The 71,876-nt window shown below is 40.6% G+C and overlaps 4 protein-coding genes across 4 annotated transcripts; all 4 read right to left on the bottom strand.

The window, feature by feature from the left end:
- Window positions 1-18,830: 18,830 nt before the first annotated feature.
- Window positions 18,831-20,456, bottom strand: LOC146391292 (placenta-specific gene 8 protein-like). The gene is made up of 3 exons (XM_084918522.1): window positions 20,351-20,456; window positions 20,124-20,269; window positions 18,831-19,058 (listed from the first exon to the last, which is right to left on the bottom strand). Exons 1-3 carry the CDS (start codon window positions 20,454-20,456, stop codon window positions 18,918-18,920), a joined length of 393 nt encoding a protein of 130 aa, XP_084774648.1. The 3' UTR covers window positions 18,831-18,917.
- A 13,108-nt stretch (window positions 20,457-33,564) lies between these two features.
- LOC146391291 (placenta-specific gene 8 protein-like) lies at window positions 33,565-39,179 on the bottom strand. The gene is made up of 4 exons (XM_084918510.1): window positions 39,094-39,179; window positions 37,253-37,366; window positions 36,938-37,083; window positions 33,565-34,128 (listed from the first exon to the last, which is right to left on the bottom strand). The coding sequence occupies exons 2-4, from the start codon at window positions 37,362-37,364 to the stop codon at window positions 33,988-33,990; spliced, it is 399 nt and encodes a 132-aa protein (XP_084774636.1). The 5' UTR covers window positions 37,365-37,366; window positions 39,094-39,179; the 3' UTR covers window positions 33,565-33,987.
- A 1,245-nt stretch (window positions 39,180-40,424) lies between these two features.
- On the bottom strand, window positions 40,425-47,140 carry LOC146391290 (cornifelin homolog B-like). The gene is made up of 4 exons (XM_084924160.1): window positions 47,071-47,140; window positions 43,665-43,772; window positions 42,996-43,141; window positions 40,425-41,615 (listed from the first exon to the last, which is right to left on the bottom strand). The coding sequence occupies exons 2-4, from the start codon at window positions 43,768-43,770 to the stop codon at window positions 41,478-41,480; spliced, it is 390 nt and encodes a 129-aa protein (XP_084780286.1). The 5' UTR covers window positions 43,771-43,772; window positions 47,071-47,140; the 3' UTR covers window positions 40,425-41,477.
- A 9,542-nt stretch (window positions 47,141-56,682) lies between these two features.
- Window positions 56,683-57,452, bottom strand: LOC146391289 (cornifelin homolog B-like). Its single transcript, XM_084922729.1, has 3 exons — window positions 57,344-57,452; window positions 57,044-57,189; window positions 56,683-56,823 (listed from the first exon to the last, which is right to left on the bottom strand). The coding sequence occupies exons 1-3, from the start codon at window positions 57,450-57,452 to the stop codon at window positions 56,683-56,685; spliced, it is 396 nt and encodes a 131-aa protein (XP_084778855.1).
- Between the last annotated feature and the right edge of the window lie 14,424 nt (window positions 57,453-71,876).

Raw genomic sequence — 71,876 nt, 5'->3', positions numbered from 1 at the left:
TACTCTCTGCAATAACGCACACGTTTTCTGCGTGTGTGCTATAATCAATAAAGATGTCCTTCTTACAGTTCAGAGCATATTTTTATCTGTGTCATCACTTTATGAAAACTCTGAAACTTAACAGACAAATTCTCGTGGGTAACTTTTCTTTTAAACCGAGCACACGGATAATGCTTGGACGTCCAACTCCATGCGTCTTTGCGTTCAGCCGTCACACAGGGGGCAGGTCAACGGTGATCCTTCGAACATGGCCATCTCTCTGTAACGTGAAAGTGATCCCAGGCAGCTGAATGGTCAGAGTCAGAGGTGGAAGCCTGGTCGTGACCGAATACAGAATTTGCCCGCAGGTGCAGAAAACTCTGCTGCTCAGCCAGTGGAGGGAATTCTTCATGTCAATGAGAACGCGCACCGCGCTGTCACTGACTCGATTCAGCCACGCGTTTGGGTAAGACATCGTGGTTTCACACCAGTGAGGCTGTGCTGCCAGCAGTTTGTCCGAGGGTGTAATACTTGCAGGGGCTGAGTGGATTTGTTTTCAAGCCGGCTCTGACACTTCTTCCTCACAGGACTTCTGTCTAGTAAATAATGAAGGATGTTAATACGCTCTTTAGTGTAAGTACAGTACTGGGTTGCTGTGAGCTTTAAGACTTTCTCCTCGCAGGTCTTCTATCTCGTGGAGTTTGTCCGAGGGTGTAATGCTTGTAGCAGCCGAGTAGGTCTGAGACTTCCTCCTTGCACGTCTTCTATCTAGTGAAGTATGAAGTATGTTAATATTGATCTTTTGTCGAGCGCCGTCCAGGCTGGCCTGTTTCCACCTCGTTCTATGGCTCCACACTGGTATTCCTGTGCGTTATGTGTCGTTTTGTGCTTTGAGCCTCACTCTTTACGGGTATGTTAATACTGTCTTTTCATGAAGTGAAGTAGAGTTCCCCGCTGCTCAGCGCTCCAGTACGACGGAGTTGAGAGGCTAAAAACATGAATACAAAAACGTACAGGAAGAAAGACTTAGCTTCATGGTTTTACAACACTTCTTCTGTGTAACAGAAGTGTCAAGTGTATGCCCTGTGGTCGTTAGCAGTAAAGTAAAGCTGTCCGTCCCACAGGACGGCGCCCGCAAACCCACAGGACGGCACCAGCAAACCCACAGGACGGCGCCCGCAAACCCACAGGACGGCAAGCGCCGACCCACAGGACGGCACCAGCAAACCCACAGGACGGCGAGCGCCGACCCACAGGACGGCGCCCGCAAACCCACAGGACGGCGAGCGCCGACCCACAGGACGGCGCCAGCAAACCCACAGGACGGCGCTCGCCGTCCTACAGCACGGAGCTGAACGCACCATCCGAGTGACGTAAAAAGCTGCGTTCAGAGACAGACGGAAACGCCGCTTTTTCCGCCACTCGACAGAAAACGCCGTTCAAAGATGCATAAAAACGGCGTTTTTACGGCGTTCTGTGCCAGCTGTAACGGCGTTTAAAACGCAGTGTAGCATTATGATGCTAACGGAGTCCTGTCTAACACCGCAAACTCCGGACATGAGTGTGGAGCTGCCCGGTTTTCAGATGCTGCGGTCGGACAGGACGAGAGACAGCGGTGAGAGGAAAGGAGGGGGACTGGCAGTGTTTGTGAACGACAGATAGTGTAACCCTGGGCACACCGCTGTGAAAGAATAACTCTGCAGCAGATACATCGGGCTGCTAGCCGCTAACGTGTGTCCAGGCATCCTGTGACTTTCTCCACTCTGGTCTCCGAGAGCCCTTTTTTAATATCAGGAATGCTTTAATCACACATCAGTGGACTCGACACGGCCCACCTTCACCCAGTATGTGACTTGCCCCACACAGATGGTCGGAGGAAAGCGGGGAGACTATTAAAGATTCTTTTGATTCTATTGTGGAGGAGGACGTTGACAGCGTTGTGACATGTGTTGCGGGCTACATTAACTTCTGTGTGGATAACACCGGACCCACCTGTGCGGTGTTTCCTACTATAACAGAGTATTTTATTCTTGTTGTATAGTATTGTATTATATTTACCTGAGCCTATTGTGTTTTTCCTGATGTTTACTGCTGTTAAACTTGTACTTTTTGCCATGACCTAAAACTCTCTAACGTGCGGGACTAATAAAGGCTTATCTTATTGTTTATTCTGTCCTGTTTTGGTTTATGAGTAATGTAGGTGTATGAGCTGATACTTAATTTAAAAGATTGCGTACATAAATCATATATAGCATAAACTAAACTTATGTAAACGTTACAGCAGCTGATAATGATAAACAACTATAAAACGTGTACAGTAAAGAATTAGATGAAGAAAAAACGGTGTAGTAGGTCTTGAAGTGGCTCAGTACAGTGCAGTGGACATAAAGTGATTTAGTGTGTGTTTGGTGTTGTGACAGTACACAGCTGGGGAAAAAAGTGTTAACGTTAGAGAGCAGATCACTTTTCTCCAGACAGACTTTGTACAAACCCAGTTCTGAAAATACTGGTCTCCTGTGTAAAATGTAAAAAAAAAAAAAAGAGAGAGAGTATGCATAGTATGCAAACGGCTACCAAACAGCCATCATAATTCGGCATACAATGAGAACAGGACAAATAAAGAATTGACAATGATTAATTAATATTGTGCTGAACACACGCTCTTTTCTACTCTGGAATATTCTCACTAATTTTCTTGATATTTATTTATAACCACCTCTGTTAATCCTTGATATTTATAATTGAGTGATCTATATAAATTAGTGCTATTTCTTAAATGTGTAAAATCTGTAACATAATGTATTGTTTGGAGTTTAGTCTGTTACTGTTACTATTTTTACCATTTCTTCTTGGAGCAACTGTAACCCACATTATTTCCTTAGGGATTAATAAAGTATTCTGATTCTGATTGTTTCAGGATGACCTGCTATTATCCAATGACACATCTGCTTACCTGTATCTGCTCGTTTCTCCTCCTCTTCTTTTCTCTTTTTTCTAAACTGGGCACCTGATGGCTTTGAACTTTTCTTGTCCATCTTCCATTGGTTTTAATTTTGCACTCCAGTATGAACACCCATCCCCCAACCCGAGGATTACCAAAACATAACCTAATAGACCTACACCTTAGTTCACAGATTCGCTTTGTCTAGGGTTTATTTGTGGGATTTCGCACAACCCAGGATTCAAATCATGAATACATAATGGGCTTGGATTTACAACATTATGAATGAAATGTGCTCTCTTTGGAAGAAGCAGGCCCCCCTCCCCTTTCGACGGGTTGTGTGTGAGACTTTAAATCATCAAACTGTAAATTTTAAATTTTAAATTGTTATTGATCCCTTTACCCCTGGTCCTAAAGTGTATATTTATTTTCTTACTCTTCTTATATTTATTGTTTGTTTACTTGCACTGCTGTAACTGGAGCCACGTCGTCTCGTCTCTATATACTGGACTGTATGTGGCGGAGATGACAATAAAGTTTACTTTGACTTCAGCAGCAAGCAGGCGCACCGAGGGCTCTCGCGCTCACTTTTTGATGAGGGAACCATGGGGAGTGCCCTGCATAATTTCAATAAAACGCCGTTTTAAACGCCGTCACAGCTGGCACAGAACGCCGTAAAAACGCCGTTTTTATGCATCTTTGAACGGCGTTTTCTGTCGAGTGGCGGAAAAAGCGGCGTTTCCGTCTGTCTCTGAACGCAGCTTTTTACGTCACTCGGATGGTGCGTTCAGCTCCGTGCTGTAGGACGGCGAGCGCCGTCCTGTGGGTTTGCTGGCGCCGTCCTGTGGGTCGGCGCTCGCCGTCCTGTGGGTTTGCGGGCGCCGTCCTGTAGGACGGACAGCTTTACTTTACTGCTAACGACCACAGGGCATACACTTGACACTTCTGTTACACAGAAGAAGTGTTGTAAAACCATGAAGCTAAGTCTTTCTTCCTGTACGTTTTTGTATTCATGTTTTTATATGGTCTTTGATATACATGCACACGTGTTGTAACCATGAAGACTTTCTTACCAATGTGTATCTGGTATAATTGATGAAGGTAAATGCTACACTGAAGGTAATGTGTCTCACTTGGTGCAAGTTTTGACTGCTTGACTTGTTGCTGCGTGTGGAGCAAAGGGACAAATCCTCGTGTATTTGACTTGCATTTCAGCAAGTCGGAGGAAATACAGCAAAAAGCGACCATCCTCGCCGAAGATACAACGAAGACACAGCCGTAACAGCCTCTCAACTCCGTACTGGAGCGCTGAGCAGCGGGGAACTCTACTTCACTTCATGAAAAGACAGTATTAACATACCCGTAAAGAGTGAGGCTCAAAGCACAAAACGACACATAACGCACAGGAATACCAGTGTGGAGCAAGTCTGTTTGTAGCCCTGGTTCGCAAGAAGTGCCAGGCTCATGTCACACAAAGTGAATTTACAATGATTTTTGCCGAATTCATTGGAAAAATAGCTCTCGTAGTACCTCACTACGAGTACTACGAGAGCTATTTTGGCAGAAGTGAGAGCAGCGCGCTGTGTGTGTTTAAGAACACTACTATGGAGCACTCTCGTAGCTCCATATATGGAGCTACGAGAGCACTGAGAGAATGCGCGCTACAACATCAGATGGCAACGTGCACGACCGGGTCTCAAAACCTGCGTGTGAAAGTACAAACGAGCGAGTAGCCAGGAACAAGAACATGTGTGTTCCCTTTAGTGCACAACTGTGTAGTCCAGATGCGGACTAAAGGGACACAAGGCTAGAAGGTGTCAGCGCGAGCAGTGGCGGAGCGAGTGTTAAAGCCACTGCTCGCGCTGATACTTTGTGGCTATGTGTCAGCGCACGCAGACAGGAAAGAAATGTGAATGTATTTTTAACGTGTGTGTTGAGAAAGAATGTTTTAATAGTGTCCGTGCACATCTGTGTGTATACAGGAATCAAAGTATGCGCCAAATCACGGTCCGCTCAGAGGTTCTTAAACACACACAGCGCGCTGCTCTCACTTCTGCCAGTTTAGCTCACTGTGATAGTGCTTTGGCAAGTAGTGCCATTAGCTCCTCAATCATATCAGGGAGCGATCTCACATTTACAGTGATTACAGGAAGGAGAGGTGGTGTGTAAGCAGGGCTGGACTGGGACAAAAAATCGGCCCGGGCATTTTGACTAGAGACCGGCCCACAAAAAAATGTGACGTCATTCAGGGGTAAAACCACAAAGGATTCTGGGAACTTGTGGCAAGAGGTACTAGCGCATGCAGGCTTTCAATTGAACTCAGTTACACAGCGATAAAAAGAAACACAAAAAATGGCAAGAAGCTGTTGTATTATTAACTGCAATAGTCGGTGTTGTGCCAAAAAGTGATTGTCTGCCAAAAACTGATTTCCGGTATTTGCCAAAAACTGATTGCTCGTATTTAAATTGCTATAAGTAACTTGTTGGGCTATAATATGTGAAACATATGTCAAATGCATCCCTCATGGATGACATAAAGTCATCTCTCCATTTCCATCTCTCTCTCCTGCTCTTTTATTTCTCTCTCTCGCTCCATCTCTCTCTGCTGCTCTTCTGTCTCCTCTGTCACAGACTTCTCCACTTTTGATGATAAATCAGCCTGGTGCAACATGTAACGATTGGCACAATTTGTTAAGATTTTGAGGAGTTTGAGAAACTAACCTTAAGCATAAAATAAAATTTACTATCAGTAACTTCATAGCACCCGCCCAGCAGTATATAAACTCCATCATGCTAGCTAGTATGCAGTACCAGTTATTCTAAGCGACTGTAAAAAGTCAGCACAACGAAAACAAACTACAACTAAACTTGGTTTATATCTGACACAGATAGACAGCAGGTCATAACTTCTTACCTGAAGTTCAGTTCCTCTGCCACTATGACCGGCGGCCGCCTCGGGTCTCTCCTCCTCTTGCCTCCCCTTTCCCTTATCCACCTGCTGGCCTCCACCACTTGCTGATGTTGCTAAATCTGTGGAAGCTATGCCATAGCTACCGCCAAACAATTCAGTTATTTTTACACATTTGGCAGCGTCTGCCTGAAGGGCTTGTTTCTTTTTGGCCGTAAATTTTTCTGCACCTCCTTTCCTTTTTTTGTTCTCCATTTTCTTTAGTTCGTCCATAAGATTGTTAAACAAGGGGGAGGGGGCATCCGACCTCCTCGGCTGTAATTGGTCCAGCCCAGAGTCGATCATGACCAATTGGCCAATCCAACACCTTTCATTATTTATACCCTTCCAAAAAAAAAAAAAAAAAATCGATCGGCCCATAAAAACAAAAAATCGCCAGCGGCCCACCGGGCAAATGCCCGGTATGCCCGATGGCCAGTCCAGCTATGTGGGTAAGGTGTCCTTCTCGGGAGACATCACCCCCGTCTCTTCTCTCACTGGGGATGTCGGGTCTGTCTGACTGTGGCTAGCTTGCAGTAGCGGTTTTAGATATGGGCGACACGGGCGGTTGCCCGGGGCGGCATCATGGTCGGGGGCGGCATCACGGGCATCGGCAAAAAAAAGTAAATAAATAAATAAATTACTCGTACTTATGCTGCCCCAACATCATGCCAGCGCATATCGGGAATGTCGTAGGCACCGATTGGTTTTCTATCGCCCATTTGCTGGGAGTAAGGACGCCCTCCGTTTGCGAGGTGCGCCTGCTGCTTGCGGCACAGGGAGGAGAGGACGGGGCGGCGGGGGATTCTCTGGCTGGCTGGAGCAGCATCTAATAACCAGCTCGCAAAATAAAACAAAATTAAAACAAACCAACAAACATGAAAACACCATACATTATAATACAGACTTATTTGCACCGATGTTTTTTTCAAAAAGTGAGCGCGAGAGCCCTCGGTGCGCCTGCTTGCGGCTGAAGTCAAAGTAAACTTTATTGTCATCTCCGCTACATACAGTCCAGTATATAGAGAGACCAGACGACGAGGCTCCAGTTACAGCAGTGCAAGTAAACAAACAATAAATATAAGAAGAGTAAGAAAATAAATATACACTTTAGGACCAGGGGTAAAGGGATCAATAACAATTTAAAATTTAAAATTTACAGTTTGATGATTTAAAGTCTCACACACAACCCGTCGAAAGGGGAGGGGGTCCTGCTTCTTCCAAAGAGAGCACATTTCATTCATAATGTTGTAAATCCAAGCCCATTATGTATTCATGATTTGAATCCTGGGTTGTGCGAAATCCCACAAATAAACCCTAGACAAAGCGAATCTGTGAACTAAGGTGTAGGTCTATTAGGTTATGTTTTGGTAATCCTCGGGTTGGGGGATGGGTGTTCATACTGGAGTGCAAAATTAAAACCAATGGAAGATGGACAAGAAAAGTTCAAAGCCATCAGGTGCTCAGTTTAGAAAAAAGAGAAAAGAAGAGGAGGAGAAACGAGCAGATACAGGTAAGCAGATGTGTCATTGGATAATAGCAGGTCATCCTGAAACAATCAGAATCAAAATACTTTATTAATCCCTAAGGAAATAATGTGGGTTACAGTTGCTCCAAGAAGAAATGGTAAAAATAGTAACAGTAACAGACTAAACTCCAAACAATACATTATGTTACAGATTTTACACATTTAAGAAATAGCACTAATTTATATAGATCACTCAATTATAAATATCAAGGATTAACAGAGGTGATTATAAATAAATATCAAGAAAATTAGTGAGAATATTCCAGAGTAGAAAAGAGCGTGTGTTCAGCACAATATTAATTAAGCATTGTCAATTCTTTATTTGTCCTGTTCTCATTGTATGCCGAATTATGATGGCTGTTTGGTAGCCGTTTGCATACTATGCATACTCTCTCTCTCTCTCTTCACGTATGTGTGTTTCTCTGGTGAAATTAAGTATGGTTTCAACAAGTTTTATGTTAATGTACAATCCATAATATGTTTTATGTGTGTGTGGGTGGGTTGGGGGTTGGGTGCTGGGGGGGCGCCAGAGGGAGTGTTCGCCCAGGGTGCCAAACAGGCTAGGACCGCCACTGAATCTATCACACACTCCCCCACAAAATTAGATGTCGTCCCGACATCGCAACTCTTATGAACTAAAACTTAACAAAATTTCACAAAATCCAGTTGTTTTTAATCTTAGTTCCCTCTTTTTTTACTGAGTCTTAAGTCTGTTCTTTGTTCAGTATCCTTGCATGAATAGTGGCTGACAAATTTGGAATGAATTAGGCCACATGGTTATTGGTTGAATGTCTCTGTGTTGTATGGGCTGATACTGGTAGGGCATTTCGTTTGTACACACTGTACTGTAGCATGTTGGAGTACCCAGCTGATCATAGGTGAAAACCTTCGGGGCTCATCTCTCCCTCCTTGGCAAACTATAGGTCCCTTCTCTGTTGTTTTCAGGCAAGCATGGGCGTGGAGATGCTAGAGTGTCATCCATTACTTCTCTAACTACTTGTTCATCTTCCTCCCGATGGTCTTCTTCCTGTGGCCTGTTTTCGTCCTGTGTCTCAGGCTCCTCTGTGTATGACATGAGCCTTTCTTCACCCAGTGGTCCATTACCACCGACCTCTGGTTTCTCCTGGTCATCACCATGCTCTGTGACCGTCTCTGTACTGGGCCAGTGCTCAGCTTGGCACATTTTAGAACAATAAGTGCTTTTTTTACAAGCTGCACACCTTCTGAGTCTTTTGAGTTTTCCTGGAACTCCACAGTAAGAGCAAAGCTGTTGGGACGTTACACTATTATTGGTTACTCCCTGTCCCGTGGGGGCAACCACCGTCCGTTTAAAGGTTGATCTTTGTCTGGTCTAGTTAGTTTTGCCCTGCAACCTGCGAGAAAGTGTTCACTGCTACCACATTGATAGCAATGGTTGCAGTACTCAGTCCCACTTTGCTGGCAGCCAAAGCATTTCCTTAGGCGTGCTCGGTTTACAGCAGGATACTGACGTTGTGGTGCAAACCTCTGTTGATACTGATTTGTATTACCTCTCCGTCCAGGTCCCACAGGAGGCCAGTAGTTTTGTGGCAGATGCTCAAGATGAGAAAAAGGAACACATTCTGGTGCTGCAAGTGAGGCAGAATTTTGTGTTTGTGCCGGACTGGGCTGTTGAATTATTTCTTTGATTTGTGCGACTTCAGCACCAAGATTTTTCAATAATGCCATGTCAGAACGGATTTCTTTAAGTTCATTTATTAGGTCAGGCTGAGCTTTGCTGATGGATTCAGGTTTTAGGTTTTTCCCTTTTTTATCTGCAGGGGTGTCAGACTGAAGTGAATGCACAGTGGTTGGCCGCTGCTGGGAGAGTAACTTCTTTTTATTTTGTCTCTCTGCTTCATTTGCACAGGCAACATTGAGTTTCTCAAGGAGGAGCTCATCACTGGTTGCGGTTTCCTAGGTAGGGCTGGAGGTCACTCTTAATGTTATCATTTTGCAGGCCTATCAGAACTGTATGAAGGAACATGCTCTGTACAAGCACAGGATCATATCTTAAGCCAGATTCAGCTTCTTGCGATGCAAATAGAATTTTCTGTCTTAAGTCTAGGGCACGGATTAAGAAAGTTTGTGGGGTTTCTTTAATGCTTTGGACCTCTGACGTGAGTTGTTTGTAAAGTTCTGTTGCACCTCGTTCTTGGTAGTGGGACCTCAGAATCCTCCTCAGGGTAGGCAATGTAAGGTTGGTTTTGCCCTCCAGATAGCTACGCAATTGTAAGCCTGGTGCTATTGCCCTGATTACTGCATCAACTATTTCTATTTCAGGGACTCCTTTGCTGATGCCTTGTTCAATCTGATGAGCTAGGCTGGAGAAAGTTAGTTTATCCTTTTGGCCGGGCTCACCAATCTGACCTGATATTTTGAATTCTCTGCCCCACGGTAATGTCAGAAAAGGTGGAGTGGTTTGTTTAGCACTATTGTCCCCCACACTCAGTTTGGCTGTACTAGATTGCTTTGCCTTGTTCTGTCGTGATAATGCAAGAGCCGTCTCTATTTCCTTTATCAGCTGTTCTTCTTCTGAGGCCTCACCAACCTGTTCCTGCACCTCATCTGTCTGGTTAGTATCTGAGGTTTTGTGTCCCGATGCACCGTTCTGAGCAGCCTGTTGCAACTCAAAAAATTTGTCTTTCAAAATCAGTAGCTCGGACATTCCCTCATCTTCAAGCTCACCCAGCTCCTCTCTTTCTAAGTGCTGTATTATATAGGAAATGAGGGAGGAACGACTTTTACCCGATACCCTTTCAAGTTTTGAACCGGCAATATTTAGGAAATCACAAACTTCGATCAAAATGTCTCTTGTCGCTGTATACAATGTACCAGCAACTTCTAACTTCAGGTCCTCTAGCCCTGAAGACTCCATTTCAGTCTGTGGTTTGTGGAAAAGATTGGTGTGATGTAAGACCTCTTTGCAGAAGAGTCAGTGCAGCTTCCCTGGCACCAGTAGTTAACCTCAAGTTGCATGCAGGTCCCTCTGCATAACTGTCGAAACCAGCACACTGTATCTCCCACCGTGCTTTTTGATGTGAGGAGTTGAATGATGACTGGGGCGTCTATCTGGGAAAGCAGGCCTTCATCACATTCATCCCAGCGGTGCCTCCAAAATGTTACACCCTGAAAAGGGGCTGAAAAGGGGATAAGTCAATGACGACGCTCAGACACGATGCTTCTCTTTCAGCAGCTATCAGCGCGAGCAGTGGCTTTAACACTCGCTCCACCACTGCTCGCGCTAAATGTAAATGACAGAAAGAGATTGTCTGAAATACCGGAAGTAACTCAACTATTAGCCTAATAGGGCTTTGGAGGGTGATGTCACGAAAAGGGGCGTGGCCTGGATTTTTTTGTTGAGGCGCCATGTTTCTGGCCCAAACAAAGCGCTAGCGAAAGAGGAGCGAAAGCACACGGATAACACCAGCTATGGTTCATACTTGCTGTGCGGTCGGTTTTAATGTTAGATCGCACGACCGGCAAGTGAATAAGCTTGAAAATGGTTTGTCTTTTCATTCTTTTCCCACCTGGAAGCAACATGAGGCAGCTAAGGTATCGGATGTTACCAAAAGAAGGCGTCTAGTCTGGATAGCAGCTGTGAGACGAGCTGATATCCAGTTCTCTTCCATCTCCAAATATCTGTTGGTGTGCTCCAGACATTTTCATTCCGGTAAGCTCTAAATATGTTCCTATCACTCTTTATAGGGCTTTGGAGTTGACGTCACGCCGCAATGCATTGTGGGAGCGCGGCACCATTTTCGGGGTCTACGAATCAAAACAAACACACTGTGTTGGAACTACGATTACAAGATCCTTAAAAGCAGCTCAAAAGAGAATGGACTGTATAGAGATCGATTGCGTCCAGAGGCGAAGCAGCGGTACTTGCAGAAAATAGCGTGCACTGGAAATGTGGACCCGTAGGAAATACGGCCGTGGAGTAGAAACCCTGAAGACCAACCGTTATTGACGTAGCCTGACATATTTTCGTACCTTGTCTGTGGAGTCAGCGCGTACAAGTCGTCATTCAAACAAAGGTAAGTCAGCTCGAGTACTGCGTGTGAAATGCGTTTGATTTTCCCCCGAACATTCAGATTAGTGCAGCATAAATTCATTCATGATATCATGTAAACGCTGTCATGATTTTGTGTAAACATTTTGTCATTTGTAAACTATAAATGACATGGATTCTACATTGTAACTGATGTGATGTTCTATAAAGTGGTTTTAATAAAAAAAAAAAGGCAAAAATGAGTTTGTTTCTTTATTCAACTTTTGAACAGTGGTACTCAGTCAGTACATATTCAGTAAATGCAAAATATTTACATGGCAGTGCACTTCAGGCATAAATCTAGACCCCCAAAATAAAACATTATGGGTCATTCCCACAACCCACAGCTTTACTGTGTTCCAGCAAAGTATCCAATAGCAGTGACAACTCCTCCACAATAGCAGGTGGGATTTTTCTTTTTTGAGGACGGCTCCTTTTACCTGTCACTACGGATGTTCTGTTTATGTTTTGATCGAAAGCCGTTTTTTGGGCAGCTGAAGAGGAGAAGTCTATCTTAAGGCCAACCTCTGGCTGTATCTTGGTCATATTACCAGGCAAAACCCAGTATGCAGGTTAATCTGTAACAGTCCTTGTGCCACGGGTCTGCACTGTGGCTTCTACTTTAAAGAAAAGAGCAGTGACATGGCTGCAGGTCTCCACGACTCCGGCATTACAGGTGCAGTGGGCGGCTTCAACCTTCCCTGTGACGCTCACAAGACACGTGGCTGCAATGCTGGTTTGAGAGTGTGTTGTGTCCTGTAATGATCGTACCATATTGCACCACTAGAGGGTGGTGTCGTGAAATAAGAGTAAAGTGGAGTTGGTAAAGTTTTAGAGTTAGAGTATGGTTAGATGGCTAACTGATAACTTGTTGTGTCTCCCTGTTACCTCTACAATGTAAAGTCTGTGCTGAATTCATTAAAGAGCACTGTTCCTTTATGAGGACTGGTTTATTACCGGCTGCTACTACAGAGTGCAGTACCTGAAACACACACAGACAAAGTTAATTTAAAGACAAGGACTTTAATGAGCCAAGGCCGACATAAATGTGTTTTATCTACTTTTTAATCCATTTATCATAAACATAACAAAGTGTTTAGAAAGTTAGCACATACATGTAATTTTTCATTTTTTTATGTATCCATCTATAGAACGCTGCATGTTATATTCCAAATCTGCCTGTTCTCTTTTAGAAACCTGCCTGCAGAGAATGAACCTAAAGTATGTAATGCAAGGATGTCATCACTTTCAAGATGAAGAAAGCATAAAGTTTGACTTTAATTGGCAATTATGGACACGTAATATGATAAGGAGATTCTGCAGGTCATTAATCAATGTATAAAAATAAAATAAAATGTATTTTTAGTGACACAGGACACAAACATGGAAACAAAATATATAATTAGGATTATTTATAATAAACATTAATAAATCATTGCAATTTCTTTAACCATACAGAATAACTAAATCCTTCAGGACAATATAACATCAATGCACTGAACTCACTATGTTATCCCTCTAACAGAGCCTCCACATGTTCTCACTGTAATTTCCCCCTCATGAATGAATATATGCTTGCACTAATTTGAATGTTCGGGGGGAAAATCAAACGCAATTTACTCGCAGTACTCGAGCTGACTTACCTCATTACCTCACACTTAGCTGACTCACAAATCATGTACCCAATCTTTGGTGAATTGGATGTGTCCCTCCAGAAATGTATAATTGCGAAACTGGTTCACCTTCTACGCACTGACTCCACAGACAAGGTACGAAAATATATCAGGCTACGTCAATATCGGTAGGTCTTCAGGGTTTCTACTCCACGGCCGTATTTCATACAGTCCACATTTCCAATGCACGCTAATTTCTGCAAGTAACGTCTCTTTGCATCCGGACGCAATCTGTCTCTGTACAGTACTGAGAGTTGTGCTCTAGTTCGAGAGAATTGTGTTCTAGGTTGGAAAAATTGTGCTTATAGGTTGGGAGAATTGTGCTCTAGGGTTGGGAGAATTGTGCTCTGGGTTGGGAGAATTATGCTTCTATGTTGGGAGAATTGTGCTCCAGGTTGGGGGAATTGTCTTCTAGGTTGGGAGAATTGTGCTCTAGGTTGGGAGAATTGTGCTCCAGGTCAGGGGAATTGTCTTCTAGGTTGGGAGAATTGTGCTCTAGATTGGGAGAATTGTGCTTCTAGGTTGGGAGAATTATGGTTCTAGGTTGGGAGAATTCTGCTCCAGGTCGGAGCACTCAGAGTAGAGCCGCTGCTCTTCCACATCGAAAGGAGCCAGCTGAGGTGGTTCGGGCATCTGACAAGGATGCCTCCTGGGCGCCTCCTGAGTGAGGTGTTCCGGGCATGTCCCCCCCGGGAGGAGGCCCCAGGGCAGACCCAGGACACGCTGGAGAGATTATATCTCTCAGCTGGCCTGGGAACGCCTTGGTGTTCCCCCAGATAAGCTGGAGGAGGTGGCTGGGGAGAGGGAGGTCTGGGCTTCTCTGCTTAGGCTGCTGCCCCCGCGACCCGGCCCCAGATAAAGCGGATGAAGATGGATGGATGGAAAAAGTATTTGCAGCTCCCAGTGTTTTCTTTTGCGTGGAAACCGGGTCCAAATGGCTCTTTGGGTGTTAAAGGTTGCTGACCCCTGCCCTAACCCAAAGCCCGCCGAAACAGCCTTAAACGAAACGAGGGAAACGTGCTCACATCTGCTTTCCACCACCAAGCCTAGGGAAGCCGAGCCCCTCGACCCAAATGAAACCACCAAAGCTTGCTCACATCTGCTTTCCACCGCAAAGCCTAGGGAAGCGGAAATTCTCGACCCAAACGAAACGAATGAAGCGAGCTCACAGCTACCTTTTAACTCTGAGCCCTGGCCTAATGTGTCTGTGAACATACACTACATGAGAAACATGTGTGCCATTACTATAAAGGACACAGGTGATCAGCCCGCAGAACAACCTCGAGATGAGGTACCCGAATACCAAAGCCACAGCTGTTCGCTGCGCCATAGTCCTTACGACGAACTGACAATGGCAAGGAAACAAATGACCCTACATGCAGTTTGAAAATGTCATGTTACGTTCTTAGTGTAGGCGTGCATTGAACGCAACAAGAAATTGCCCCCATTCACACACTACCCAAGAAAGAACACGAACAGTTGTTTCTTTTAAAGTGCTAAGCATCCATTTATTTGCTTCAGCAGTGAGCAGTGCCAAAAATAACAAACAAAATTCCCTAATGGTCCCTATGCTTTCCTACACAAATAAAAACCAACCAAAAGACAATTCACTTACCTAACTTTCTAAACGAAAAACAGGAGAAAACTGGATCAACAATAATGGCTTCTCACGCCTACTAGGCTGCTGCAGTGAACAATATATACAAGGTGAACAAAATACACAATTGCTACTTTACAAATCAATTTTTAGCTATTTACAAGATTAAGGTACTAACGCCAGACACACACACACACACACACACACACACACACACACACACACACACACACACACACACACACAAGGTTATACTTGCAAATCAATGGGCAAAGACACTCTACGAAACAACGAATCAAAACCACATGCTCTTTGTTGAATGGTGGAGGCTAGGAGTGAGGGGGCCAGGTGGCTGTCATCTGGTGATCATATCATCTCTAACACACACACACAAAAAACGCATTTGTGCTTTGTTTTAAACTAGGTTCGGGGATATAATGACAGTACAGGAATCTGCAGATTACGTGAATGGGGATGATGACTTTGTATGTGTTCCGGGAAGAGTGTGGGGTTCAACGGACAACAACAACAGCAGCAATGAGCAACACGTACCAAATCCCGACGATTTGTTGTCCTCAGCATCATCACACACCGGAATAGGTGTCGCGATCCACAACTACTACTACTACTACTACAACAACAACACCCGATGATATACAGCAACTCCACTGCAGACATCAGGGCCGAACACAATGACCGTAAAGAAGAAACGGTCACAATACACGATGCAGTACCCAAACCAATCGCGACCATACCAAAGAACACAAGGACATAATGCGAGGACAACATGCAGTAGTAGATACACCGAATGTCATATCTTACAAACGCGTGTCACCTGCTAGCATGTCTGTACCACCACCGACACTCCGCACAAACCCAGATGACGGAGAGCACTGCGATGTTCTCCAGTCTATACTTGAGATAGTTTCCATCCATCCATCCATTCGCTTCCGCTTATCCTTTTCAGGGTCGCGGGGGGCGCTGGAGCCTATCCCAGCTGTCATAGGGCGAGAGGCGGGGTACACCCTGGACAGGTCGCCAGTCTGTCGCAGGGCCAACACACAGAGACAGACAACCATTCGCACTCACATTCACTCGCACATTCACACCTAGTGGCAATTTGGATTATCCAATTAACCTATCCCCACAAGTTAGATAGTTTCCAAAGCTGTAAAATGTTGTTCTGTCTCGACTGTGTAATTAAGCTAAACAGACCCTTACAGTGTGCTTGCGGTTGTGTCATATGGTCTGCGTGCTACAGAAAAGACAAAGGTTGCACTATACACAAAGTGCAGTCCAAGCATGCTACTGTCAATGTCACTGTCAACCAGCTAGCTAGCTTGGCACATGTGAGGTGGGATCTAGAGCTAGACAAAACGGCTGCTTTTAAGGCTGAATGTGATAAAGTTGTGCAGAATATCATGCATCTACATTTTGGTGCCCTGACTGTGGACGAATTGCAGAAAGGTTGGTTGTGCACACTAATACACACACACACACGTTGTTATTGTCACATATGTATGGCTTCACAATAATAGGAACCTGTGTGGGTTATTATACCGTACAGTTCATACTTTGTAGACTGTGAAGTTGTGGACATCCTGCTACAGTTTAGTTCTTCTGGCATATCGATCGCACTGTTGTTCATCAGAAGCTCTCCGGTTGCTTCACGACTCTGCACTCTGGCATTGGTAAAACACAGGACTCCGGGTAGGTCTGTGATATCCGTAGTGACGTTCAGTTCGGTTTCCTCTTGACAGGTGCCACAGTGGTAGTCGAACACTCTAAAGCAGGGGTGTCGAACTCCAGGCCTCGAGGGTCGGTGTCCTGCAGGTTTTAGATCTCACCCTGGGTCAGCACACCTGAATCACATGATTAGTTCATTACCAGGCCTCTGGAGAACATCAAGACATGTTGAGGAGGTAATTTAGCCATTTAAATCAGCTGTGTTGGATCAAGAACACATCTAAAACCTCCAGGACACCGGCCCTTGAGGCCTGGAGTTCGACACCTGTGCTCTAAAGGATTCAGAGTATTCATCCAGGTAGTCCGGTAGCTTGTTTGACTTGTTTTCCTCAACATATATGATCACGTTGGTCGCTATATTGTGTGAGACACATTCCAAGTGATACTTCGAACACTTTGCAGATTGTCGTTTCTGTATAGTCCACAGGTCAGATGCTTGTTTGCATCTAGGATCGCCATCTTCCGCAAATGCGTTTAGCACACACTTAAACACAGTATCAGCATCTTGTTGAACCTCATATGGCATGTCACTGTATCTAGTTAGCACATCCACAAGTGGCTTCGGAACACACGGCATCCCCCATGTGTTGCGGTCCATCTCCCGTAAGACACTCTTCAGTTCACTCGACACAGTGCCATTGCCGGCCCTATGGCCGTCATCGCCATCACAATGAGATCCACAGCCACCGCCTGTCAGCGTAATCTTAAATTCGTCTGTGACGTACAGACACTGCAATACACTGTTTACACCACAGTGAGTCCCAACAACGTTGATCAGTCCTCTCATGCTGTTATCCTGTGATACTGTGTATGTGGGTAAAAATGTTCAGTAGTCCGTTGTGTACAGGCGTAGTTGGTCGAGGGGATTGAACACATGTCACTTTAGCTCATCCACACTTGGAATTCCTGAAAGCGCACTAGCTTTTAGTGTGATCCTAGTCAGACCCAGAGTGCAGTCTAGAGTGGTAACCACAACCCCATAACACCTTAGCCTTGAGTCGTACGACAATATTTCGCACAAGATATTTGATGAGTCCGCCGTGGTTGGGTGTCACATCAGCTGTATTTTTTTTCTTGTCTTTTTTTGCTGGTAGTTGGTAACCCTATTAGTTAGGTATATGTAATTATAAATTATGTTGTTTTATATTTTTGCTAAGTACTGTTTATAATACTAGAATATCGAAGATGGTGTAGGTTTAAATTTCTTATAAAGGCTTTATGACTTTTCCTATAATACCATGGTGGGCCGGTCACTAGTCAAAATGCCCGGGCGTTTTTTTTGTCCCAGACCAGCCCTGGTCGGGAGCCAATGCGATTGCTTGAAAAATAACACTGTGAGTTGGGAGTCAATGGGTATTGGTAAAAAATACCCTAAGTCTGGAGTTTTACTGTGAGTCGAACTTATGAGGAGGAAAGATGACGTGAAGAGTGTTTCCAGTGTCCGGTCAGCCCGAAAGCAGACACGGTAAAACGAGAGATGAACAATGTATTGTCAAAGAAGACAGTACAGAAATATGAATGTATTTTAAACATATGTGTTCAAGAACAATCTTCGGGCTAAAAACCCAAGTGAGAAAATACAATTGATTCAGGAGCAGGGAACACAGACATGTGTATTCCCCTTAGTCCACATGTGTGCACTGTAGATGTGGACAAAAGGGACACAAAGCCAGAACGTGTCCGTTCAAGCAGTGGTGGAGTGAGTGTTAAATCCCCAAACATCGAAACGTTAACTGCAGACTGAAACAACGACGGGACAATGCGTGAAACATTTACTAGTCAAGTGTCAAGGAGTACACATTCCGGATGAGCCACAAGGACACAGAGATCCAATCAGGTGTAAAAAAGAAATGCCTGATGATGGTGGACTTAGGAGCAGTGTTGCGTATGATTACCGATATAACAAATTTCAAGAATTTCGACGACAGTTTCCAGGAGTGTGGGCTATTTTATTTGAAATTTGTTAAATGAGTTTTGTCTTTGAAGTGTTGAGAAATTGGTGGAAGATTTCAAGGAATGTGTAGTTGTGTAAAAAAGTACAACAATCCTTCATATAGTGGGTGGATATGAATAGTCTTTATTTTAGCACAAGTTAAACTCAACTTAGACACAATTGGTATAAGAGTAAGCATGTTAAATGATATCGATTGTATTGGACAAGGTTAAAAAAAATACATATATATTTCCTGATGATATATATCAGTATGCTAACAAAACTCAAAACATCTGATGTTAAAAATGTAATCTAAAGTTTTAAAAAAAAAACAGACTTTATTCTATAAATCAATTACATATTGCAGAGCATGAACCGCACAAGACAAAATTTTCTATTTTCACCTCGTGCTGCAGAAACAGAAGTAATATTTTCCTATGCGTTTCATCATTGTAAAATTGTAATTAATAACTTTGTCATATTCACAGCTCAAATGGCTGCATCTTATTCACGGAACACCTGCGTGGTGACCACCGTCGAGGTGGCAGGGTGCTGGTTTTCCCTGATCTTCAGCTCACGATTCATCTGGCACCAAACACACGGGTAACACCAAAGTATCTTGCAGCAGTCATCACAGCACGAGCCCTGCAGAACAGAGAACAGGAAGAGGAAGAAGAGGAGAGAGTAACGGGATCGATCAGCAGAGTTAATGTTGTAACTCGTGTAATTAAATGGAATTTAGATCATTTTTATTTAAATGACAATGTAATTATATTTACATACAAATACTTAAAGTATAGGTGCACTAGAGAAAGAAGAGGGTAACAAGTTGGGTTTTTACAGGAATACAAAAAAATATGATACTAAATAATTTACTGAAGTCAAATAAAATAGTTTTCACTCTTCATTTTAGTTTTTAGTTTAATTTTAGCTAGCTACAATTAGGGCTGCTCAATTAATCGAATTTTAATCACGATTACGATCTGGGCTTTCAACGATCATTAAAAATGACTGAGCCGATTATTAGCCCCTCCCTCGTGCTTTACTCTCGCGCTGCTCCGTGTGGCAAATTGAGCGCACCCAGGAAAACCGAGTAAATGATAAAAACGATAACAAAATAACGCTGAAAACCGATAAAAACCCTGAAAACTATACATTTCACACCTGAGCCTCAACTCTCGCGGCCCGGTACCAAACGACTCACGGACCTGTACCGGTCCGAGGCCCGGGGGTTGGGGACCGCTGATTAAGAGGACCCAAGGGAAGCTCGGAAAGCTGAGCAGAAGTTATTTGGAGAGGAGAGTGACTGCCATTGGTTGAAAAGAGAGGTAAAAAAAAACTTCAGTGGTGTGGAAACATTATGGGTTCGCGGAGTCAGACGTGGATCAAGTAGACATAGTGTGTAAACTTTGCTACGGTGTCGTAGCCGCACCACAGAGCAACACTGCAAAGTTCACTAAACAGATGTTTACATTTTTCATTTATTTTTTATATTGCAAACATTTGCACTGTTATCAGTATTTGCACACTATTTTATATTATTTTTTGACAATCTTTAAAGTCATTATTCAATACATTGTTATTGTTAAATAAATATCGTCAAATAATCGAGATCTCAATTTCAGTGAAAATAATCGTGATTATCATTTTTGCCATAATCAAGCAGCCCTGGCTACAATAACTTTATCCCTCCTCCACTCGCACACTTACAGCAATGTTGTAGCGCGCTCTGACGGACTTGCGAAGTAAGCAGGACACCACGCAGAAAACGTCCAGCAGTGGCATGCCACAGCACCATCCATGTTTACTGGCTGTCTGACACTGCATGCAGGGGAAACACCAATATGCACAGCAACCTCGAAGAAAAATATATACAAGTAAAATATCTGTGTTCATATACATCACTGCTGTTCATAGAGTTTGCTGGGTTAACTTACAGGTGCCCACATCAGCACAGCAATCACAGAGGCCAGTGCTCCAGTTCCCCAGGTTTTGATTACCGCCCATGACTGTCACCACCTGTATGGGCTGCTGGTAGGCCATTCCTGAAGAAAACAGACAGAAAAAACAAGAACCACGTAGAGAAAGGTTAAAGGGGTTATAGCTCATCTGTAAGGAGAAACCCAATCCAGACTATGAACTAATTTGAAGATAATCAGCTGCGAACACCCTTCTGTTGCAGACATCTATACATCCCGCTCACAAGAGACTCCCCCCATCCTGCATCTCACCTGTTCAACCTGCTTCAGAGAAAGCCTGGTTTGAACAAAACTATCTGCAGTGTTGCTTCTGTAACATGTTCAGCGGAGTATTACTCCTGCGTTTAAGGCCCTACAGCGATCTTTTTGGCACAGAAATTGCACGTGACGTTTAAAAACCACAGAACTGTTTTTTCAAACTGCATTTCCAAAACATCTTAAACGTTTTTTCCTTTCTTGAAAAAACACACAGTTTGCTTTTGTAGTGGAAAATTTGTGTTTCCACTCATTTAACCTCTGTGTACTATTGGTATGTAGTTGTTTCTTTCCTATAGAAAGACTCAGTGGGTATAGATGGGAAAACAGCCACTTTTGAGTCCCTACTGTCAGCCTGGTGCCTACATAGCTGTGGGAAGAAAACCAGCGGAGGAAAACTGCCAAGCAAAGATTGTATTCATGCAGTAGGTATAAAGGAGCTGTAATTGTTTGTTTCATCATTAACACTGGTCTAAAAAAACAAGTTCAGTCTACGTTTACCAGGGCAAAAAAATCAAGCTTTAACATGAACCTACCTATCCCAGCTGAAATGAGAGTTCCAGAGAAGCTGAATTTTTTTTTAATTAATTTGGTTTTCCCAAAATATTTGTTGCAGTGAAGTTGGGATTCCCCCCCACACCATTTTCATGCTTATACAAAAAAAACCTGCAGGTTTTCTTGTGTTCGAGCAAATGACTGAAAAGAGTGTCCAACATATGAGAGCAGTCATCGCTGAAAGCTCAGCTGATAAAGAACCCCAAGTAAAAGTTTTTTTTTTTTTTAAACAGAGAATGAGGATGGGGGTAGATTGATCACAAGGACAGAAAGTATGCGCTGGTTAATGCAGAAGGAAAAAGTGGCAGGAGGACATCATAATCCACAGAATCATCATAACCTCGTAAGGCAGTTCCTGTTTTGATCCCTCACTGGTACCTCAGACACCAGTATCACGATTAAAACAGTCCACAACACAACACTCAACTGGGCCAAGACAGAAATGCGAAGCACGGTTAAAAAGCACACAAAAGCACTTCAAAGAACAGAGTCACAGATTAACGCGTGTTACAGATTAACTCACCGACGACTTGCTATTCAGGAGCCGCCACAGACAAACTGGAAATAAACGAGTGAATATTTGGTCTTTAGAGATGTATTTCTTTTGCTTTTTATCTGTCTGCTGACACTTTGTTTTAGACAAAAAAAAATGACCTGGAGTTTACCTGGTGACGGTACGACGCAGAGGAACGATCCAGGTGTCTGCGCTGATCCGTGTTCATAATTCCGCAGACGTTAAACTGTTGGGTGGTGAGGGCCGGCTTGAAACACGTGATCAATGACGCTTCATTCGGCACGTTACTGCTCTAGGCATGATTCAAGGGTTTCTAAGGGATTGAATTTTGGTGGGATTTGTGCTTTTGGTGGGGATTTTGTGCGAGAGATGAGTCTCAGTATTTGCGACATAATGAGAGGCATGGAGCCAAAGAGGAAGAGAGGACGTGCTAATGTTCCTAAATAAACACCAGGTCATCAGCAATTCCGCCTCCGGGTCTAAAATGTGCATAAGAAATACACTGTTCATATAGTTACAGTTGTAATTGTGTAAGTTGCAGTGTATTATATATAAACGTACTTGTCCACTGGTTAAATACACAATTATTAGGCAGGGACCTCTCAGCACAAGCATACTCCCAGCGCATTATAAGATTGTGTTGTACATTATTATTTAGAGTGGGTTTTTTTTTTTAGTTATTAATAATAAAAAAAAAACATCAAGTAACAAGCAAACTGAGAACACGCCATGGTGCAGGTTTAAATATTAATCAAACAGACATAACATAATTTCTTTACCCCCCCCGAAAAAAATACATGTTCAAAACTCGATATCAGACAGAAGCTGTCACATGATAGCAAACAAAAACTGTCAATTCAATTCAGTTCGAAAACTATTATATCAATGGAGTCTTAGTTTCGGGGGGGATTTGTAGCGAGGAGTACAGTTACTCGGACGATTGTCAAGCAGCACATATATGTCACAGCGATCCCAACACCCATCCTGTTTCTGTGGAAAAACTGTAAGTATGATTCAATCAGCTCTGCTCTGTGTTACAAGTCAGGTTCGAGCAGAAAACAAATAATCCAGTTCATTGCAAGTAAAGATGCTGTTAATAATAAAACTGATGGTGTGATAACCATCATTTGTCATGTAGCCTTTTCCGGAAAGTAAAACAGTACTCACTGGCGAGCAGGTTAATTATTAATTTGTACCACGTCACTTATGTATCATTTGTAGGGAGTGGAGCCTGCTGGGGTCAAACATTGCCCAAGTGCTGCTTCTGTGCATGATCTGAGACGACTCTGTGTTTTAAGGATCTGTGAATGTGAATCAGTTGGTTTTTGCATATGCACCAAGTCTTTATATAATTTATTTTCATACAGGTTAAATTGAACTTGAAAAGTTTACAATAACAACAAGCATGTTAAATGACAGATTTTATTGGACAGAGTTAAAAGGTTTTCCAGATGATAAATAACCAGTATGCTAACGGAACTCAGATTTTCTCATTTTGAAATATAATCTAGAACTATAAAATCCAAGCTTAATTTAAAATAAAAGACAAATTGCAGAGGACAAAACTTTGTGGTGCTGAACAGTTAATACTGTTTGAAAAGGTAACTGTCATATTCACTCAACACACAGCAAAAACGGTTGCATCTTATCCACGGACGACCTGCGTGGTGACCACCGTCGAGGCAGCAGGGTGCTGGTTTTCCCTGATCTTCAGCTCACGATTCATCTGGCACCAGACACAGTGATAACACCAAAATATTTTGAAGCAGTCATCACAGCACGAGCCCTGCAGGACAGGAAAAGTGAAGGAGAGGAAGAGAGGTTCTCATGTATTTAGAATTTTTAACAGCAGTCTTCTAGACGCACAGCTGAATGGTGAAGGTCAAGCAGCTTGATAAAGTCTGCCTATGCAGTACAGCGACATCACGGGAGCTCTTGCAATAAAATAAAATGTAAAAAAAAAAGCAAACAAAAAACACATTACATACACTCAAACAAACACACAATCAATTTTACCTATATTTTACCTGAAATTACACTATAATATTTAGCTACACATACTTAGCGATACATATACTTTTATTTCAGATAAAATATATGGAAATTTCATCTATTTCTAAAGATATTACACTCTTAATTGTGGGCCATATTATAAAATTATAAAAGACTTCTGTTTTAAATATATTAGCAATAATAATTCCATAACATATTAAACCTAAACTTCCCTAGCTAACATTAATCTACTTGTAGTCTAATGCCGATCGAGTCTAACAGTCATTAAAATTCATTAATTTCAAAGAATAACCTGCAAAACTCTGGTTAAAGCCTCCCTGTGCTGACAGTGATTATAATAATTAGATATCCAGATTTTTGTGCTATTTTTCTTAAGGCAGTATGAAGTATGCATAGACCCCATGTGCTGCAAATATTCCTTTGACTAGCTTATATGTCACAAAGACTGCTTAACTGCTTTAAGATGTTCATTAGTATTGAAAGTTTTCCTTACCTTTTCTCTGTTTCTGTGAGCTCTGAATAAAGTAGGAGCAAGTCCGACCTATTAATATAAATTGCAATGGGAGTGGTCAAGTGTGGGGTGAATGCTCTTCACAGTTCTGCACAGTTCCGGTTTTCAAGGAATGAAAACCATTCCTGCAGAGGGTGACACATGTTTACTGCCCACATGCTTCCAGTCCAGTGTAAATGTACACTAATAAAACACTCGTGGCCAAAGACGTTCACTTCCAATAAAACGACAGTTAGAAGTGAGAGATATGAGCCATGCCAAGTTTAATGCAGTTCATAGTGTATGCTTATTACTTTATGAAAATCTTCTTGTTTTAAATTATTTGACTTGTACGCCAAATAGTTTGTGGTCTTCTAGTTCAAGTTCAAGTTCAAGTTTATTTATATATAATACTTTTAAAACAACAACTGTTGACCAAAGTACTGTACAATAAAAATAGTCAAGGCAGAAGACCTAAAAAAAAAAATAGGATAAAGTTAGAAGGGAATAGAATCATAGAATGATAAGATAGTAAAAACTATAGTAACAGACTCATAGTGATATAAAAGCCAAAGAATAAAAATGGGTCTTTAGACGGGTTTTAAAAGTATCCAGTGTTGGGGAGGCCCTGATATGGAGAGGCAAAGTGTTCCACAATTTAGGAGCAGTCACCGCAAATGCCCGGTCTTCTCTGTGTTTTAATCTGGACCTTGGGACAACTAGGAGCATTTTGTCCTCAGACCTCAAAGATCTTGCAGGAGTATACCAGGTTAAGAGATCAGAAAGATGTGTAGGAGCTGGTCCATGCTGCATCTTAAAAACAAGTATTAAAATCTTAAAATCAATTCGAAAACTGACTGGCAGCCAATGTAATGATGCAAATATGGCAGATATTTGATCTCGCTTGCATGTGCCAGTTAGGTTGAACATTTTTCTTGTAAAACAAAGGGGGGCCCAGCAAAAAAAGTTTGGGAACTGCTGCCCTGGGCCATTTCACCTCAGTGAATCACATGATAATTTGGGGCTAGGCTTCACAATGGGTTCACCCAAAACCCTGGCTGATTGTGACCCACACCCGTTTTCACACCTTGGCTCATGTGATTAGGGTCAATAGGGGGTCTTGGAGACACTGAATCTCTTGAATCTGATAAAAAACTATTTCTTTACCCGTCGGCTTCCAGTGGCTGTCATGCTACTGGCTATGGCAGTTAATAATACAACAGCCTTGCCATTGCCATTCTTTGTGTCTCTGTTTATCTCTGTGTGACTGTTGTCTTTTAATAGCCTATGTGGGCTAGTACCACTTGCCACTTGTACATACAATCCTTTGCGGTTTTACCCTGGAAATGACGTCACATTTTCAAACTCTATTGTTTTTAGAACTGAAGAAGCTTCACAGATGACAGATGAAAAGTCTTCAAGGAAACTTGAAGACCTTTCATCTTTTCCAACAATTCTCAGATTAATTTGTAGAACACAACAGATTTAGAATGGAACATTGTAACTTTTTTCTTCTTTTTTTGTCTTGTTTTAAGCTTGTTTGGTTTGTTGGGAACTGAACTCTCTGAACTACCTCCACTCTCATTTCACTCTACTCTACAACAAGTCTCCTTTTTCCCTTTCCAAGAAGTCCATAACAGATTAATTCACATTATCTGTTCTCCTTCTCATGGGCCAAGATAACTTTCTTTTGTAAGAGATAATGAGAAACAAGAGATAACTCTTTATTTGTCATTGCACAGTCATACCTAGTGCAATAGTACAACGAAATTGGAAACTGTCCTGTGTCAGCACTGTGCACAACACAACACAGTAACTTATCTTAATAAATAAAAATAATTAGTGTATGTTTTTATTGCACATTATTATTAGAACTATACACAGATGCACTCAGCACACTTTCAAAAAAGCAACGTCTCGTCTCCCCCAGAGATAAGCCCCACCACAGTGGTATCATCTGCACACTGAAGTAAACATGTCTCTACCAGACTGAAAGGGTGAGAAGACTGATGGACTAGTCCTCCAGTGACTGTACAAATATAGATGTATTTTTTAGTTGTTGATCATTTCATGATTTTGACGACAGAGACTTGCTGCTTCGTTTTCCTCTGCCCTATCTACCGAGAAACCTGACGCCAAGTCATTTGCATACTAACTGTGATTGGATGTATAGCTGGAGGGGGGGTTTCTCTGCCAAGTGCTGTGTGAGCCTGCGCACAAACAGAGCAAACAAGCCTTTTCCAGTGGATTTTTCAGCTACTGTCGTAAATCTTGTCCATATTCCGTTTGTGGGTAATGTATTATTTTCTTTCACAACTTCTAAAAGTTTGACTTAATGGGGCAGGATGTTTGTTTAAGTGGGCATTGCCCACTCTTGCCCCAGAGGGGGCAGGACTAAAATGGAGCTTTAAGAAAGTAAAGTTTTAAAAATAAAAACAAACATACTTAAAATAACAAATAATGACTGAAGGGCTCATTTGAACAGCCCAATACTGCTCACTATAGTAAAACAGCTGTTAGAGCAATCTCACATCTTTACTTCGTGATCATTTTACAGCTGTCTTGTAATACTGTCTTGACAGTATACTGAATATGCTATTTGTGCTATAAAGTTGATATGAAGTTGGATTTCAGTGAATGAATCTAAGCAATCTCAATTAAACGATTAATCTCTGCTACGCTTTAAGTAACCTAACTCTGACCATGAGCACCACAGCCACTGTGCATGAGTTACGCACTGTTTACTCAGCAGTGTTTACTGTTACTGTTTACTTTAAATCCTTTACAGTACTGGAAAGTACTTTCATGCAACCTTTACATAACACAATGTTTGCTTACCAAGTTTGTTTTGCAGGACGTTTTACATATACAGAGCCAATATCCTTACCTTCATGTCCTGTCTTTCTTATCTTTCTCTGTCTCTGAGTGAAGTTAGCTCTCCAATAATAAATTATATGGTTTTGCCTTTTTCATCATTTTGTATACACAATTAGGACTGTCTTCCATGTGTTACAGTTTAGGCTCAAATCGGTTTGACGTTTGATGCCGTGCAATAACTCTCCTCAAATGACTTCAACTTTTTATACATTTAGAAGCATGAAACAAAAAATAAATATAGTAGCATGAAACAGTCATTAATGGGCATAGTTGCTTCATCCAGTCTTCTTTGATTGAAAGACTCCTTTGTGCAGCCAAACACTGCCCTCTACAGTTAAACACATGTCAACACAGCCTCACATTCTTTATTTCACAATCAGAATACTTTATTAGTCCCTAAGAAAATTATGTAATGTGTTCTAATCAATTATTTCTTGATCATTGGTAACTTGTTTTTAACCTCCAGGAGCTGTTCAGAAAATAGGTGGTTAATATCAAATCTTCTTATGTTCTCTGAGCAGGCTGGGGGGTGAATATCGGCTGCTGCTCAAGAGTTGCAGGCTGGTTTTTTTCTCCATCTCCTGTCTCTTTGACAAAAAAGAAAAAAAGAAAATGGAAATTAGCATCTGTATTTTTCTTTATTGACATGTCTCTTTTAATCCTTTAATTGATGCTTGCATCTTGCATGAGACTTATAAGTACACTGTATGTAAAATAAAATGAAATAAAATTTAAAATAAAAAAAGAAGTTGCATTTCTGATCATTCTGAAAATGTCCTCACTATAGGACATCTTATTGGGTATTTTAGTATTCAAATATATGTCACTGTGAGCTGCATGTCTTGTGTCTTTAATTTTTAGTCAAAGAACAGAGAGATAACTCCCAGGCCTGACAACATGATTCAAGATCCAGTAAACTCAGAGAAAACTTGAAAGCAGCTGTAACTTTGTCAGACTGGTGATCCTCCACTGCCAGGAAACAAATGACAACTATTTAATACAGCTTCTGTAGCACAATATGTGTTCATAGGATTTCTAAAGGAAAGGTACTTATCAGTCTGGCATTGGTATTTTATATGAGATGTTAGTCTCATAAGACATACAGCATATCCTTGATATACCATGATTAATGAATGAGAATTCAGTAAACTCAGTAAACAGATCTTGCCACTTTCACTGTATGCCATACTGCCTATGAATCCTAATAAAATGGTCATGCATGTTTTATTGTCTAGTGTCTCATTAAAAAAAGAAAACAGCCCTCATCTCAGTTTTGTACAATTGAACAGCAAATGTAATGTGTAATTATAATGGATGATGATGCTTTTAGTTTTTGTGTATATGAGCAGAAGCATGATTGCGTTATTAAAATTCAGGGGATTGTGAATAAACTCAAAAACAGGTGATCCTAGCTGTTGTGTACAACAGTCACGCTGTCAGATTTTCATTACAAGTTAGTAAGTTGTCACAACCAAAATAATTGTTATTCGCTGTGATATCTGTAGCGCTTGTGAGGGATGAAAAGAAAAAGGTGAAATCTTATTAGTAATTACATTATAATAAATGGTCACCATCTCATCCTACTCAGAGAACATGACAAGATTTAACATTAACTATGAACTGCATTAACTACTACAGATTACACACCCAAAATCATCAAGAAAAGAACATGGGGCTGTAATAACATCTGCTTTGCTGCAGAGGGCAGTTTTGGTCTGTAAAATAGAGTCCTTCAAAGATTTATATGCCATATACATGTTTTCTCTTTAATTGGAAAATTATACATTATATAATTTTCCCAATATTCCAGTGTAATTTTATTCATCTACCTTCATTAACCTGGAAAACACCAGGTTAACGAAGGTGGAGGGTGCTGCTGTAGGTGTTCCACATACATTTCCAGTTCTGACAGGAGCAATATATCAATAAAATGTGAAAAAAAAAAAAAAAAAAACTGCGTCAGGGAAATTTTCCATCATTTCATCACATGATGACAGCAAAGGGAATGTGTAATCCTACCTGTATCAGCTGCTCTGGCATTGACGTAACACCTAATAAACTAGTTGGTATCTGTTTCCACACAAATGAACAAATTCAGAAAATGTGTAGTAACGGTCAGAGATGGCAACATAAAACATCTGTGACTGTGACATCAAGACTTCTGGAAAAATGTAGCTCAAACCTGTGGTGTTTTGTATGGTTGAGTGCAGTCAAAATATTCCAATAAACTGATGAACTGTTGTGTCGCAGTTGTTGCTGTTGTTGTCAGTGTAACACTGAAATTACCTGAAATAAATTTTGTTGTTATTTGGAATGGAAGGTGGAAAGAAGTCCCAGTTTAGGGGGATGATCTGTGGAGTAAATTAATACAGCAGAAAATATAGATATAATTCCCAAATGTAGACGTTCAAAACTCAGATAACTGTCAAACAACACATTATATGTCACATTGACCTTACCACCCATCCTGCTTGAACAAGTACTGCAGCATTCAAAACTTTAATTTGCGTAAAATGTTTCAAGCACTTCAAGATCTGATATCCTTAGCCCTGCGAAAGACTGGCGATCTGTCCAGGGTGTACCCCGCCTCTCACCCTTTGGTAGCTGGGATATGCTCCAGCTCACCCACAACCCTGATAAAGATGGATGGATGGATGTAGATCTGTTATCTCCGTGTTGGTGTAGTTTCTACATCATCATAACAGTGTTGGTCCAAGATCAACATTGCAGCTGACCAATCTCGTTGTCTAAGCATTCACTTAGCATTAAGTAAGTAAGTAAGTAAAATTTTATTTATATAGCACATTTCTAGATAAAAGATCACAAAGTGCTTCACAAGGTATAAAACAAAAACAGACAAAGGTTAACAAAATGCAATTCAAAAAAGATGTGTTTTTAGTTGTTTTTTAAAAGTGATCACTGAGTCCACAGATCTTAAGTTCTGAGGAAGAGAGTTCCACAGTCTGGCAGTGGCAAAAGCTCTGTCTCCCTTAGTTTTGAGCCGTATGCTGAATAACAAGTGGGCCCTGATCACATGACCTCAGGGACCTACTAGGAACATAGGGCTGTAAAAGTTCGATGATGTAGGCTGGTGCTTGTCCTTGAAGAGCTTTAAATGTCAGAACCAGTATCTTAAAATGGACTCTGAATTCAACGGGGAGCCAGTGCAGCTGTATAAGCAACGGTGTTACATGAGAGTACTTAGATGTTTTTGTCAGAAGCCTTGCTGCAGCATTTTGGACAATCTGCAGACGCTCCAGGGAGTTTTTGTTTAGACATGTAAACAGTGAATTACAGTAGTCCAATCGCATGAATAACGATCTCCAGTTCAGTATGAGATACTAAAGGGCCCAATTTAGAAATGTTTCTTAAATGATAGAAGCAGGACCGAACCAGAGATTTGACGTGAACATCAGGGTAAGAGCAGAATCAAAGGTTTCCCCTAGGTTCCTGACAGACGATTTCACAAATGTTGAAAGAGGACCAAGAGCATTCATTATGTTAGGTACATGTCTGTCTGGAGCACATACAAGGACTTCAGTCTTTTCTTCATTAAGTTGGAGGAAGTTGTCAGCCATCCAACCTTTGATGGATTCTAAGCACTCGTTTAGAATCTGCAGCTTAGAAACACCTTCAGGTTTAAAAGAAATATATAGCTGGATGTCATCTGCGTAGCAGTGGTAGCAAATGTCCTCAAAGGGGCTCAAAATATGCTGGAGAGGTAGTAGATATATTAAAAACAATAAGGGCCCCAGCACAGAACGTTGTGGCACACCATAGGACAGGGACGTGGAAGATGACCTGTACTTAGAGACCGCCACAGAAAAGTATCGTTCATAGAGATACGAGGAGAACCACTCTAAGGCAGACCCAGATACACCAACCCAGTGTTTCAGCCTTTCAAGCAAAATGTAATGGTCAATGGTGTCAAAGGCTGACGTGAGGTCCAACATTAGGAGTACAGAACATTTTCCTGCATAGTTTTGCATCAGAATGTCACTGGAAACTCTAAGAAGGGCTGTCTCAGTAGAATGAGCTCTACGAAAGCCAGACTGAAATTTGTCAAATATATTATGTTTGTCTAAAACTGCTGTAAGCTGCTTGGCCACAACCTTCTCTAATATCTTAGCAATTAACGGTATTTTTGAGATTGGTCTGTAATTGCTAGTGAGAGATCGGTCCACCGTGGGGGGTTTTAACAGGGGGTGTATAGCAGCAGTTTTAAAATAAGCAGGGACTTTACCAGACCCCAGTGAGGTGTTAACTATGGTGAGCACACAGGGACCAGGGACTTACATGACTAATTTTATCTAGAAAGAAAGAAAGAAATGTTTCACAGTCTTCATTAGAAGAAATAATGACATCAGGTGGAGCAGGAGTAATAATATCAGTAATAGTGTCAAATAACACCTTAGGATTACCTCTGCTCTTTGCAACCAGATGAGAAAAATAAGCAGCCCTCGCATCTCTAATTGCATTGCTAAAAGAGGCTAAAAGATCCTTTAAGTAAAGGAGATGTACACATTTAAATGAGTTTTCCTCCACAAGCGCTCAGCTTTACGACAATCACGTTTTATGGAGCGGATATTGTCATTTAGCCAAAAAACAATGGTTATTAAATAGATCTGTTAAAAAATCAACACCGTTTTGCGCGGCTAGAGTTAAATTAAAAGCATCCGAGAAATTCTCCGCTGTGGAGGAATTTATGATGCGCGAGAAAATTGTCCGGTGAACAGGAGACAAAGGCTCGTGAAAAGACATGTTAAAAAGAATACAGTGATGATCAGAGATAAAAATGTCCTCAGAACAAATAGAATCAATATTCAAACCCAAAGTAAAAACAAGGTCCAGTGTGTGTCCTTTGTTATGTATGGGGCCTGACACATGCTGGGTAAAATGAAAAGAATCCATGATGTTGATAAAACCTCTGACAAAGCGGTCGGAGTCATCATCAACATGCATGTTAAAATCCCCAACTAAAAGCAGTCTGGACAACCTCATAATAGAGGACAGGAAGTCGCTGAACTCTGATAAAAACAAGCTATTTGGGCCAGGTGGACGATACACCACAGCACAATAAAAAGGATCCTTACTTCCAATTTTAAACAGCTGTAGTTCAAACGAAAGAAAGAAATTACCAACATGACTAACTCAATTTGTCCATGTGTGAAAGTAACTTGAATAATATATCTATTATATTGTCTAAATTAACAAAGAAAGCACTTGAAATGATTACTATTTGTCCCAGAGCTGAGTTTTATAATAACAAAGGTTTTTTTTTTTCTTTCTTATTTCTCCACATTCCAAAGCCATGACAGCACAACAACATGATTGATCAGTTGCAATTTTGACCCTAGAACAGCACAGTTATAATGCTGCTGGATATCAGATACACCATGTTTCAGTGAAACATGTTACTGCTGTGTTACTGCTCTCATTAAGCCAGGTTTCAGCAGAAAGCAAAGAATCCAGTTTATTGCAGGTAATTATGTTGTTAAAATAAAGCTGATGACGTGGTAACCATCATTTGTCATGTAGCTTTTTCCGGAAAGTAAAACAGTATTTACTGACTGCATAAAAATCATAAAAGAAGGAAGAAAGATGACGAGCCTGTTAATTATTCATTCGTAGCACGTCACTCATGTGTCCTTTGTAGGGAGTGGGGCCTGTTTGGGTCAAACATTATCAAAGTCACCGGTGCTGCTTGTGCGCGTGATCTGAGACGACTGCATGGTTTAAGGATCTGTGACTGTAGCCCAGTAGGTTTTTGTGTTTAGACTTTTGAGAAAAGGGCGAAGGTTTAAGAGACATGTTGATGGGTTTAGATTTTATTATTGTCATTTGTATTGGGAAATATTTAACCATATATGCTTAGAGGTGTATAATCGAGTGTGTAGTGATAGGATGTGTGATCTTTAGTAGTCTGCAAAGACTTTGTGTGCATTCCAGAGTGCTATGGCATTCACACCCACATGAGAGGTCGTACCTTGTTTTATTGTTTTATGGTAGGATAAACGTAGCTATGTCAGTTTTAGTCTAAGTGCCTTTTGTTTAGATGAACTGCTGGACTTCCAGACCAGCAGGTTTAGGGAAGTCATTTATGGGGTCACACTCTGACCCCCCCCCCCCCCCCCCACACACACACACACACACACACACACACACACACACAGACAAGGTATTCTTTGTCCACATGTATACCTATATGAAACGTCATATGTTAATGAACCTATGCATATTCATGTAACCAGAGAGTCTGACGGAGGTCAAGTGGGTGGAACGACACTTGGCTCCAGGCAGGCCTCCCTCATGCATGAGTAACACAAAGAACTTCGCCTACTTGTGTCTTGCTTTCTGCTGTGTAGTAAATTGTCTTGAACGTCCCAGCGAATAGGTTTATGCTACAAACCTATCACATGTCTCCACAGTTGAAAAAAAGTACAACAGTGCCTCGTGTAGTAGGTGAATGTGAATACTTTTTATTTTAGCACAGGTGAAACTCAACTTCGACAAAGTTATTATAAGTGTGAGTATGTTAAATGATACAGATTTTATCGACCTGGGTAAAATCTTTCCTGATGATATATGCAGTATGCTGACAAAACTCAAAACATCTGATTTAAACATATAATCTAAAGCTATAAAAACTTGCATGAATTATATGAAACAACTATATATTGCAGAGCAGTGAACCAAACGAGCATCAGCACTGAGCTATGAAATGCTATAAAAAAGAATGCAGATCACATGCCAGGCTACATTTTCAGATTTCACTTCATGCTGCAGAAACAGAAGTAATATTTTCATATGTGTTTCATCATTGTAAAATATATACATTTTTTAAATTATCTTTGTCAGTTTCACTCAACCCACAGCAAAAATGGTTGCATCTTATCCACGGATGACCTGCGTGGTGACCACCGTCGAGGCAGGAGGGTACTGGTTTTCCCTGATCTTCAGCTCACGATGCATCTGGCACCAGACACAGTGATAACACCAAAATATTTTGCAGCAGTCATCACAGCACGAGCCCTGCAGGACAGGAAAATTGAAGAGGAAGACGAGAACTTTGTGATATATTTTGAATTTTTAACAATATCCTGTTTAGTCAGCTGACGTCTGAATGTCATGCTTGGGAATGAGAATTGAGAAATGGTGTTCAGTCATTTCAGCATACAAATCAGAGTAACATACAGCATATAGTTCAGTATACAGACGAAATTAAATGATGTTTATTTTCCATCTCTCAATTTTCTTATCCAGGGCTAAGTTGTGGGGGAGCAGCCTAACAAGAGAAGCCCAGACCTCCCTCTCCCCAGCCACTTCTTCAAGCTTGTCTGGGGGAACGCCAAGGCGTTCCCAAGCAAGCCGAAAGATATTATCTCCCCAGCATGTCATGAGTCTGCCCTCGGTCCTCCTCCCTGTGGGATGTACCCGGAACACCTCACCCAGGAGACGCCCAGGAGGCACCCTTGTGAGATGCCTGAACCACCTCAAATGCTCCTTTCAGTGTGGAGGAGCAGCAATTCTACTTTGAGCTCCTCCCAGATGACCGAACTTCTCAACCTATCTCAAAAGGAGAGGCCAGTCACCCTCCAAAGAAAATTCATTTCCACTGCTTCTTTTGCTCACTACCCACAGCTCGAAAATAACAGGCAGGTTTACAGCATGAATTTGGACATTACTTTTATTTTTATTGCATAAAAAGAGGAGAGCATGATGGTAAAGTGGCATCCAGGACAGAAATAACTGTATTATGCTGCTAATACAACTTCAGCTCTTTGCAAGCACCTGCACACACAGCATGCTAACGCTAAGCTAGCCAAGAACCCAGAGTGATGCTGAAGCTGAATGAATGCTGAGCCCAGTCCAGCACCGTGGTCAAGTGAGCTGTCTTTTGTGAGCTGTGGTGAAGTAAGCTGCTGCTGAACTTCATCAGGTAACAAACAGATGAGCAGTCGGGCTCCACCCCAAGTTTCTATTTAGATTGGCTTTTAATTAGATTCATGCTGTATGTTTGATTTTTGATGTATTTTATGTATTTCTGTTTTTATATTACTGTGAAGCACTTTGTGGTTTTTATCCTGTGAAGAGTGCTAGATAAATAAATTGAATTGAATTGAAATTGAATTCTATCGGGGGGGGGGGTTTCTTTGTTGTTTTTTTTGCTATATCACAACAACAGTTGCCTCAAGGCGCTTGTAATGTAAAGACCCTACAACAATACAATCCTGTTCATGTTTCTAATGTGGAATCACCATGGTGATCGCTTTAGAGTCTCTTTGTGCTGATTTTCATTTTTGCTTTGTGTTGTCGGCTTTGTGTTCATACTTAAATACTAAGAGTAAGATCAGGGAATAAGTGAAGGAAGGAGATTTTACATCGAATAGAAATCCTAAACTATGAGGAGGAAACGTATTAGACTTAGTAGGAAAATCTTATAAAATAGGATTTAATTCATCTTATAAGTGAATTAAATTAAAGATCTGATGAAGGAGTGAATACTGTCATAATCAAAATAATACAGTGTAAGCAAAGGGTTTTTTGATAACAAGGATAGCTCCTCTGATAGAAATTGCTGGGACTGTTTGAAGTCCTGAGGACTGAGACTTAGGTGGAGTGCAGGAATTATCCAGAGGAGAGCTGCATTATTTATTACAAACTTCAAAACCGTGCAGAACAGCTGTGTACAATGTGCAGAAGAAGAAAAAAAATTATTTGCCATCAGATATCATATCATTTGGCTTGCTATTGAATATACTGTTACCATCTAATTTAATGATTTGCTGTCTTCCTAGTAGATTAAAGATTTAGTACATCAGGTGCGAAATGTTTGTTGTTGTTGTTTTAATGGCAACTTTTTAATGAGGTGATTTTTTTCATTGGTTGTTCTCATTGTTGAGCTGCACTGAAGCAATATTGCATTGCACTCCATCTTTAAGACAATGTAGTTCAAACCTGGCAGACATCCACCAAAAAGTGGTGGATGTCAGTATGTCTTTGGCAAAAAAAAAAAAAAAAAAGCTATTCCTGAAATCACCACTCGAGAATGACTCTAAAAGTGAATCAGTCACTGCAGACTTTCGTGTTAAAAAAAACCCAACCACTTTACAGCAGGTTTAGTGCCTTTGGCTCATCTGCCCTTTTGCAATAGGAGTGGGTTTTTTGTTTGCTGTCTCATTTTATGACTTGTTAATGTCAGGGGTGTGCCGGGCTCGTTCTGCCATGTTTGCACCATTTGTACTTTCTGGAGAATTCAATAAACTGTACAATAATATGACAAACGATGAGGCTTGTTATACTTTCTAACAGCCCACCCAAGAAGTCTGCGCAGTAGTTAGGGTGAGTGAAGGTGTAGTATTTTGTTCATGTGTTACTTCAGTTGCACTAATTTACAAATATAACCATGTGTGCTTTGCACCCATTAAAAGCTGCACTCAGCACTCCCTATTTTCATTTATGTGGTTACTTGTGGTTTGATGTTTCATCCACTTATGTTAACTTTATTTTTATTGATTTTGAGGTTAATGCAGCTACAGTCATCCTGAGTATCAATAAAATATTCATCAAACCTCATCAGCAAGTGTTGACTAATACTGAAGACATTTCTTCTGTATTTTTTTAAGCTTTGTACATACATAGTATTGCTTGAAGTTTGCATTTTTTTTCTCTCTTAAAGTTTAGGGACGGGTGCATTGTTCATTGTTCGGGGGGCAGTTTAGTTAGCTTAATGTAAGCTAACTACTAAGCTAACTGCTAATTACTACTAAGCTTAATACAATACAACGGTAGCATAATTTAAGCTAAATACAATAACCTTATCCTCCACTCTCACACTTACAGGGATGTTGTAGCGCTCTCTGACAGAATTGCGAAGTAAGCAGGACACCACACAGCAAAAGTCCAGGAGTGGCATACCGCAGCACCATCCATGTTTACTGGCTGTGTCACACTGCATGCAGGGGAAACACCAATATCCGAAGCAACCTTGAAGAAAAATGTGCAGAGATGCCATACCTGTATGAGTTTATCTCTTGTGTAACCTCTGCATTATATCCTGACTTTAGATACTCTGCAAAATGACTGCAAACAAAGTCTGAGGAGGTGGTTGATGCAGAAATCCCTGCTGTTTGTAGGGTTTGCTGGGTTCACTTACAGGTGTTCATATCAGAGCAGCAGTCACAGATGCCAGTGCTCCATTGCCCAGACTGCTGACTCATTGCAGTGGTGGTGACTGCCACCTGGGTGGTTGAATGCTGGAAGGCCATTCCTGGAGCAAACGAAGTAGAAAATTAGACACTGATTGAAGAGAGTTTTTGTTGTCATTGTTGTTGCTTTTTCTTATGCCTTATTTCATTGTATTTATTCTTCTATGGTTTTCTCTTGTTCATTCACTAACTTGTAAAGAGTTTTGGTCAGCTGTTGCTTTTAAATGAGATGTAGAGATGAAACTGACGTTAACGGACTATAGTGGTTATAAACATGTAACATGCACAGCAGGGTGTTTTCTAGTGCATGTAAACCCCTAACAGGATCTTTGGGACTTGTCTGCCAATGGATCAATATAATTATACAGGCTATGGCTGGCTTGTAGGGCTGCCACACAGCCACACACTAAAAGCACTGAAAGCAGCCCGTGTTTCACTACCAACACTGGAGTCAAATCTCTTAATGTATCCGACCCCTCCCATACCTTCCCTGTGCACTCAGGCACCTTGCAGAACAGAGTTTAATGTGGTTGATATAGATGGACCAAAAAGAGCAAAAAGAAATTAATCGACTTTTGAGCTGTCGGGACTGCTGCTGCAGCTACACTGCAGCAACAACAACTAGTATTAAGTCCTCACAGTCCAGATGCTGAGACTGCTAGCACCAGCTGTGGAGAAGTGCAGGAGGAAGGACAGCAGTCCCGACAACAGAGTGACAAACAGATGATGTTCGTCACTCTGTTTCCCATTCCCTTGTTATCCTGTGTTTGTATATATTATCTCAGTCTTCCCTTGCTCTTTGTTATGTTCTCCTTCATGCTGTGTTTCCTTCTTTCTCTGCTCTCCAGTAAGATTCCTTTTCATGAGATTATTTTTCCCTAACCTACATTATGTTTACAAGCCTTTTCCAATCTTACTGATCAAAGGTCTTCAACTGCACACACAGTGATTTTAATGCTACTGTCCAGAAAATACTACGTCTAGATGAACAGATTCAACTCTCTAGGGCTATTGTGCAGAGCTTTGTTGCAATAGATGCTCAGGCAGTTGCTTTATATATGACAGGTGTGTAGTTTTCTGCCTGTATTTTATATTGAACCTTTTTGTACTTTTCAAATGTCATAGTTTCCTTGTGTTTGTAAAATCCACTGATAGATCCAGTTGAGCTGTCCATGTTTGGGACAGCTCAACTGTCATATGTTTCCAATACCATCTTGTTCACGTTAGCACCCTTTGCTACAAGACTGATAAACTGCATATGAATTTATCAAGTTGATAAGTTGATGCTCACATAGTCAAACCCAACACACTTGTCCCAATCGGGAGATCAGTCAACCACCTCCCTGAGCTGCACCTTCACCCCTATACTGAAACATAACACACCAAAAATAGAATAGAATAAAGAAATGTTGAACTTGTGTGAACACAAGACAATACATGGAAATTCCATGTACCTAAGATAGATACTTCAGATATCTTAGAAATAATATCTTAATTAATATACTAAAAAATTCCTAGCTAACATTTATCTACTTATGGTCTAATGCCAACTAGTCTAACAGTCCTATAAGATTCATTAATTTATGAGTATAAACTGCAAAACTGTGCTTATAATAATTAGATGTCAAGTTTTTTGTGCTATTTTTCTTGAGGCAGTATGAAGTGCGTGTAGACCCCGTGTGACTGGCTCACAACATCACACTGGGAAAATGATAGCAAACTGTACTATTAGGTCGCAAAGACTGCTAACTGCTTTAAGATGTTTGTCAGTATAGAAAGTTGTCCTTACCTTTTCTCTGCTTCTCTGAGTTATGAGTAAAATGAGAGCAAGTCCAACCTATGACTGTAAATTGTGACGGGAGTGGTCAAGTGTGGGTTGAAGGCTCTGCTCACTTTCAATTTTCAAAGAAACCATCTCTCTGACAGAGAAAGACGAACAGTTACACACGCTTTCATTCCAGGTTAGATAAGAATAGATGAAACACTCAAGGCCAAAAAAGTTCAGTTCCAATAAAACGAGAGTTAAAAGTGAGAGTTACTGACCGTGTCGAGTTTTATGCAGTTTATAGTGCATCATTTATTATTACTTTATGAAAATCACCTTGCTGTGAACTTTTTGACTTGTGCTCTAGTGGTGCCTGTCTGTATTTCTGACTTCATAACATCACACTACAAAGAAAAGATCAGGCAAAAGTGCTATGGACTGTAACAGAGGGTTTATGGTCATGCACCTCTATAAACGCAGTAGCGGAGCATTCAGATGTCTGTTAACATAATGTCACACTTTTCCCAGGAGTGGATGTCCCAAAACAATTCACCCCAAGGACAGACTGTGCAATGCTCAGAGAAACTGCAAGAAACACAAGAGATAAAAGTTGCAAAGTTCCATGTAAACAAACCACAAGCAAAATGTCTTTTCAACGTGAAGCTTTGCTGTAGATTAAAGAATTAAAATGTTTTAAAACAGCTCAGCCAGAAAGTTCAGCAACATTTTGATTTACTCAAATCCCTCAGTCGTCATTGGTCTCTTCGGGCCCATGGCTAGTTTGGTTGGTAAACACTGCAAACCAAGCTGAGTAAGCTGTGTGGTGTCAAGTGCTGAAGTAAAATCCCCTCATTCAAATTTATTTTACTAACACGTTAAATGTAAATGAATGACTGCAGTAGAGCAGAATTTAGGGATGTCTCAATGAAACCATGGAAACAAGGTCTGAATACAACAGCTGGATGTAGTTTGATTTAGATCATCTAAGTGGGTGCCAAATATTTCTTCTTTGGTCTTGACCCTGAAGACAATGGATTCATCAGAACCAGAATATAAAAGACATTTGAGTGCTTTTAGGAGAGTTGAGGAGTTATTGTTATGCTTAAAATATTAATGAAGGGTCTGTGTAATGTCTGTACAACGGCCTGTCAGCTCAGTAGATCGAAAAGCATAATACGATTAGCTATGAAAGGTGGTCATGGTGTGTACTAGCATTGTTAATTGATGAGCGGTTTCCAACACAGAGGTGAGAGGAGGAAGGAGTTTGTGTAAGTGGGTGTCTCACGTTGCTTATAAACTCTTCCCTCATTTCACTGCCAATGAAGTTCCTTCAAAATTATTGGCTGGTGTAAAAAGTTGAATTTAATGGTATCTGGTCAAATGAAATTTATTTGATTGCTATACATTCAGCTATAACTAAGCACAGTTTCCACAAGTTTAAGCATATGAATGAATAAACCTTTAATTTGGCATTTTTCAGTTGCATTTGTGTCATCATGTTTACAGAGGGTGAAAAATCTGTTCTTGTAAAAGTGTAAAGGGACAGACTCACGTTTGCCAAAAGACTTTTTATTTATTTTAAAGAGTACAAGAGAGCCATTAAATGAATACTAATATTTGGGTGTTGGGTGTTTAAATAAGATGTTTCTTTTTCTTATACACCAAATCCTATCTTAGTATAAGAAAAAGGGTCAGTTTAAACACCAAGTCTCAGTTCAACATATGCACATAAAGGTTTACATACTACAAGGATTTATAGATTGTTTCCACTGTCTCCATAATTAAAAGTAAAACAATAGGTTTAATGCAGCCTGGACAGTGAACATAACAAGAGTTGCATAAATGTGGAGGCTGTGCTAACATCTGTACTGATGCAGAGGGCAATGTCGGGCTGTATGTTTTTTAAATGTGAACCATTATAAATGAATGATATAACTCACATCTATTAAACTATTAAACACAGGAAAAGGTTCCCCCTTGTTTTGGTCACAGTAGCGGTTTTCAGGTCATCGAGGTGAGGTTATACGGGTCCCTGGGTGTGTCTCGGAGATTCCCAGGATGAGATGTAAAGTGATAAATGTGGTGATGTCTGGTGAGATCAGGTCAAACTCGTCACTTCAAAATAAGCTTCTCACAAAAATACAGTGAGCTAGCACTGTTATTTGGATCTCTGCATAACCATTCTTATTACTTGTTACATGAAATTAGCTCTGCAAACAATGAATGACAGTGAGCTAGGCAAATAACACACTACAGGTTAATTTACATTAAAAGGTTAGTTTACAGCTCTCAAAATTCAACTGAGGTCAAAATGCTTTGAGATGACTGTTACATGCAGATAAAACAGAAGTGGATTGAAACATGTGGCTTTGAATGGGACACATGCCTTTGATCCAGAGCAAAACTGTTTACAGCATGGCTTGTGTGGTGATCACAGTTGAGGTGGCGGGCTGCTGGCTTTCTCTGATCTTCAGCTCGCGATGCATCTGGCACCAGACGCACGAGTAACACCAACATATCTTGCAGCAGTCATCGATGAACGAGCCCTACAGGATGGAGGAGAGGAAGCAGCAAGAGTTATCGGGATTGAATTTGTAGCTGTCGTGATTGTACCTGTTTAAATGTCCCTGTTCACGCTGCTTTGTACTGAACTGAACTGAAACTAACACGACTAGAAAAAGAAACAGGGAGGAGCGATTTTTTCAAATCTTTATGCAACTCAAAACAACCTCTCTATTTCCTCAAAACTTTATCTGTCTGTAGCCAGTTTCCTTGCTGTTAACTGTCAGGACCACACACAAGCAGGATTTAGAGAGGTTTCCTTTCCTTCAGTGAGACAGAGGAAAATAACAGATGGAGTCTGATTTACAGTAATTTCAATGAGCTCTGCATTGGTCTTTTTCTACCTGCTCAAAGATCCTCTATATTCACTTACTGTCAACTGTTAAATATTGGCAAACAGGGCTAATAAAAGCAGTGAGAGTAACATGAACAGTAAAAAATACTGAGTGGCAAAACATCTATGAGAGTTAGAGATTAAAATAGCTTTCCATTTCCTCTTCCTCTAATTTGGTCAGCAGGCACTTCTCTATGCTTCTCTCTCTCTCTGTGTTTATGAATAAAAATTAGTTTATGCCAGATGCCCTTCCTGATGCAACCCTAATGGGATTTTTGTCTCCTTCCAGGATTGAGCTAGTGCTTGTTAGCTGAATGTGTTACCCACAACTATAGTTTGTTAATGTAAGCTTTTATCTCTACTCTACCCTATCATCAACATACTGTCATTTTGGACTCCAAATAGCCAACATGGTGAGGAACCTAAAGTTAAAGCTTTCCTCAAACCAATGAGTGACATCATAGTGATGTCACAGTGGCCACAGCCACAGGGTGAGTCATTAACCCTGGTTCCAGAAACAGAAAACATAAATCAACAGGAAGTCATGTGACTGTGAAGCCAGTCTATAGTTAATAATTTGCTTTTTATCCAATGTGATGTTTGTTGAATAGTCAGTTGAGTAAGTTGAGAAATAACATGTATTAAAGATCTAATAATCACATCAAAAATGAGAGATCTGGATGGAGGGCAGCCGACAGATGACACACCAAAAGACGATGAAAGGTGAGGAAGAGGTGATATGGCACAATAAAAGAAAAAGTTATGAGACCGGGGCTGGTAAAGTGCTGTCAGCATACTGTCTTACAAATACATATTTAATCAACGTTTTAATTTTTTAAAAAAGGTTTGGATCTTTAAAAAAAAAAAAGCTAAGAACAAAATTTATTTCAGTAACATTCTGTGAATTCAGCCATTAGGTACTGCACAATGTTTGACATTTTATATTAATTTCACTACAAAACATATGCCCTCAAATGTTTCAAAATCCTAGCAACACGCCTGCTGCCCTTCATCTCAAACCCAGCCTTACAGGGATGTTGTGGCTCTCTCTGATGGACTGACGGAGTAAGCAGGAAACCACGCCGCAAACATCCAGGAGTGGCATTGCACAGCACCATCCATGTTTACTGGCTGTCTGACACTGCATGCAGGGGAAACACCAGAAGCCGCAGCAACCTTGAAACAGAACAGAAAAAGAGAAAATGGGGGGGAAAAAAGAAGGGAATGAAGGGAATAGGGAATAGGGAATAATCTTGCCAGTATGTAATCCTCATTTCACTAGGTTTCAGGTAGTTTTCTGGGTTTTTAAACACTTCCCCTTCTGCTCATTTCCACTTCTGTCTTCTTGTTTCCTGAACGTGTGCCTCTGTTTTTCTTCTTATGATCTGGTGATGTTTGGTTTGGTCATTTCATTGCAAGGGTCATTCGTTACCCTGGAATATTCAGCTGCCGTTGGTTCAAATAATAACTTGCCAGTGGATCTCTGGGAGGAAGCCAGAGTAACAACAGGAAACCAGGCAGGAGAACATGCAACAGTGCTAAGCACTCCAACAGAGTGCTGCATTTAAGTTCCTGTGCCAATTAGAGAATCTCAGATTTCTGGAGAAGAGCATAATATAATCAAAAGCTCCATAATGCAACTGATTGGACAATCTGAGGAGATGGTTGATGCAGAAATGACTGCTGAGTGTTCACTTACAGCTGTTCATATCAACACAGCATTCACAGAGGTCGGTGCTCCACTGCCCAGGGTTCTGATTGGTGGTGATTGTCACCACCTGGTTGGTCTGCTGGTGGCCAGCCATGCCTGGAGGAAACAGACAGCGTGAAGTGTGACAGAAGTTATTGCTGCTACGCATGGAGAAATCCAAGGGTAGAATTTGAGAAAGGTAACAGGCTGGTTTGTTACGTATATAACAGGATGTTTCCTGATTCATTTAAATCACTACAAATAGCTGGAGTGAGATGTGCAAAGAATTTGCGTGCAGTGCACTCTTCTGTCCTCTGGACCCCATGCCACCAACCATCCTCAAATCATGCCTGTGCACTTTGTGTACCATCATGGTGGACATCATCTGAAACCAGCAGAGCCCTGTACTATGAAGTACAGTTCGGCATATCCAGAGTATCTTTCTGTTATCTGCATCAGTGGCGGAGCGGGGGGGATGGCTTACTGGGCTTAAGCCCGGGTTGTTTTTTCAGAAGCCCGGGGTCTTTTGGAGTGTAATTTTTTCATAGTTAGATGCCTGGCTGACACTGTATAAAACAAAAACTACACACAATATTCGAAGCACATAGTGCACACTGTGGGAATTTACGACTGTGCGTAAACCCCCCCTAATATTGGTATGATCCGAGCTCAGGCACTAAGCGGGACGGGGCAGCTGCTGCCTGCGAGTGCGCTGTTAGAGAAACGCAGCCAGGCAGCCAGAGGAGAACTGAAGTTCGACCAGGTACCAAAGCAAATCATTCGTACTGTACAAATAATGTAAATATGAAGGTGTATCACGAAAGATTGATATCAAACTGATCACTTGACCCATATTAAGTTACTTGCTCTTTGAGTGAATCAGCAAACGGAGAAATGAAAAGCCGAACAACAACAATGCTGTTTCTTTAGAGAGTCTTAGCCTACATGTGTGTTTGTTTCATATTTTCAGTTGTTTCCCTCCACGGCTAAATAAATCGGTTTCAGTAATGCACTGATATACAAGAATGGACATAAGGGGCTTCTTTCAAAGAAAAAACTCTGGTAGTATTTTATATATTATGCTTTGTATGTTGTTCAGTATATTTTTATGCAAAACAAGAGGAACTTCAATACACAGCAGTATATTCACAGTTTAAACCAGATACTTACATACACTTTATGGAAAACACAAGAACATTTTTTTACTGTACAACATCAATTTAGAGTAAACTTGTTTTGTTTTGGTTAAATAAATATTGAAATATCTTTTGAATTAGTTAAATGTCAGAATAAAGAGAGACAGAGCTGTCTATTTTTTATCACTTTCATCAAATTTAGGAGTACATGTACACTAAGTTTATTGTTAATTAATAAGAAAACTCCAGACGATTCCATTCTGAGCTTATGAAGCTTCTGATAGGTTCGTAGAGTCCATGTGAGTAAACTGGTGGCACACCTGTGGATGCATATAAGGCAAAACACAGAGCCTGTTTCTTTAACATGGAAAAATCAAGAGATGTCAACCAAAACAACAGGAAAAGAACTGTGGAGCTCCATAAGTGTGGCTCAATTCTGAATACAATTTGGTGCCATTTGCAATTAAGAAATACAGATAGTTTCTCTCTTTACTCTTAAAGTTAACAAATATGTTTTTATATTTATCAATCTAAAAAAAATAAACATTTAGTCTGATTTGATGTTACAATTAAAAAAGTGTTTTTATCTGAAGAGTGTGTAAATATCTGGTTTCAACTGTATATTTGATGATTGTCAGCACAGAGAGGGAGAGAGAGGAGAATGAGGACAGAACAGAGATGGAACAAGAGCAGGTGAGACAGACATGTTAGTCAAATGGTTGTTTACCAAAAGTATCACCGTATCATAGGTACTCATGTATCTCGTGCCTAGTGTTTCTTTTTAGGTTTGTTATTTTTCAAATACTACATTTATTAAGTTATGCAGGCTTGTTTGCACAACAAGGCTAAATAATTATATAAACTTTTCTCAATCTAAATAGTGGACTTTGGTAGAATTAAAAAATAAGTGTAGTGCAGGTCTATGATGATTTTTAGTGCTACTATCATCTAGTTCTGATTCTTGTTCTGTCTTGGTTAAATCCTAAGTAGTCCTGATTTTGAACTCTTGTAGTCCTGTTTTAATTCCGGATCAGTTCTGGGTCTGGTTGAATTGGGGTTTAGTCCTCGTGTCTTGATACAGCCCCGACTTTGTTCTGCCTTGCTGCTTAATTAAAAAACTAGTTTAAGGTGTCCTGCGGATGTGATATATTTTTTTCCTATATGAAGTCATTCTTTTTTGAAGAAAACTCAAAACAGAGCCTATTAATCTTTTCAGTCATTTCTACACCCCCCCCCCCCGCACCAAAAAAAATAAAAATAAAATCCCACATGCATATTACCCTTTAGGGCTAAGCCCTGAGTGTTTCAAATGTCTGGCTCCGCCTCTGATCTGCATTCCTTTACCCTGAAACAGGCGATTAGGATCAGGTGAGCTTTGTCGCACAAAGCTGGTTATCAACTTGCTATCCAACTGACGCAAGTGAGAAACTTTACACCATCCCAGGCTCCCAACAGAGGTCCATGGGATTTTTCAGGAAAGGTGACACCATTTTCTGGAGAATTCATTGGTTGGTAGGCAGTGATGTCATACCTGCTCATCTCTATATTACAATGGCAAATTGAGCTTCAACACCTGACAAGTTAAAAGCAGTATGGGGCAGGAGGTAGGCTAACAGGCTACTATCAGTCCTACAGTATGTCCTCCACTCTTGTGGAGGCATGTCTGTGAGGTAAATGGCAAGAATATGTGAACTAAAAATCACAGTGTGACGAGAAATGAGGGTTGAAATGAGAGGAGATTTCAGACTGTCCAGATTTATGTGCATTTCACATTTATTTGCATATTAAATGTGAACAGTTCATTAGTGGCCAAGCTCATGACCACTACGGACTGTTTCGTACATTGATGATTTATTCAAACAATCAAAACATGCGTGAGAGATACGCATTAACAAATAAAGGCGGGGGGCAGAATTCTGTTTTGTGTCCTTGATTAAGATAAGAAAGGCATTTCTGGCCGCTCCCTTATTTCCTACAAGAACAGAGTTTACATCAGATGACCCTTCCCTCAACCCAGACTTGGAACTAGCATTATGTGTACACTAGCTTCTGACCCAGCTTGGACAGGAATCCCCAAAAACCAAACATCAATAATTAGTGTCAAGCAAGACAAATTACTAGATTTGACAGAATAGATAGACTATATGGCAAACTATGGTTAAACCAGGCTGAAAAAAAACAAACATTGAAGCTGGATGTCTTGTCCCCCCACAAGCTTTACATGTTAATCACTACACAGAAATACTAAGCTGTTCATCAATATGAAAAGTTAGTCTTACCGCTTCTCTGATTCTCTGAGCGTTGAAAAAAAATTAGATGAAGTTGAGAAATCCCAGCATTAAACTGGAAATGAGAGAGGGGGGTGTGGACACACTAGCTTCTAGGGGTGGGGCCAGAAGCAGGACGTGGAGATGGGGGGGTGAGGGTACTAGCTCCTGCCATGAAATATGATTATCCTCCTATTGTCCCCTGACTGAAGCCATTGGACTGTCCATTCATTTTCTTCCACTTATCTATTTTGCAGCCATGACTGGAGTGTATCTCAGCTGCTATAGCACCAGAGGCAGGGTACAGCCCATGGACAGGCTAACACAGAGAGCCCTGTGATAGACTGTGATACAGTACACAGAGAACCCCCTCCACGGTCATGAGGAAAGATGTAAACTGCACTCAGAAAGGCCCCAAAGGGCCAGAGTAATTGAAACCAGGACCTTCTTGCTTTGAGTTAATGGTGCTAACCACACAGCACTGTGCATGAGTACTATTAGTCTCACGGTCCCTAACGCCATTAGATGAGCGCATAGACAGGAGCAGCATGGATCTGAGTACATTTCCTCAAGCACTTTACTTTGTTGTAATGTACTATTTAAGTATGTCCATGTTATGTTGCTTTCTACTTTTACTGCGCTGTATTCTGGATGCAATTACTGTACTACTGCAGCATGCTATTTCTTTTAAAGCTTTAGTTTGCTGACTAGTGGGGTTTACACATTATGGAGTCACCAGCTTAGCAAGTGCAACACACTATCCATACTATCCATATCCAGGTATGTGTGTATGTATGTTTATGCGTATGTGTATGTGTGGGGTCAAGATGTGACCCTGTGAAGACTCCCCAAAGCTGTTGCCAGGAGTCTAGTGGTCCATCTAAACAAAGGGCTCTTACACTCAAACAGATATACGTGTGTTTGCTATACTATATATCAGCAATAGAAGATACGACCTCTCCTAGGAGGTGTGTGATCCATGTCAGAACACTCTGAAGAGGAGTGAACGCACTCCCCTCTTCATGCTACACAGAGTTGTTACAGACCTCCTAGGATGAGACATTCTTCCAATATGCAATCAACTGTATACTTCTAAGAATATATAAATATATATTTCTAAGCATAAATGACAATCCAACAAAATAAACCTGACATATTTTATCATATAAACCATCCCACAGAGCAACCAAGCAGCAAGCCGTTCCCACTTGAGCTCAACCAGACTAAAAGTTAAGCGCCATCTGATGATGCTACTGACGAGTTTTTGTTTTCTCCTTTCAGAAGCTATCTCATATAATCCAACTCTCTGGTCGTATTAAAGTTCAATTTTCTTCAATAGGATTTGATAAGAATAATTCATTACATAGATCGAGTCACTAGTTCTACCAATGTGAAAATGAAGGTGCTCTATTTTTCCATATGTTTTTGCAAAAGAAATAATAAAAACTAATAATCCTCCTCCTTGTAAATGACAATTTTTACAGTCTTTGTTGCACACTCTATGTCATGACCTGGGTGTCACGGGCCACTGAACCCTGACACTCTATCCCTTTTAATAAAATTAATAAAATGAAGCATTTATGTTTCTTAACATCTCCACCTGTTCATCTTAAGGATGGTTTATTGTTTTTTTTTTACCAGATTTTGTTAGCTTGTCATTTGATGGCTCACCTAATAGCTTTAAGTGAGTATTTGAACTAAAATGACATTAACACCCCTGAGCTAAAGGTTTAATCAGTAACATCACACGACCTAATTGAACAAGTGAGAGCGAACATGTTAATGAATGTGAAAATGCTAATGTGCTGATAGATGGTTCAGTGGCTGTTCACGACCATTTAATGACCAAAATAGTTGTCAGTCAAATATTTTGTTTGTTTTTTTAAAACAACAACAACAGTCACTGGGTTTTTCCTTCCTCTGTAAGAGACGGTCTGACCAAATATCTAGTCACTGTGGTGTTTTTTGCCTGGGGACATTTACCCGGGGACAAATTTATCTTTTTCATCCATATTTCAAATACTTTTGCTACAATGTTTCTGTGTTACCACATGCAAACTAGTTATTTTACATTTACACTAGCTGAATGACTGTGTATCGTGAATTCTGTGTTTCCCTGTGGGAACAGGTGGGGTGTGTCTATGTGTGCGTGTATTAGTTAAATGTTGGGTTTTCTACCCTTCATCTCATTTTTCTTCAAAGTTCACCAAACCAGAGACCAGATAAGAAAGACTTTCTATAAAAATGAACAGCTTGAAACATTCACCAATGTTTCTGAAGCTTACTGCACTGTTGTATCGTTTTTCTTAGTCATTTTCAAGTGAGCTGATGAACCAGTATAAAACAAGAGGGATTTTTAAAGGTTTTCATATCTTCACAGAATTAGAAAGAAAATTCTGGAGTCTACTTATCATAATTACTCATGGGTCAGTAAAAGAGAGGATGAACATTAAGTAACAAATGTTGTTAAAACCATCCAATTTTATCGCAAGATATTTAAAAGAATGAGACTGATGACAGGTTGTACTGAAAGATATGCAAACAAGTTCAAATAGCTTCTGAAGTCACTCCAATCCAATATCTGATAAAGAAACCCTAAAATGAAGATGTAAAATTGACCTCTTCATTCTATAAAGTTTCTCTTTGAAAATAATGATTTTTCTTCTTCTCCTGTCCTCTCTTTGTTACACCTTTATTTTTCTGTGTGGCACATTAGTGGGTTTTATTTATACAGCAGCTGTTCATTTAGCTCACAGACACATTTTGTGACACACTACACAGAGACCTTTTGGGAGTTGGGTGATATTAAAGTAGAGTGAGTTGCCAGTTTAAGAAGGTTCATGCTGCGTCCTATTGTGTAGCTGTCTAGCTAGACGCTGAAGTACTGAAACTAGTACTGAAAACTTCAACTATACAGCTGCACCATGGACACGTCACAGGAATGACAAGAAAAGGTGTGAGCAGGCTGTGGAATATTTTCTTATTACTGAACACGTATCTCCACGATGTCACTGAAAGCAGGGCTGCAGCACATGGTTCAGTCTAGCAACGTGCATTAACCTGCCTGTTAGATATAAAAGTGCAGCTGAACAGCAGATACTGCACCTGCAGTTATAGTACAACAACACATTTTTCAGGTTATTGCAAAACTTTGTTTTTAATCATTTCATTTTCTTGTTTTTTTAAGTTATACAAAAAGGGTTTGAAGACACAGCCACACAACATCCATTAAAAGCACACAGACTATTACCAGACAACTACATTAAAAGATATATATGAACAATAATGTTTGCCATGTACATGTGTGTACGTACATCTGTGTGTAAATTCTTTGCCATCTGTTTCCAGGTTTTTGTAGTGATTTACGTGGACCAGTTCCAGCTGTAACACAAGCAGCATGTTGAGAGCAATAGTTTTAACCAGTCTGTTACCTTTCTCATATTCTAGCAGTGATAATCTTTATGACCGCATTAACCCTTCACTCTGTGTCTATGTTTCTGCCTTGTTTCTTCCAGGAATGAGTGCAATGAATTGGAGCACCGGCATCTATGACTGTTGCTCTGATATGAGCTCCTGTAAGTTAATCATTCAAATCCTACAAACAGCAGTTTCTCTGACTGTTTTTGCAATAAGGTAGCAGAGTGTAATGTAATAACTAGTAATGAAACACAAATGTATTTTTCTAGGTTGCTACCTCCTTTTGTGTTTCCCCTGCATGAAGTGTGAGACAGCCAGTAAAAATGGATGGTGTTGCGCAATGCCACTCCTGGACATTTGCTGTGTGGTGTCCTGCTTACTCCATCAGTCCATCAGAAAGCACTACAACATTGTTGTAAGTCTGGGTTAGGGATGGAGGGGCATATGTTAAACAGTGTGTAACAGATTGATGACCCCACTGGGACATCAAGCCTTAGTTTGTGAACCATTTTAAAGTTTTCACTATTGTTTGTTTTGCTTTGTGGATCCAGAAATGCCTGTTTTTGGGGTGGAGAAACGGTTCGATGTTAAAACTTCACATTAGCAAAACTGCATCCCTTAATGCAGCCGTCCCCAACCCTCGGACCACGGACCAGTACCGGTCCGTGAGTCGTTTGGTACCGAGCCGCGAGAGTTGATGCTCAGGTGTGAAATTTATGGTTTTCATGGTTTTTATCATTTTTATCGTTAACTCTGTTTCCCTGGGTCTTTTCCCATGTGTTATAAATAAATGTTCTTTTTTGGTACTGGTGCTGGTTTTATTTTGTTGTATTTATCTTAAAGGTTTTATTTTGTTGTATTTACCTTAAAGGCCATAAAAATATTGTCGGACATAAACTGGTCCGTTGCGCAAAAAAGGTTGGGGACCGCTGCCTTAATTTATAAGGATTTCTGTAGGATTTTATTAGTAAAATGTGCACATTTGTATATTCGAGTTACTGAATCAAGAGACGATGAAGGATGATGAATGTAGGGTAGTTGGTGCTGGTGACAGACCTGTGGAGTTCTGCAGATGTCTGCAGATGTCTGGGAGAGAGGGCAGTGCACTCTCCGAGATTATGTCATACACTCGGGTTAAAAAGTCCATGGACTTTTTAACCCGAGTGTATGACATAATCTCGGAGAGTGAGAGGTTATTAGAGGAGTGGAGAAGAAGTGTGCTGGTACTGATTTCCAATAACAAGGGTGCAGAGCTGTAGTAACTACAGAGGGATACATTTAATCATTTACACCATGGAGCCTTGCTCTCAAAAATTGACACAGATGTAACACTGTCTGTGAAACTGAATTTAAGAAATAAGTGCTTAAAATCAAAGTCTCTTAGAAGCAGCTAACCAACCACATGACATCATGTTCCATACTGACAGAAGATGGCGCTGCACATGCTTAAGCACTTATTTCTTAATTCCAGCATCACAGAAGGTTTTACATCTACTTCAGTTTTTGATGGAAGGGCTCACTGATGTGTTATACTTTATATTTGTATTGTTTTGTGTCCTCTTTAAGTACTCAACCATCCAAAGCAACAGACAGGTGAAAACAAGAGTTCAGCCAGGGTGGGGTGGGTGGAGATGAGTGTTGACAGAAGGATTGCTGCAAGAGTGAAAATGAAGATTTACAAGATGATAGTTAGACCTGCTGTGGTGGATGGTTTGGAGACAAAACTACTGACAGAAAAACAGAAGGCCGAGCTGAAGATAAGTTAGGTTAAGTCACCTTATCATTCAGTGGCATCAGTAAACTGAGTGGGATGACATTTTTTAGGGACTAGCTCGCATCCAAATTAGAAAAAGAGGAAATGGAAAGTTATCCAAATTTGAACTCTCTTATTTGTCTGCATACGGAAGAAAACTGCACCTGTGGCTGCTTGTTTTAAAAAACTCTCAGATATTTGGTTATCCAGCTCTACACAGCATTTTAAAGGGACACAGCTTTACTGTTCAAGTTACTCTCACTGCTGTCATCAGCCTGTTTGCAGCTGTAGCAGCTAAATGTTCCTACCAGCATCAGATGTCTGATAGTTAGTGGATACAGTGGAGGTTTTAGCAGAGAAAGAGACTGCCGCATTCATTTACATCTTATTCTTAATAAAACAGATGTGAATGTTGTGATGTGAAATTTACTTTCAGTAAATCACAGGAAAACCTCATCTGCATGTTTCTCTTTCTAGTCATGTTGGTTTGAGTTCAGAATAATTAACAATCAGTGTGAACAGTCTTAAACCAACATCTTCAGTCTGCTGTCGGTGCTGTTGCTGATACTGTAGTATACCCCACATTTTAAACAGTTACAACCATCACAGTGGGGCCATGCAGAGATGTTTAAAGGGCCGGATGCTCAAAGTTAAAAGGGGGCATATAGAACCAGACTGAAGAACAACAGCCCACATTCATTAAGAATCTAATATGGAATTGCATCATGCTATATCACTGTCATCAGGTGGGAACAATGCAAAGCAAACATGGCCTACCTTTTACCTGATGGTGTACACTGTTGCTGTTGAGGGGTGGCTGCTGCTTCTGCTGCTGATAACAAGTGTTCAATCCCCGGCCTCTCTGTCCTGGTCGTTGTGTCCTTGGGCAAGACACTTTACCCTACCGTCTACTGGTGTTGGGCAGAGGGGCCGATGGTGCGATATGGCAGCCTCGCTTCTGTCAGTCTGCCCCAGGGCAGCTGTGGCTACAACCGTAGCTTGCCTCCACCAGTGTGTGAATGCAAGAGTGAATGAATAGTGGCATTGTAAAGCGCTTTGGGTGCCTTGAAAAGCGCTATATAAATCCAATCCATTATTATTATTATTATTATTATTATTATTATTATTATTATTATTATTATTATTATCATAAAAATAAAATGCAAAGATTGGTGACAGCAATGGATGTCAACAGATGAAAATAAATTAGGCTTTGTCTTTGATTCACTCTTTGCCTCTCTCCCTCCTTCCATCTCCTCATCTGAGCTATCGAGCTCCACTCGCTGTCCATCTGAGAACAAGGCACAAATTGCTATTGCTTTAAACTATTATTTAATTATCGAAACTGAATAACTTTTGCACCTAATCCATAATAAAGTAATAATAGAAAAATGTTATTGAACCAAATCATTGCAGCTGTGTTTGTACCAGCAATGCCATAACTGGTACGTGTTATTGTTACCTACTCTTTTTAATCCAGCTGGTGAAGGATCCGCTGCCTTTAGCAGCCTCACACAGCTCCTTTTGACACTGTTTTCTCCTCATATCCTTACAGGGCATGTCTGGACAATGTTATAACATGAGTAATAATTTTTAAAAATCTATACACATAAAACATGCACACATAGACACACACACATACAGTGACATTTTATATCTTCTCCAGTCCAATATGGCCACAAGTTTTCTTCCAGAATCCTTCTCCTATTATTTATTCCTAGTGCTCTGATATTAAAGTAATAAGAATAAAATACTGTATTTATGATGTTTCAGTGATTGTTTAACTGTCCACTCTGTGCAGGCAGAAAGCTTATTAAATATTTAAACTGTAGAGATACAATAATTTTGCTGCTGTAAATTCAGCATTTTGTCATATTTGAAATATAAATCGAATATAATCTGTTTCTTAATGTATTTTTGAAAATACAGTGGGTTTTTTTCATAATATTGTAATTATAATAATCCATAATTATGTGGATATGTATATTAGTTAGTTTTTATTGAAATATAAGCCCTGTAGAAATGCTCATTTGTTTCAATTCGTCAGTTGCCACAGAAGAACAACTAACCACTACATAATAAGCTAATACTGCTGTGTGCTATAGACTATAGTGTGAGCTGTACACCTAGTTTCCTTTGCATCAATCTGTGTCTGCGTCTCCCAATTAAGCTGTGTTTCTCCTACAACTCCACACCGCTCAGGAGGCAAAAACAATGCACGTTTTCTTTGTGAGTTAATTCCCGGCTCATAACCAGCGCGTTCTACCTTCAAGGGCAATCATTGGTTAAATGGTGGTGATGTGACTGATGCAAGCCAGATCCTTTTATTTAGCAAAATTGTGATTAATAGTTAAATATTATTGTTGAGGGGCCCAGGCAGGACTCCACACCGCACATGCCTGCATGACAGCTTCATTAAATTAAATCACAGTAACTCCTTCTGCTTCATTGCTTCATCCTCTCCCTCACTCTCTTCTTCCTTTTTCTCCATCCTGCAGGGCTCGTTCGTTGATGATGCCAGCAATGTGATTTTCTGTCACCCATGCGCCTGGTGCCAGATGTATCGTGAGCTGAACATCAGGGAAAACCAGCAGCCTGCTAACTCATCAGTGGTCACCACTCAGGTGGTCCGTGGATAAGATACAACCACTTTTGATGTTCAGGGCCTGTTGTGGTTTTGGGGTTTGTTTAGTTTTTTGCACGTAAGAAGGGATTAGTTCAGTTTGTAGCATAGTGTCCTATCTGCTTTCATTTTCAGAGCCCTGCACAGCTCATTACTACAGTGTAGTCATTAGCTCCGACCATCAACTGTGGTTCCGTGTTCCATGTTAGTTTTCTTTCATACAGTTTTAAACACTTAAGCTTTAAAATTTGATTTTTTTAAAGCTTTCATTGACATATCAGGTGTGCTTGACATATCTGTGCTTAATAAAACTTGATTGCTCTTGTTGTAATTTTTCTTGAGTTTAACCTGTGTTCATATAAAATCTCTTCAGTTAAATGAAGGATCGGTTTCTGCTGAAACTTCAGCTTGGACTACATGAAACTGAAAAATTTAAGAATGAATATGTTAACCAAGGCACAAATACTAAAATGAATAAAATAAACAAACTATTAAATAATTAATTAAATATCAGTTCATTTCATTGAAAACATCTGATACATTATTAATTTATGTAGTTCCCATTTTAATTAATTAATTTGATTGATGTGGTTTATTCATTTTGACACTTGTAGGCCTCCATACTCAGAAAGCTGTTGAGAAATGCTCAACATAAATCTATTAAAAATGAAGAATTGCAGCTGGCTAGTTCTACAAAGCCTTTGATTTGATGGAGAAACACAAATAAAAATTGGTTTAATGAAACAACAAAGATTGTCAGCCTGTTGTTATGACTATAAACACTTTAACCCATAAAATACTGCAGGGAATATCTATCTATCTATCACCTCATGGGGAGATCTGATATTAACCATTCATTTTACCCCAAGCTACTGAAGGTTAGAAACAAAATAATGGCGAAAGAAAGAAGGTGAGGCTGTGCTAACATCAACTTTACTGTAGAGGGCACTGTTGGGCTGCCCAAAGAAGGTCTTCAGTTATTTGTTTATCTTTTAATGCCACTAGTATATATATGTTTTTATGTTGTTATACTTCTAAATGAAAAGGGTTGAGACAAACATATCTGATGCAGCATATTTAAACAGGCGATCCAGAAACAGATGCTGGATACAAACATCCACACATACATCAAGAAACTACAGTAACAGCAGACAATATGCTGAACAGGAACACACCAAGAACCATAAGAAAGAGAAGGAAGGCAATACGTGGGTGACTGTAAAATTATTGCAGCCCAGACAGAGTCTGTTTAATTAAAAACGGGCTAAACGTTGTTAAGGCAACCATGATCTAAAACTACTGTGTGGTTTCGGCCACAGACAAACAGTTTTGATGCAGGTCATTTTGGCTTTTGTATTTAGGGTTTGAGAAAAGGGTGAAAGGTTTGAAGACATGTTTTCATACATTTGTATAAAAAAGGTGAAAGAATGCATTAGACAGGTGACTATGAATGCTTTATTTTAGCATAGCTTAAACCCAGTTGGGGAACGATTGGAAGAAAGTGATGATATTATACGCTATGTCATGATATATCCTCATTTTTAATGCACTAACAACGCATTTATGAAAAGTTCAAACATCTTCGTAATAAAAATGTTCTAAAAGTAAAGCAACTAATGTGGCTGTCACGTATCACCTACACCATGCTAGCACTCGCAATGAGCTCTGCAATGCTATGAAAAAGCAGATACAAAGGGGCTACATTTCTTTGCTTTCATTTCAAGCTGTAAAAACAACTAAATGTTTCTTAAATGTTTTTTAATTGCAATATTATGACAAATAAGTTTAATTAAGAAAAAGTGACATGCACTTGACACACGAGGTTGATATTCTATCCATGGATGACCTGCGTGGTGACCACCGTCAAGATGGCAGGTGCCTGCCTGGCCCTGATTTTCAGCTCACGATGCATCTGGCACCAAGCACACTCGTAACACCAAAATATTTGACAGTAGTCGGCACAGGATGAACCCTGCAAAGGAGAAGTGAAGAAGGAGAGAGGATCAAGCAGCAGGAGTTAATGTAGTCTCTCTGAAGCTGTCGTGGTTGCAACAGTTTAAAATGTTGTTGGATACAACATCAAAAACAGGGCTGCGATATTATCTCACTTTGGGCTTGTTAAGTTTAACTTTAATTCTTATTTCCTATAAAAATAGGTTTCACTTTCAATTTTACTGGTCATCCAGCCTTACAGGGATGTTGTAGCGCTCCCTGATGGACTTGCGGAATAAGTAGGACACCACACAGCAACCGTCCAGGAGAGGCAAGGCGCAGCACCATCCATGTCTATTGACTGTCTCACACTGCATGCAGGGGAAACACCAAAGGCCGTAGCAACCTTGAGGGAAGAAAAACTCATAGAGATGTAAGATATGCTTGAGTTTGTAACAGTTTTCATTAACGTCTCCTTTCATGACTTGCATCTTGTGTTTTCAAAATAGCACAGAGTTGATGCAGAAATCACTGCTGTTTGTAAAATTTGCTGGCTTCACTTACAGGTGAAGAGCAGCAATTACAGAGGTTGGTGCTCCATCGCCCGGAGTTTTTATTAGTGGTGGCAACCGTCACTACCTGGATGGGTTGCTGGTAGACAGCAGCCATGGCTGGAAGATAGAAATGCCAAAGCTAGAATCTGAAAAAGTCAACAGACTGGTGTAAAACATTACTGTCTACAGCGCTGTTTCTGTAACGTGCACAGCACGGTGTTTCCTGGTGCAAGGAACCCTCTACAAGGATCTTTGCATGCTTTAGACGGCCATTGACTATCTAAAGTCTAGAACCTATGGATATCACCAAATACTGTTCAGAGTCCAGACCTCAACATAAGAGCCACTATTTTGGAGTAATTTCTCCATCACACCTGTTTCCACTGATTTTCAGATCTCAGCCTTTTCTGTCTGTTTTGTTTCCTTAAGAACAGCTTCTTAACAGCCTCACTTCCACTCAGACCATTTCTGATGAGGCTTCAGTGAACCGTAGATGGATCAACTGAAGGGCCAGAGGCATCTCTGCATACTTGGGTTTGGATCTGACATGTTTTATTAGGCTGTGTAGACATAACACTGGTTCATCCTTCGGGTTAGGTGTATTTTTTATGCTTAAATGATTCATAGGTTAGTGTGAAGTGGCTTACAAACAAAAAGCATTCCTTTGAAAATGGTCAGGTACAAGAGATGGACTAAAGATGAGTGGAAAAGCAGACAAAGAGGACTTCTACTCATATTTCCTCCATAATCAAACATCCTTTGTCTATGCAGTAACTCCAAAACACTATGTGATGCAGAACTTGGCCTTTTTAGTCTTAATGGGCTCACTGTGCCTGCTCAGCTTTCCTCTCAGAGTCCAAAGACACAGATTTGAGGTTCACTGTTGATTTTAAATTGACGGTATACAGCCAATAGCACACCTGCAGGTGTGCTTGCAAGGCAGACAAAGCTCCTTGAGATCGTGTTTGAAAGGTGAAGGTGGCCTTCGGTCCAGTTCCTTTGTTATACAGCACATTGTTCACAGTTTGAGAGTTTAGCTAACTTTGAGTTAATATTAGCATCGGCCCAAACATCAGCAAGAACAAGAGTAGCTTTGTATTTGTATCGAGCCTTAAATTTGACATGTTATTATTTTCTGACTTCCTAATTTAAATTACTTAATTAACCACAAGAAAACACAAACTTTCACTAGCTCATGGAATAACTAAGATGCTGGCATGTAAAGGTAATTTCAGTGTTATTGCTCTTTGGTCAAGAAGCTGTTTGAATTTTAAAGCTTTTTTGTTTGCATGTCTTTCATTACATACTTCTGCTTTTAAATATCCTAATACAAAATTTAGGGATTTGCATAAAATTGACCACATACTAATGCAAAGTCATTAAAATATATTAGTTATATCCTAAATGCTTATAACCTTCCTGTGCTCACAGTAAAGATTGTTTTTTTTTTTTAATGTCTACTTTGTTCCTGTTTCGCTGATGGAATAAAATGCTGTTGTTGCACATGTAAGCTCACAGCATCTTTATGTTTTGAGTTTCATTAACAGAAGTTCTACATGTCACCAGCTGAGAAAAATGACACCAAACAGCATCACAAATTCAGAAAGAATGCTGACTGCTTCAAGATGTTTTTCTTACCTGTTCTCTGGTTCTTTGAGCTTTGATAAAAATCAGAGGAAGTGCTACTTAAAACTAAAACTTGTGAGGGGAGGGGTGTTGTGAGGGAACAAGGCTCTGCACTCTTTCAGTCCTGCAAAGGGTCACACACTTTTTAATTTAACGACAGAGAAGATACAAAGTCACAGAATAAACAAGGAGAAATGTCACGGTTCTGGGTCATTTTGACCCAGCATTTTGAGTTTCTTATGTTTTGGTTTATTTTGAATGATGGATTCTTTTCTGTTTCTCTGGTGCTTTATTGATTATTATGATAAATCTATGTTTCAGTTATTCTGGTATATGTATTATGATTAATGTTCTGGTTGTATTTTGTTATTATTGCAGGTTTAGTTCAGTGTCTAGTCTGTCTCTCCCTTTCTAGTCCGTGTCTTAGTAAAGTGTGTCTTGTTTCCTGTTTTACTTTGAAGGTTCATGTTCATGTGTGATGTCAGCGTGTTCAGTTTTACTTCTCCCCCTGTCTCGTTAGCCCTATTACTTCCAGCTGTGTTCCCCACCTGTTTGTAATCTCCCCGTGTTCTTCTGTGTGTATTTAAGTTGTGTCTTCTTATGTTGTAGTCGCTGGTCCGTCTGTGTATCCACCGTGCTTCATCCGCGTGTTCTCCCTGCTGTCCACCGTCATCTGCCTCTGCTCACCCGCCCTCATATTCGTGTTCTTGTTCATGTTTAGTTGTTCTCAGTTTAGATTATCTTCAGTGCCGTTTGCTGTTTTCTACTTGTATTTTATTTTTACAATAAACCTCCTTCGCACCTCCATGAGCGTGCACATTATTATTATTATTACATGCACATTATTACATTACTCTTTCTCTTATGAAAATCTGACTGGTGCTCTGAGCGGTGTACTAAGACGAGGTGTACATTCCTGTGAAAACCTAAGTGCGCCCTTGCTGCTTCAATAGGAACCATGAGGGTGAGCAGCAGCCAGGTGTTATTAATCAGATGCACTCGATTAACTGACATGTCGAAAAAAGCAAAAGTACAAAAACAGCTGCAGATTTTAAATCCTGCAGTGTTTGCTGTCTTCATCCTTCCAGAAGTCATCATGAAGCTGTAACAAATGAGTGGTCTTCATTTTAGTCTAGACCAGTTTTTTTCTTTTATTATGCTTAATTTTGTCAGAGATCACTATCTCACCCAAGACCCACTTAATATTTTTAGCTGCCCACCCAAACACAGCAGGCAACAAGCGAACCTGGCGTATGAGAAAATTGTCAGAGGTGACTGTTGTCCACTCGCCCTCGCTTGCTGTGCACTCTGAACTGGCTTACATCAGTTTCATCAAGTGTGAACAGTTCTGAGTTGTGTTTAGGAAATAATAATAATAATAATGGATTGGATTTATATAGCGCTTTTCAAGGCACCCAAAGCACTTTACAATGCCACTATTCATTCACTCACTGGTGGTGTGTGTGTGTGTGTGTGTGTGCGTGCGTGCATATTTTGTTACATGACAAGTTCAAACCTGGCCTACCTCATGACATTTTTCAGTTCACATCACACTCTGTCAACATGAATCCACACCTTCTTTTTCAAAACCTGTGTGACCCAAAGACAACAGAGAGTTACTATGAAAAAACACTGGAAATGACAAGATGTAAGATGTGTAGTGAGTTTAATATATTTACATTTAATATGTTTTCATCTGTCACCATCATATATAGAAAAACCACCATCCACCCACCCACCATGTCAGTGATAACCAATGAATCGCAGCTTTCCAGATCCCATGTTTTGATGTGCACTCCACATCAGACGTTGTTTCGTTTTTACATTTAGAAGCATAATAATGCAAAAACGCATACTTTTAGCCGTGTAAAACAATGAACAGAGGGCAGAGATTCATTAAAGGTTAAACATAAATGACTGGCGGGCTCCCTTCTACAGCCGGACACTGCCTTCTAAAGCAGAACAGATGTTGGCACAGCCTCCTTTCCTTCTCCATCATATCTGTTAGTAATCTTTAGTACAAGGTGATACAATTTTGTCATTAATGTCAGCTCTTATTTAGCACTCTGTCGGAGCTAAGGTGATGAACAGCACAGCATTTGGTGGTTTAAAGTGTCTTTCCAATCACATCTGCAGACTGACGCTGCTGGTGACCTTAGGGTCATATGAAGCGAATGGAAAGCATATGTAAACTCCCTCAACACATCATCTTTTAGGCTGATGTGATGAACATATTTGTGAAAGATGGCTTTATTTAAACACCCAACAAACATTATCATTCACTCAGTATCTCTTTCGGCAGTAGCAAGACTAACATAAAGTTTTAATGGCAATATGTTCAGCATTTTAATTCAATAAGTCTTTGGACAAGATGAGTTTGTGCATTTCCTGCGTCATGTTTCCACGTGTCAGAACTTTAAGAGCTCTTCTGCTGAGTGCATCACTTTGTTGAAATGGGATTAGTTAATTCATTCTGATAGGTTCTCTCTGTCATGTTGGCCAAGTAGAGGTTTCTGCATAAAAAGAGTTGCAATCTCTTAATGCCTAATTGTTTTGTTTGGTGTGATGAAGGGCAGGATTTACTGAAAGGAGACTTTCCACTCGTTGAAACATGCCCACCTCATTTCTCCAGTTCTGCAGAAATTACTTTGTGAGCCTCTCACTACCCACACCAGACAGTAAAACTGCCTGCGCAGTCTCATCAACCACTACACATTTATAACCTTCTGAGATCCAGAAAAAACAAGGCTTTTATGTTTAGATGTTTTTTTTAGATAATTTAAGGACTGTGGATGAAAGAAACATGTAACATCATTTTGTTAATAGTTATTTATTTTTTGAATTTGGCCAAAATGAAAACTTCAAAAAATACAAACTTCTTATAGATTATGTTTTTAATCGAAAACGAAGGGGAAAGGTCAGAGGAGGACATCCCAGGTTTCGAGAAGCTGTAAGCTGGGATAAAATGACAGGAGGTGAAGTTCATTATAAGTGTTCATGATAAGTGTTGTGTGAGCTACCTGTCTGGTCATCTACGCAGGCCTGGTCTCTGCATGCTGATGCAGCCTTGTTACACTTTTTTTTTAAACTCATTGAACTGTCTGTAACTAGGATCTAGTATACATGGTTGCCTGTTATACTCAAATGTTTGGGCTGCTTTAACAGATTCAACTCAATTCAGTTTTATTTATACAGGGAGTGCAGAATTATTAGGCAAATGAGTATTTTGTCCACATCATCCTCTTCATGCATGTTGTCGTACTCCAAGCTGTATAGGCTCGAAAGCCTACTACCAATTAAGCATATTAGGTGATGTGCATCTCTGTAATGAGAAGGGGTGTGGTCTAATGACATCAACACCCTATATCAGGTGTGCATAATTATTAGGCAACTTCCTTTCCTTTGGCAAAATGGGTCAAAAGAAGGACTTGACAGGCTCAGAAAAGTCAAAAATAGTGAGATATCTTGCAGAGGGATGCAGCAGTCTCAAAATTGCAAAGCTTCTGAAGCGTGATCATCGAACAATCAAGCGTTTCATTCAAATTAGTCAACAGAAGCGTGTGGAAAAACCAAGGCGCAAAATAACTGCCCATGAACTGGGAAAAGTCAAGCGTGCAGCTGCCAAGATGCCACTTGCCACCAGTTTGGCCATATTTCAGAGCTGCAACATCACTGGAGTGCCCAAAAGCACAAGGTGTGCAATACTCAGAGACATGGCCAAGGTAAGAAAGGCTGAAAGACGACCACCACTGAACAAGACACACAAGCTGAAACGTCAAGGCTGGGCCAAGAAATATCTCAGGACTGATTTTTCTAAGGTTTTATGGACTGATGAAATGAGAGTGAGTCTTGATGGGCCAGATGGATGGGCCCGTGGCTGGATTGGTAAAGGGCAGAGAGCTCCAGTCCGACTCAGACGCCAGCAAGGTGGAGGTGGAGTACTGGTTTGGGCTGGTATCGTCAAAGATGAGCTTGTGGGGCCGTTTCGGGTTGAGGATGGAGTCAAGCTCAACTCCCAGTCCTACTGCCAGTTTCTGGAAGACACCTTCTTCAAGCAGTGGTAGAGGAAGAAGTCTGCATCCTTCAAGAAAAACGTGATTTTCATGCAGGACAATGCTCCATCACACGCGTCCAAGTACTCCACAGCGTGGCTGGCAAGAAAGGGTATAAAAGAAGAAAAACTAATGACATGGCCTCCTTGTTCACCTGATCTGAACCCCATTGAGAACCTGTGGTCCATCATCAAATGTGAGATTTACAAGGAGGGAAAACAGTACACCTCTCTGAACAGTGTCTGGGAGGCTGTGGTTGCTGCTGCACGCAATGTTGATGGTGAACAGATCAAAACACTGACAGAATCCATGGATGGCAGGCTTTTGAGTGTCCTTGCAAAGAAAGGTGGCTATATTGGTCGCTGATTTGTTTTTGTTTTGTTTTTGAATGTCAGAAATGTATATTTGTGAATGTGGAGATGTTATATTGGTTTCACTGGTGAAAATAAATAATTGAAATGGGTATATATTTGTTTTTTGTTAAGTTGCCTAATAATTATGCACAGTAATAGTCACCTGCACACACAGATATCCCCCTAAAATAGCTAAAACTAAAAACAAACTAAAAACTACTTCCAAAAACATTCAGCTTTGATATTAATGAGTTTTTTGGGTTCATTGAGAACATGGTTGTTGTTCAATAATAAAGTTATTCCTCAAAAATACAACTTGCCTAATAATTCTGCACTCCCTGTATAGCGCCAACTCATATCCACAGTTGCCTCGAGGCACTTAGCAGGGAGGGAGGATTCAGGTTCACCTGATCCAGCCCTAACTATAAGCTTTATCAAAAGGAAAAGTTTTAAGCCTAATCTTAAAAGTAGAGAGTGTCTGTCTCCTGAATCCAAACTGGGAGCTGGTTCCACAGAAGAGAGACCTGACAGCTGAAGGCTCTAGCTGGTTTAATTGATTGGTTCAGTATCCATTTACCATCAAATCTAACTGTTAAACTAAAAGGGCTGTGACACTGCTGATCTAGAGGTGTGTTTGTGTATGTGTCCCCTCCCCTCCCTTAGTTGGAGTTAAATTCTGGGTTTTTTTTCCCATTTTCTCTTCAAAGCTCAGAGAACCAGAGAAGAGGTAAGAGAAGCTTTTTATACTGATGAGCTAAATACAGCAATCTATGTGAATCGATTTTACTATTTCAGTATAACCTGTAGTAATGAAACAGTTTATGCATGAGATGCTGGAACTAAAGGAAATGTTAAAGCCTTCCAGACCCACATGCACAAAAAAAGACAAAATTAGGAAGAAAAAAATATAAATCATGTAATTCATTGCATATTGAACTGTTTTGTACTGCACACAAATTATTTGTACATGTCACTCCAGGTATTTGTAATGATTTGCATGAAACAGAAAACATCTTGTTATACATGTAATAATGGCCACACTGTAGACAGTAATGTTTTAAACCAGTCTGTTATCTCTATCGTATTCTAGCGCTAGTTTGCAACTGCTATAAAGTTTCACTCTGTGTCTCCATTCCTGGCTTGTTTCCTCCAGTTATGGCTGTCCGCCAGCAGCCCACCCAGGGAATGTTATCCCCCCGCTCTGGAGCATGGAGCACCGAGCTCTTCGATTGCACCTCTGATATGGAAACCTGTAAGTCTTCCCAGCAAACCAAAGCAAACAAACAGCAATAATTTCTGAATCTACCATGTCCTCAGGCTTTGTTTCAGACAATTCAAGAATGTTGACAAAATATCTAAATTTATCTAAATTATAAAACTGTCCACTTATACATACAGAAGATTAAGTTTCCCTGTTGCTATGGGAATTTAAAAGCATAGGCAGCACAGCTGTGGAGCGGTTACCACTGTTGTCTCATAGCGAGTAGTTTTTGGCCTCTGATGGCCTCGTTTCGTGACTGCATGGGTTTCTGAAAAGGAGTCTGGCTGCCTAAGGACCAACAGAATGCTTTCCAGGCATTGCATTACATTAAATTGGCCTTTTAGAATTGCAACACAGCAGCTACACTGCAGCATTTAGGCCACAAAAACACGACTATCAGAGTGCAATTTGGTAAAGTCTTACTGATGATAACTTAATCGAGCACATCTGATTAACAACACCTGGCTGCTTCTCACCCTATTGAAGCACCGAGGGCGTACTTAGGTTTTCACAGGAATGTGTACCTCGTCTTGGTACACTGCTCAGAGCACCAGTCAGATTTTCATATGAGAGCAAGAAATGTACTAATGTGCATGAAACACTTTGCATTAACACTGCATCAAACTCAACGAGGTCCAAACTACTACTTTTTTATTTTCACTGGTGGCATCAGAAAACTAAAATTCCTGGAAAAACAAAAATAAAGAAGCCAAAGAAAGTTCTAAAACAAATGACCTCTTTAGAAAACAATCCTTGCTCACGCTGACATTTGATATATAGTGATTATAAACTACAGTAAACACCTATACTCTAATGCTGTATTTCTGCACATTTTCCTCCCTCAAGGTTGCTACGGCCTTTGGTGTTTCCCCTGTATGCAGTGTCAGACAGCCAGTAAGCATGGATGGTGCTGCGCAATGCCACTGCTGGATGTTTGTGGTGTGGTGTCCTGCTTACTCCGACAGTCCATCAGAGAGCGCCACAACATTGAAGTAAGGCTGGGTTTGAGATGGAGCGGGACTATGCACTGCATAAAAGAGATGTATTTGGCCACTCTGCATTTTAAAGCTTTTCTTTTGAGCATTAGAGCCAGAAATAACCATATTTGAAGGGTGACCGAGAGGGTGGAGTTAAAAATCACATTAGTCAGTTGCATCCACACACACCCCAAAAAGTCCCCAAATTTATATTATTTACTACTGAAGACTGCCTTATTCACCTTTTGGTTGTAAAATGTAATGCCCAGCATCATGGAGCTTTTAGCAGAGCTCAAAGAAGAAATATCTAGTTCACATTCACAGAGCAGATACTCCAAAATAATTAAAAATCTGTCTGAACAGCCCTCTCTTTTTCCTCTTCTCCATCCTGTAGGGCTCTGCCACTGATGATGTCATCAATGTACTTTGCTGTTATTCGTGTGCCTGGTGCCAGATGTATCGTGAGGTGGTGATCAGGGAACGCCAGTAGCCCTCAAACTTGATGCTGATCACGGTGCACGTTACCTGTGGATTAAGCTCATGGTTCAGGGCCCATGTCATGATTTTCAGATAAAACCTATATGTAGTAATGTAGTAATAATAAAAGATATAAGAAAATGTATGCTCATTTTAAAATAGCGTTATAGAGGTTTTAATCTGACCAATAAAATCTTTCTATTTCATGTAACATGATTCCTGTTGTTGTAATCTTTTGAGTTTAAAAATAAAAAGTAAAAAAAAAACTATTCTTATTCACTCATTAGGATGCATTGTCTTAAATAAATAAGATGTATTCAGAACTGATACAATTTAGTTATTTACTGGCAAAAAAACAACATCACAACAAATCACCCAGCACCATGGTGTGAAGGGTAGGGTGCCTCAGGGACACGTAGCAGGCACACTGCACATTTCTGTAACTTTTCAAACACACCTACAAATTAAAGTGAAAGGATTGTGTGTGATGGCGTAACCCACAAACATTATTTTGCTTAACACAGAAGAAACAAATGACAGACAGACTCAGGTTTGAGGGGATCGAGGAGCTGTTAACACGCCTCTTTATCAATGAAGAGTGTTCAGCATATCTTCATCCTACAGATGGGGGTGAGAGAGATATGTGAGGATTGGACACAGTTTAAACTATAATTGGATTACAGTACATCTATTTGAGCAAAAAAATCCTTAATAATCTTCAAGCGTTTTGAGAGAAAACCAAATGACAGCACCTCCTCCACTTGATGGGAAACTTTGGATAATCGCAGGTCTTATTATTTTATTCAGATGTAATTTCATGTGAAGCAGAGCCAGAAAAAAATGCAAGTTGAAATTTGTGTATTACACCTATTTAACACCCGCTTTCGATTTTCAGTGGCAAGAGGAGAAAAAGAAAGAGAAAGAAAAGAAAACATACCTCCATAAGTTTTACATTCTGAAAAACGAAATCTAAATGTCAGTGGGGCGTGTGAAGAAAAACAATACGTTTCTACAGAAGTGAGGTTGGCATGCCTCAACAAGTATCTCACATTTCCTGTAATCTGTGCCCCGTATCCCACGAATACAGAAATCCCTGAGGGTCCAGTGTTCCTTTCATGGAGAATCTTCTGCTTCAATGCTGCAATGAACGTGTCAGCGAGCACTCAGCTCTCATCACATGACAACAAAGTGCCAGAATCCACAGCTCAGCACACGAGTCCTGGTGTATGAAGACCATCTGAAGTTCTGCTGTGTGTAGATCTGCAGCAGGAAACAGTTAGAAAATGTAAATGCACAGAGAATACAGAATACACAAAAAATAATAAGATACACAGATTTCTGACTTGAATCTTTCTGAATGGTCATTATGTCATGGTCCCCGTGTCTGCCCGGCCAGCCCCGCAAGGCTACATGTGTTTTTGTTTACTCTTTCTCTCACCTCTTTACCTGGGCGGAGCTCACTGCGGGCTCCTGCCCTTAGCCCACACACCTGTTGCCTATTATGTATTTGCCATTTAAGGCCGGGGCGCAGACAGTCTCATCACTGTATGATTGTGCGAGACACGTTAGTGAGCCTCTAGCCTCAGTAAAGTTTTCGTGTGTAAATCTGTGATTCAGCTGAACCGATCTTTCTTGTAAATAGTTTTCCCGGACCCGTAACCTACCCGCTGTGTGGACGCGTATAGAGAAGAGAGCGTGTATGAGAGAGCTTCTCCTTTTCAGATTTCCCCCCCTGGACCCCAGGAACCCCCAAATCACCCCACTGTATATGTTCTGCACCTGGTGATTGTGTAAATAAAACCTGCTCTGCGCTTGATTCCCCGCCATCGCTTGTGACACATTAAATATTTACAGCTCGTGTTTTGATCTTGACATAAATTTGGTGCCACGCTGTATTGCACAAACTTGTTTTGTGGAACATTGCTCATCTTAAACTTACTGTTTCTCTTTGTGAAGCAAACATGGTCGTACATGCTTTTATCTTTTCACATTATTGTGACTTGTTACTGGTCTCCCTCAATTGCTAGCAACTAAAGTAAAAGTACTTGTTATACAGAACCCAATGCATTATGTACTGGATCGTCAATGTGTGCATCACTTCAAATCATTAACTGATTTTAATTATATACTGCTGGGTAGCTTAAACTATAATAGGAAAATATTAGTAACTTTATATTTAAAAATAATGAAATCCTAGTAGTGGGAATAATGTGGTTAAAAAACACGTGCCTGTGAGGCAAAACCAATTAATAACGGTGCTGTTATATACTGGCAACAAAATTTTAACCTGGAAGCAATAGAATGGTAACCCTAATGGAAATTAGGGTTTAATTAAAATTAAACCCTAATGGAAATTAGGGTTTAATTAAAATTATCTTAAATGTTTACTGCCAGGTATAATAGAATAAGGGGTTAACAATTAAGTAATAAGTATCATGTAACTCTGAGGTGTTTTAGAGGAAAGGAGAAACACACAATTGAAAGGTACAAATGTGTTGTGCATGAAGCGAATTCAAACGTGGTGCAGATGTGTGTCACAAGTTGATCCGGCTGTAGGCTGTGGCACTTGGCCAGAGGTGGCGCTGGTTGATTCGAGGCCATGTTAGTGCACACAAAGTAAACTGCACGCTTTAGTTGTGAAGCGAAAACGCTGAAATCGGAGAAATAAAACGTACGAGGGGAACGACTAGAGTCTCCCGATCGTTTACTCTTGCTGTCCTGTGAACAACACCGGCGTGGTGTTAATTGTTTGCTTTTTTTGGTGATCGCGTCGCGCATGACAATATCACCAGGTAAACTCGCGACATTTTTAAATATTTTGTTGTTCAACAGCATCAAGACTGACGGAGTGTGTTTGAGATAACCTCACAAGTGTCACAGATGACACATTTGGCGGTTTTTTTTGCTGGTTTGTCGGTAGCAGCTCCTGAAACGCAAGTCTGCCACACATCTGTTCCACCAAATCCAGTTAATCTAAGCGCCAGTTAATCTGGAACACTGGTCCTCGCAGCGCGGGCTTGCCGCTGCTAAAACTAAACCGAGCTCTCTGAAAGGCCCAGCCAATCATATAGGGCTTTGGAGTTGACGTCACGCCGCAATGCATTGTGGGAGCGCAGCGCCATTTTCGGGGTCTACGAATCAAAACAAACACATTGTGTTGGAACTTCAACTACAAGAAAGATGCTTAAAAGCAGCTCAAAAGAGAATGAACTGTATAGAGACTGATTGCGTCCAGAGGCGAAGCAGCGGTACTTGCAGAAAATAGCGTGCATTGGAAATGTGGACCCGTATGAAATACGGCCGTGGACTAGAAACCCTGAAGACCAACCGCTATTGACGTAGCCTGACATATTTTCGTACCTTGTCTGTGGAGTCAGCGCGTACAAGTCGTCATTCAAACAAAGGTAAGTCAGCTCGAGTACTGCGTGTGAAATGCGTTTGATTTCCCTGCAAACATTCAGATTAGTGCAGCATAAATTCATTCATGAGGGGGAAATTACAGTGAGAACATGTCGAGGCTGTTAGGTGGATAACATAGTGAGTTCAGTGCATTGATGTGACACTGTCCTGAAGGATTTAGTTATTCTTTATGGTTAAAGAAATTGCACTAATTTATTCATATTTATTATAAATAATCCTAATTATACATCTTGCTTCCATGTTTGTATCCTGTGTCACTAAAAATACATTTTATTTTAGTTTTATACATTGATTAATGACCTGCAGAATCTCCTTATCATATTAAGTGATTCATAATTGTCACTTTATGCTTTCTTCATCTTGAAAGTGATGACATCCTTGCATTACATACTTTAGGTTCATTTTCTGCAGGCAGGTTTCTGACAGAGAACAGGCAGATTTAGAATATAACATGCAGCGTTCTATAGATGGATACATAAAAAAATGAAAAATTACATGTATGTGCTAACTGTCTAAACACTTTGTTACATTTATGATAAAGTAGACAAAACACATTTACGTCGGCCTTGGCTCATTAGTTCTTGTCTTTAAATGAACTTTGTCTGTGTGTGTTTCAGGTCCTGCACTCTCAAAGACTGAACGAACCAGCATTGCAGCCATGGGTCACTGTGAGCATCACAGGGAAGGTTGAAGCCGCCCACTGCACCTGTATGGCTGGAGTCGCGGAGACCTGCAGCCATGTCACTGCTCTTCTGTTTAATGTAGAAGCAACAGTGTTGATCCGTGGCACAAGGACTGTTACAGATGAACCTGCATACTGGGTTTTGCTGGGTAATATGACCAAGATACAGCCAGAGGTTGGCCATAAGATAGACTTCTCCTCTTCAGCTGCCCAAAAAAAGGCTCTTGATCAAAACATAAACAGACCATCCGTATTGAAAGGTAAAAGGAGCCGTCCTCAAAACAGAAAAATCCCACCTGCTACTTTGGAGGAGTTGTCACTGCTATTGGATACTTTGCTGGAACACAGTAAAGCTGTGGGTTGTGGGAATGACCCATAATGTTTTATCCAGGGGTCTAGATTTATGCCTGTTGTGCACTGCCATGTAAATAATTTGCATTTACTGAATATGTACTGACTGAGTACCACTGTTCAAAAGTTGAATAAAGAAACACACTAATTTTTGCCTCCTTTTTTTTTTTTTTTATTAAAACCACCTTATAGAACATCACATCAGTTACAATGTAGAATCCATGTCATTTATAGTTTACAAATGACAAAATGTTTACACAAAATCATGTGTTTACATGATATCACCCACTACTAACATTACTTTATTTACTGTATCTTTTGAAAAAAAAATACAGCAATTTTAACAGCACAAGACTTAAGAATATTTAACAGGAGCAGGTTTCATTTTTCCCTGGTTTTATTATCACACTGTTCACCAAAACGCAGCAAGCCTTCACCATCTTATCCAGGAGGGTCACCTCTTCACCCTCACATGGAAGAAGTAATCTGATTGGCATGGTGGTATGTTTGAAGCAGGTCCCTTGTGTAGCGCTGGAACCCAGTCACGATGTGTTTCATCCATTTCATAGGCTGGTTTGCTGCAATTATGCCAAATAATTAGCAACTCTATAAACAGAAGGTAGTTCTGCAAAATCACTCAGTAGGATGTTTGTTCTAATTTGCTATGAGCTCAGAGTGCATAGAAAATAAAACTAATAGGCTATAAAGAGTGATATGAACATATTTAGAACTCACCAGAATGAAAATGTCTGGAGCACCAACAGATATCTGGAGATGGGAGAGAACTGCACGTCAGCTCGTCTCACAGCTGCTATCCAGGCTAGACGCCTTCGTTTGGTAACATCCGATACACGAGCTGCCTCATGTTGCTTCCAGGTTGGGAAAGAATGAAAAGATAAACCATTTTCAAGCTTATTCACTTGCCGGTCGTGTGATCGAACATTGCAGCCGACCACACAACAAATACGAACCATGGCTGTTGTGTGTGCCTTTGCTCCCTTTTCACTTGCGCTAAACCCCCAAAATGGCGGATCGGGCCAAAATCCTTTCCACGCCCACCCCCGTGACATCACGCTCCAAAGCCCTATTGGCCATATTTGTCATATGACGTAGGACTCCAGTAGAGAACGTAATTTAACGCTTTGTGCACCGCTAGGTGAATGAGACGTTGACAGATCAGTTTTTTTTCTTGCCATCGGTTTTGTTTTTCTTAACTGGAAGAGATTAAATTATTGGTGGGGACAATACAATAATCGCTGGATATTGGTGGGGACATGTCCCTTCCGTCCATGCCAAATACGCCCTTGGATCACGAGGATGACTTTTAGAAAACTCTATAG

The sequence above is a fragment of the Perissodus microlepis genome, chromosome 3, assembly GCF_051167445.1.
Source record: "Perissodus microlepis isolate ML-2025 ecotype Zambia chromosome 3, ASM5116744v1, whole genome shotgun sequence".
In the NCBI taxonomy this organism is placed as follows: Eukaryota; Metazoa; Chordata; class Actinopteri; order Cichliformes; family Cichlidae; genus Perissodus; species Perissodus microlepis.
This window is presented reverse-complemented; position numbering and strand designations above follow the sequence as displayed.

Bases quoted from the DNA above. Each gene is read 5' to 3' on its own strand.
- LOC146391292 (XM_084918522.1), bottom strand. From the start codon at position 20,456: ATGGCCTACCAGCAGCCCATACAGGTGGTGACAGTCATGGGCGGTAAT. The intron at 20,270-20,350 runs GTAAGTTAACCC...TTTTTCTTCGAG, and splicing joins CTGTGCTGATGTGGGCACCT to GTTGCTGTGCATATTGGTGT. The intron at 19,059-20,123 runs GTAAGTGTGCGA...TCTGTTCTGCAG, and splicing joins GAGCGCGCTACAACATTGCT to GGCTCGTGCTGTGATGACTG.
- LOC146391291 (XM_084918510.1), bottom strand. From the start codon at position 37,364: ATGGCCTTCCAGCATTCAACCACCCAGGTGGCAGTCACCACCACTGCA. The intron at 37,084-37,252 runs GTAAGTGAACCC...TTTTTCTTCAAG, and splicing joins CTGCTCTGATATGAACACCT to GTTGCTTCGGATATTGGTGT. The intron at 34,129-36,937 runs GTAAGTGTGAGA...CCTGTCCTGCAG, and splicing joins GAGAGCGCTACAACATCCCT to GGCTCGTGCTGTGATGACTG.
- LOC146391290 (XM_084924160.1), bottom strand. From the start codon at position 43,770: ATGGCTGGCCACCAGCAGACCAACCAGGTGGTGACAATCACCACCAAT. The intron at 43,142-43,664 runs GTAAGTGAACAC...TTCTGTTTCAAG, and splicing joins CTGTGTTGATATGAACAGCT to GTTGCTGCGGCTTCTGGTGT. The intron at 41,616-42,995 runs GTAAGGCTGGGT...TCCATCCTGTAG, and splicing joins GAGAGAGCCACAACATCCCT to GGCTCGTTCATCGATGACTG.
- LOC146391289 (XM_084922729.1), bottom strand. From the start codon at position 57,452: ATGGCTGCTGTCTACCAGCAACCCATCCAGGTAGTGACGGTTGCCACC. The intron at 57,190-57,343 runs GTGAAGCCAGCA...TCTTCCCTCAAG, and splicing joins TTGCTGCTCTTCACCTGTAA to GTTGCTACGGCCTTTGGTGT. The intron at 56,824-57,043 runs GTAAGGCTGGAT...TCTCCTTTGCAG, and splicing joins GGGAGCGCTACAACATCCCT to GGTTCATCCTGTGCCGACTA.